Genomic DNA, 72,089 nt, shown 5'->3' with positions numbered 1-72,089 from the left:
TATTATTGCTAGAAATTTCAGGGAAATTTAATTTGGAGAATAAAATAAAGAACTGATATAGATAAATGAAACACAAATATATAGTAAAGTTAGAGATTTTTTTAAAAATGAAACTACATTTTAACTGTCAGAATATTTTGCTTTTAGTTTTTATTTTGATGTATTTGAACTATTGAAAAATAATGAGGTCTTTTCCTTAAAGTCCCCAAACTCAATATTTTTCTAAAAATGCATATGCAACCAACTTTCAAGTGTCTTTTTATGACCGTATTATAATTCTTGCAGGTCTTATCAACAGTAAGAGTCCAAAAACTCATTCTATATCTTATGAGCATTACCTTTATTTTTTTCTTTTTGCATTACCTTTATTTATTCATTTTTCCTTATTTTGCTTAATTAAACCAAATAAAAACATTGATGACCTACTAAATGCAAGGCATGTATACAGTTTGAAAGAAAATCTTACTTGATATTCTCCATTAGTTTGGTGCTAGATACTTTTCCCTCAAAGGCTGGTCAATAGGGACAAGGTTGAATAGAACCAAGGTAAAGAACTGCTGTCTGTTTGTCTGGTTTCTTCTTCTACCTCAGAGATTTCAATAGCTTTTTAGCAGGTTCCTTTTAAGAAGAAACCCAATGTCATAATAGACATAAAAAGCTAATTGCTAAGTATTCCATAAATGTTAGTCCCCCCCCCCACCCCCTTATCTTCTTTATCCTTCCCTTCTACTTCAGGCTTTCTCAAATCAAAATCGCTATTCTTACCCTTGCTAGAACTTTTAAAGCTGGTTGGTACTGGTTCTGCAGGAGGAAGGAAAGAAAGTATGACTAGGAATCTCTCACTGCTTCTCCAGGCAAAAACTTTCTACACTGTCCCATTTCAGATCTCATTTGCTTTTAGACAATTTAGTGGTATGTTAAAAACACTTGCCTGTATCACTAAAATGACAATTATACTGTAGTTCCATATTATGCTACTCATTAATTTGCAAGTTCCTGGGTATCAGAAACAAAATCTCAATACTCAATTCCCATCTGGGGCAGAGTACAACATAACTATTTATTGAATGGATAAAAATGTGTACCGACTGAATGATTCTTAATTTAACTGTATTTAAAATCTTATGTAACCTTCTAGTAATGAGGGCACTATGGTAAAAACAAATTAAATTTTCAATAAGTTGTCTATATATACCACTTTAATTTGGAAAGTTTAATTCACTAGAAGTAACTTTATTTAACAAATATTTCTAAAATTATATGTTTATTTACATAAATATATACATACACATGGGTTAAATGGTTCTTTTTAATTGAGATTTTCATGTTATACATCTATTTTGTAAAATAAAAAATTTTGGTAGAAAGATTAGAAGCATCAGAAACTTTTGATTAAGCCAAAATGATAGGTAGGGGACTTTTATGTTGATAGCTGAGTCAAGTTTATCTGCTGGGGAAGCCAGGAATTCTTAAAAAATTATAGACAGCAGTTAGATGTAAGTACTCTGCAGTTAAAAGCAGCAGTAGTTTATTTAACAGCTTGTTTGGAATCAAGTAGTACTTACTGTTTTGGATTTTGCCAACTTTTTCCATTTACAAATGAATCAGTGCCCATTTGAAATAGTTTCAAAATACAGTCAAAATGAAATGTCCCAAGTTCACCAATATATTTTATTAACTGGAATGACAGTACTCTTTAATGGTATTTTCCTGGTACTGAGTTTGTGTATTTCTTCACACATTCTGTAAATGAACACCCGCCAAAATAAATATCTATTATATTTATACCAGATTGTTTCTATGTAGGAACACCATGTCACACTGCTTGCTTTCTTGAAGGAATACAAAAGATTAGAAGTTGTGAATGTTGACTACAAACTTTGGTTTCTTTTTTTGAAATGCTACCTCAAACTAGAATTTTCAAAACTGAAATTTACTGATACTAAAAGGTACTCACAAAACAGAATCTAGGTAAACAAACCAAAAAAAAAAGTTCAAATATATAACCAACCCTCAGTACTAATTTTTATCAAACATCTATCAGTTTTTGTCCTAAGAAAGCATTTCAAAGTAATGACCCAATAAAACAATAGAACACCAAAATAGGCACGAATTTTTTTCTCATTTGTTTTGAGTGTGGTGCTTTGTAATTTCTATGAATGGTCTCTGAAGATCAAGTTCACTGTTTTTAAGATTGAGAAAAGAGACTTGCTCAAGACTGAACAAAGAGGAGACTGCAGAGCCAAGGCCAGAGTTTCTGCAGTGTCTACAAAGGGCCTCCAGAGTTTCTCCAAGGAGCAGTGGGAGCCAATGGTGGGGCTGTGTAAGGGCTAGGCAGGCAGGACCCTCACGATCCAGATACACGCTGCATTCTCTTTAACAAGAGTTGCTCAGCTTGCATCTCTGACATATTTGAAATTTTGGGTAAGAATGAGCTTGAGGGGCGCCTGGGTGGCTCAGTGGGTTAAAGCCTCTGCCTTCAGCTCAGGTCATGATCCCAGGGTCCTGGGATCAAGCCCCGCATCGGGCTCTCTGCTCAGCAGGGAGCCTGATTCCTACTCTCTCTGCCTGCCTCTCTGCCTACTTGTAATCTCTGTCTGTCAAATAAATAAATAAAATTAAAAAAAAAAAGAATGAGCTTGAAAAGAAGACTTGTGCTCTTAAAAATAAATATTTGAAAACCACTGTACTATCTCGTGCCCCGTAGGAAGAAAACATGGAGACCCAAATTTGAAATGACGTCACTGTTAGTAGCTACCATGAGAAACACTTAGAAATTGCATTTCAAAATAAGGGAAAAGGGGTTCTGAATGTAGTTTCTATAAAAGTAAAACCTTTCTTCTTCTTCTTTTTTTTTATACTGTGGTTATTGACTTGGTGGTTCTAGAAATTTGAATCCTACAGAAATGAATAACGAATAAACAAAGTTTGGTAGAGGAACTTCCAATGTGTTTCAAAATACAAGGACAGCCAGAGCCTACAGAAAAGCATAAGAATAAACTAACAGAAATTAGAACAATGGAACACTTTATGGACATATTGACAGTAAAAGCAACACATGGACAAACACTAGGAAACAGATTTCTGGAAATGAGGTGCTCCAGTGAGAGTAGAGGTAAAGGAAATGACATTCCTGGTTGGGGGAACAACAAAGCTGAGGAAAGGAAAACATGTTTATTGAAGAGAAAGATCCAAATGGAGAGGAGTGTATGTGTCACTGATGTATAAGCTTGAATTGGTAAAATGGAGTTATTTTGAAGAAATACTTTGAAGGCAATAGAAGATGACACTGAATTTAAAGTATGCAAAAGGGGTAATGGGTACTACCTTTGGTACTCAAGTGCTTTAGTGCTAATAAGCCGGTAGTGTATTCGGCAAGGCACTTTTCTTTTACTGTCTTAAATTACTGGTTGTAGAAGTATCAAAAGATACAAGATTGTTTTCATAGATTTATTTCTTTAAGATTTATTTATTTGAGAGCGAGAGTGTGTTTGTGTGTCCATGCAAGGATGGCAGGGCAAAGGGAGAAAATCTTCAAGCCGACTCACCGCTCGGCATAGAGCTCCATGCAGGGCTTGATCTCATGACCCATGAGATCATGACCTGAGCAAAAAGAGTTGGACACTTAACCAACTGAGCTACCTTGGTGCCCGTTTTCACGGATTTAAAGTCACATAGGCAATGGACACAAAGCAACATTTTATATTTTTGCAATTGTGCTGACAAAAAAGTAAAAAATAATAAGAGGTAACTTAGCCATACTCCATGACCTAATCCCTCTCTTTCATCAGATTATATATCACATATAAGTTTTAGTTTTTAATCATCCTTTTTTTTTTTTTTTTTTTTTTTTTTTGAGAGAGAGAGAGTACACATGAGCACGTGGGGAAGGGGGGGAAGAGCCGAGGGAGAGGGAGAAAGCATCACAAGGAGGCTGAATTCTCAGTGAGGAGCCCCAGGTGAGGCTGCATCCCCGGCCCCTGAGATCATGACCTGAGCTGAAATCAAGAATCACATGCTTCACGGACTGAGTACCCAGGTGCCCCCATCATTCTGCCCCACCCACCATTTTAAAGATTTTATGTATTGGAACGAGAGAGAGAGTGAGCACAAGCGGGGAGGGGGGCAGAGGAAGAGTGAGAAGAAGACTCCCCCCTTTAGCAGGATGCCCAATGTGGGGCTCACTCTCAGGACCCTGAGATCATGACCTGAGCTGAAGGCAGCTGCTCAACCAACTGAGCCACCTAGGTGCCCCCTTCTCAGCCTTTCTAAAGCATTTGGAAAACAAGAAATTTTGTTTAATAGTAAGTGCTTTGGGCTTGAGAAATATTTAAAATAGCCTCTCCTGGGGCAGTGTAGAAATATTTGTATACATTAGAAAAATAATGGATATTATTAGACAATTAAAACTGAGGAAAGAAAATTCTTTAGAAAATTTTAAATTAAATGACCCTGAGAAGTGTTCTTTTCCATTTACAGCTTTTATTTTTGTTTCTTCACTATGCAAGATGTGGAGGCAAAATTTTACCTAGTATAATAAAATAAGTATTATAAAAAAATAATCAATGAGCTAGAAATACCCTTCCAAGGTCATATCAATGAACGGTCTTTAGGAAGAGTTTATTGTATGGTTATTAATTTTTAAGGAAAAACATATATCATTTTTTAAAAGTAGTACAAATAATATACATAAAATAGATCTCAAATGAAATTATCTCACAAAGATTTTTTAACTTGTAAATATATTTTTCCAATCTCTAGTGTCTTCAGACCACCCAGACGAAAATGTTACATGTTTCCTCCCCTCCTTTCTCTTTTCCCAAGTTCATTGCAGAGGTCTGTGGCTATGCATGCATGCACATGCCTTTGGTTCTTTTTAAGATCTGGTACAGAGAAAATCTTTTATTTTTTAAGATTATTTATTTATTTATTTGACATAGAGAGAGAGAGATCACAAGTAGGTGTGTGGGTGGGGAGGGGGGGTTTGGGAGCAGGCTCCCTGCTGTGCAGAGAGCCTGATGCTGTTGAGGGGCTGGATCCCAGGACTCTGAGATCATGACCTGAGCCCAAGGCAGAGGTTTAACTCACTGAGCCACCCAGGTGCCCCAAGAAAATTATTTTTTTAAGAAGCAAATTTTTTTTCTTCTTGGGAGTTACCTGGTTTTGCTGGGTAAATACTGTGATACGCTTGTTGAGAGGTGTGCATGGGAAGTCTGTCAGGAGGCATGCTTGACTGAGAATAGTGGTTATTGGACAGTATTCTAAAATGAATGGCTACTATAACTGCAGTGTTTTTGTTTTTCTTAGAAAGCAGGCTTGGAAGGAGAGCTGAATTGCATTTAAATAAGACTATTAGGAGAGGGAAGAGAGGAGAGTGGAGAAATGGCTGGTTTCAGATCAGAACGTGGTTTTGAAGAGTAATGATATGTCAGATAATGTTGATTATAAACTTTCTGGTAACCTCACTCCATTTTCCAGTTCTGACAGCTAACTTCTGCAGCTCCCGTTTCATGCAGCTATATCTGCCCTGTGCATGAGCAGGGGAGAAAAATCAGAGGCTTTTTGATCTAAGAACCTCTGGATTACTCACAAGCATAAGTGCGCACACACGCTTGCAGAACTGTCACGCATGCACACAAATGCATATAACCATTAAAAATGTTCCTGCCTTTGACCTTTGACCAGGGGAGGTCAGTTTCTTTAAAGATCACTCTGTTCTTCCAATCACTGTGGTTATATTCATAGTAAAAAAAAATTGAATTTTAAGAGCACGCACAAATTTATTCGGGCCTCTGATAAGCGACTAGAAACAGATGGAAAGTGCCAACTTTTGGGGGCTTCCAGGGACACACAACCTGTGAATATAACCATTTAGAAATTTTTCATCATTTATCTTGTTTTCTTTTGCCCAAGATTCCTTTGTACTTGTGGGATATTAAGAACAAAAGCTATATACTTATATGGATAAAAGACTTCATTCTCATTTCTCTTTATAACTCAAGAAACATCACATCAAAGCTGTTTTATTAGTTTTTCACAGTGGTGGTATTATGAATATGATTCTGCTAATTCTTAAAACGAGCAACTACTGTCAGAAAAAGCCTTTTGTTACATAATTAACTTTAATACTGGATCATTTTTGTTGTATGGTCTTATTGTTAGGTGCCTATCTTTATTTCACATCTACTTTTGTCCTATAATAACTAATATTTTCTGAACCAGAATAGATCTTAGAGATCATCTAATCCAGCTAAACTGCAGAGAAAGACATTTCATCTTACAGATTTCATGAAAATAACTTTTATGGAGTACTACATAAAGATGGATAACTGAATCCTGGAAACATAGATGTATTTCATATTAAAGAACTTTCACAAAGAAACCTTTTGAAAATACTAATTAGAATTTGTAAGTTGATACGTAGGGATGAACAATATGTGCATTGACTTGCTCAATGAGAGGGCTGACAGAACTGTGTTAGTTAACATGCTTTGGCTGTAAATAACAGAAAATGCAATGAGAACTCGCTTAAAACTAAGGAATATTTATCTGATGCTAAAATGTTTTGAGTTAAGGTCATCCCCAAGTTGGCTAATTCAGCAGCTCAATTACTTCATCAATGACAGGATCTAGCTAACTTCCCATTTTGTCATCCTGAGTATCTAGATTAAGTACAGGACATAAAGTTAAATCTGAATATTAGTTAAATGATATATATCCCTTGTGATATATTCATTATCTGAAATTTCATATTTAGCTGGGTCCCTGCATTACTGTTTCTCAAATCTGGGAAACTTATTAGCATCTTGGTTTTTCTTTCAAGGCTAGCTCTACTTATCATCACAAGACAGCTACTTTATCTCTTGGTGTCCTATGTATATGCCAAAATCCAGTGGCATAATAAAGATTTGGTTGCTAAGGAAGAAGGTGGAGGAGAGGTGGTTTTATAGGTAACCAACAATACAGGTCGCCAGGCAAATCTGAATTTTTGCTGATCGAAACACAATTTCCTCTAATATTAAGTAGTTAATTATATCATAATATGTAATTCAGCCTGCCTTCTGATTCGATTCAAGGATAGGATTTCTTTTCTGTAAAAATATATTTTTTGTTTTTGAGTCTCTTTGCTGGAACTGGGAAAGCCCCTATCACTGGTTGCATCTAAAAGAACAATTTTTATTGAGAATTCTGAACCAAGGGAGAGCATAGCTCATTTGCACATTTCCCCTTTCCACATTATTCATAGGGCACATTTAAGAGGTTTTCCATGTTCATGGTTGCTGGTTCTTTCCTGCTCCTGTATGTCAGCTGTTCACATTATGCATGGCCACATTGTACCTCCGTTTCCTATGTTCTCTTCCTCCTTCCACTCTCCCACCTTTAAAACCATAAAATATCCATAGGGCCATATTTGTACTTAAATCATAATGGTTTGATATGGGCTAGATAAGCTAATCTGTATTAATATTTACTTTACTAATGTGTTGTACCTCTGAGGTAATTTAAAGCTTTAATCATTTCAACAGTTCAACCTCTTTAAAAAGCTCTTTGGGAATGCTGCCAATTTCGGCATCTTAATGGCATGGCACTTTTGGCTTCCCTATCACATTCTCAGAGGCAGGTGGCTACAGGGAAGCTTGGCCTATATGACTCCACTGCTTGGAGTATGTTCATTATGTCTGTCTGGTCTCTCTTATGCCATCTTTTATTCCCTCATCACATTCACATTGCAATCCACTGGTTTCTGCAGTCGTTTTCTCCACCCGATTTCATGTCTCATCTTGAGTGATTCATAAGTGACTTCAGTATTTATAGATGTGCCCCACCCAACACCCTAGATCCAGCATTTCTTGACCTCTTCTGCTGCACTGGCCTTTAACTTCTTTGGACTTCAGTGATCTACTACCAGTGCCATATTCCACTGTTACCTCGCCATTCCCAGCAACTCTTTACCCTTCTTAATGACACTTCACAATGTTACTCCCTTATTGAGTCCCTGCTGTTTTCCATGGTCCCTCTTCCTTACCTCTATCAAACTATTTGATTTCAAAGGAACATAAGCCTTCAGACTATAACAAAGATTCAAGTCTCTGAGCCCCTACATGAACTGGATTCTCTCCATCCTGCTCTATGTCTTCCATCTAACCCTGCATGCCATGGCTTATCTCATCAACTAATCTTAACTTCCATCACACTCAACCTTTAAACTCCTCCTATCCTGGACGGGTGTAAAATTTTGTCCTTTGAAATTCAGCACCTATGTACCTAAACCTGCTAAGTAAAGGTAGGCCACTGCCATTTATCAGCAATGCAAAGAAGATAAGAGTATGGACTCTGGAGCTAGCCCACAAAAGCTCAGTTCCAGGATCCTCCACTTATTAGCTGGGTACCCTTAGAAAAAAAGCATAACCACTTTGTGCCTCATTTTCATCATCTGCAAAGAGGGGATAATAGTCAACATATCTCACAAATATATTATGATGGATAAATGAGCTGATATTTAAAAGGTGCCTAGAGTAGTATATAATGGTTAAATAAATATTTTACTTTTCCCTTAGTTTTGTTTCCATTTTTAATAATAGATATGCCAAACCTTCACTCTTAAATTCTCCAACCAGCTCATGATCCATTACTTCAGCAGAAGATCTGGACTAATTCTTAGAGTATATATAGGACATTACATGCAAACTCCTTTAAATTATCGTCCACTGGGGGCGCCTGGGTGGTTCAGTTGGTTAAATGTCTGCCTTTGGCTCAGGTTATGAGCATCAGTTCCCTACTCAGTTGGGAGCCTGTTTCTCCCTTTCCCACTGCCTGCTGCTCCCCCAGCTCATGTTCTCTCTCTCTCTCTCTCTCTGTCAAATAAATAAATAAAATCTTTAAAAAAATTATCTTCTCCAGATAATTTAACTAATTGATACACTGTATGTCTTTCTAACCTAAAAGAAAGAAATGACCTAAGTGAAATAAATTTTTCTCCCTTTCTTAAGATCTTATCCCTCAAATACCTAACATTTTCTGTGTATATTTAACCTTTTTCTACTTGCTCTTGTCTTTAACCAATAAACATGGTTTATTCCTAAAAAAATAACCAGAAATCCTTCTTCAACTCTGTATTTCCTTTTTGCCATTTTCCTATCTTCATCCTGTTCTTCATCAGATGTCTACATTTACTGTTTCTAACTTTACTTCTCTCATGACTATTTTTGACAAATGATAGTAAATATAAGAACGTCTAATATTAAAATTAAGTGGAAATAAAGTCAGAGGGGTCAAAACTTTAGAACTTGGCTTTTGCCCAACCTTATTCAGACATAGATACTCATGATCTTGAATGGCCATATATCTTATAATGGTTTTCTTGCTCTTTTTTTCTGTCTTTTTTTTTTTTTTTTAGATTTTTATTTATTTGACAGACAAAGATCACAAGTAGGCAGAGAGTCAGGCAGAGAGAGAGGGGGAGGAGGAAGCAAGCTCCCCGCTGAGCAGAGAGCCCGATGTGGGGCTTGATCCTAGGACTCTGAGATCTTGACCTGAGCCGAAGGCAGAGGCTTTTTTTTTTTTTTAAAGATTTTATTTATTTATCAGAGAGGGGGGGGGAGAGAGCAAGCACAGGCAGACAGAATGGCAGGCAGAGGCAGAGGGAGAAGTAGGTTCCCTGCTGAGCAAGGAGCCCGATGTGGGACTTGATCCCAGGACGCTGGGATCATGACCTGAGCCGAAGGCAGCTGCTTAACCAACTGAGCCACCCAGGCGTCCCCGAAGGCAGAGGCTTTAACCCACTGAGCCACCCAGGTGCCCCTCTTTTTTTCTGTCTTAACTAATTAATTGTTTTAGTTTGACTGCCCCTGCTGTTTCCTGTTTCCCTCTTCTAAAACGAAACCAGCCCCACAGAGTCCCACTACAATCAAGGCTTCACTGTTCACTATTCCACCACAATTATTATCAAGGGTAGCAACAACATCTGTACTGCCAAACCAAGAGGTCAATTCTCAGTCTTCATCTTAATCAGCTTCTCAGGAAGTTGGTAGAGTTGATCATTTCCTCCTCTTTAAAACCTTTTTTTCAGTGGCCTTCAAGATACCACTTCTCTTAGTTCTCTTCCCATTTTGCTAGTTATACTAGTGGATCTCTCTTGGCTTCTTTTGCTGGATTCTTCTCACTTATCTGCCTTTAAAATGTAGAGTACTCCAAGCACTATCCTCAGACATCTCTTATTACCATTCTTCATCAATTCCCCCTTGTTGACCTCAATTAGTTTTTTAGCTGGAGATACTATTTATATGCTGATGACTCTTAAATCTATATTTCAGTCCAGATTTTTCCCTTGAACTCGATATTCATGTATCTAAATGCCTACACAACATATTCCCTTGGATTTCTAACAGGCTTTCAAACTTAATACATTCAACAAACTTTTGTTTCCCCCCAACCTTTTCCATCCTTAGTCTTCTCCATCTCAGTCAGGGAGAGTGTATAAACATGGGGAGCTCTGTGGGGAACACGACAATAAAGCTGATAAAAGAATGAAAACCAGTGAAGGGGATGGAGAAGTAGAAGAAGAGGAAAATGTAAGATCAAGAAAGAAATGAGAGGAATAGCCAATCCTGGAAAAGCTATAAAGATAAGTATAAAGTGAGGGCTAAAAATGATCCAGAGGATTAGCATTTCAGAAATCACCGATGACCACTGCTTTGGTATATTGGGAATAGTTTACTTGGGAAATAGAAACATGGCCGTCTAGTGTTAGTAAGTGCAAGCACACACATACCTTACAAAATTTAAGCCAAACATTCATCCAGAGTTTCAGTTCTGTACTGTATTTTTGAATGCTTCAGGCTACCTTTCCATCTGTATAACTTAGAAGGACCTCATATCTAATATGTCCTATAATGAACTCATTTATTTTCCTTTCTCTGTTCTCCTTACTCCCAAACAAATTAATGCCAAATACCAAATTTTTCCAAATTCTCTATGATGTTGAACAACACCAATACCTAGTCATGTATCTAAAGTAGAAAAATCCTTAAAGATCATTCTGTTTCTTTCTTTCCACCCATTTCTAATTTGTGAAATCTGATGGAAGCCCCTAATCTCACCAGCCTAACTTGAGTCTCTATTGGCCTCCGTATCCTCAAGCAACATACTAATAAGCCTTCTAACTGGCTCCCTTGCCTAACAACTTCCTATGCCCAACTCTTTCAGCTATATAGTTACTAGTTATCTTGCAATAAAGCACTTTAGTTAAAAACTGAAAGGTGCTTCTGACTTCCCAACTGCAATAACACAATCTTAGAATAATATACCAAGGCCTTTGAAATTTGGCTCTCACCTACCATTCCAACCTCACTTTATGAAAGTTCCTCTCTTGCCTTAATATAATCAAACTGAAGTACATTGCAGGGGGCTTGCAAATATTTCCCATACTTCTGTCTTTTGAATAAATAGCTAGAGTTTTCAAAGTTCAAATAACCTTTTCTCCCTAAATTGTAAATTTCAAAAAGTTTGGAAAATAAAAGAAAAAAGCCATAATATTGTCATTGTAATGTAACATCTTTGTTTCCCTCCTAATAGTAAACATAATTTTGCATAATATTCTTGCATAGTTAGCTATTCCTTGTCATGGTGCAGAAAAAGAATATCAGAAACTATATCATATTATTTTGAGGAAGGAAAAAAAATAGAAGAACAAAAAAAGGGTGGGGACAAAACAGAGCTATGAATAAGGTTTAGGATGCATACCATGATGACTTACTCATCTACCATGGGTGAGCCACATATTTGGCTTTCAATTTTCTAGTAACCAATGTTAAAAACAGAAACTTTGTTAGTTATCCAAGTCCCGGTGTCCATGTGATTAGAATAAAATGTCCCAGTAATTTCAACTCATCTTGGAACAAATACTGTAAAAAGACATTCTTCTGAGTTTCTTCTAAAGAGAACACCAGGTGATATACTTAACAACTTCTGGGAAGACTCCTTATTAGAAAAAACACATCTCATTTCACATCATTGTTCATATTGAAAATCAATATAGATTGATGTCATTTCACAAATCAGAGTGATTTTGTAAAAACCATCTTTTTGGAAATCATTTGATACTATCGAGATACCCAGATCTTTGCTGGTCTGCTTTAAATCATGGCTAAATATTAACACATTGAAATACTCACATATAGTATGTATTAGTCACAGTAGTGGCTGAATTTTACCTGTCAATAAAACTTTCTGAATAATGTTTTTCTTAAAAATGGAATTTTAAATAGTTCTTGTAAAAGGTGAAATCTTAAAACTTCAGGTTTCCTATTGGGCAGTTAAGTCTTACTTAGAAGACTGGACTTTAGGTTAAGAAGTAAAAATTCTCTTTTCTTGAGCATGAGTGTGATTCCCCCTGAATAAGCTCTTGTGGCTAGGACAGGGATGCTTATAGTCTTGGGTTTTTATATCTAACAGAATATAGGATGTTATCCTAGAAGGACTCAAAATTAGTTGAATAATATACTCTAGTTTGCAGAGATTCTCACTGTCCCCAACCTTGAGTCCTCTCCACAAAGATAGCTAGGTACAAGGACAAATTCTGGGCCACCTTGACTGATAAATTGAAATATTACATGTCCTTAAGAAGCTTAGATACTAAAATCTTTGTTTTTACATTCTCTGAGTTTTTTTAGAACATTTGATAAGATAAAAGCAGTTTTTCAACTTTTGCCTTTATCAATGTTTGTAGGGTTTTGAGATATGGATTCTTGTCCCTAATTAATTCTGTCACTAACTAGATGGCCAACCTTGAGCAGTCTACTTCAAGTTTCTGAGCTCAGTTTGCCTCACTTTGTAAAATGAGGGAATTGTAGTAGGTAATTGGCTCCATAGGATTCCTTCCAGTTCTGAGTCACACTGATCCTCTGCCCATCAGCTACAGGGGAAGAATCTCCTCAGTCTGAAGAGAGTAAGTAGTTACTAATGTTTCTCTAACAGTGGATCTGGAATACTAGGTGACAGTCACACATCTTAGGTGAGAGCATAGACTTTGCAGGGGAAAAGTCCTGGTTCTAAGCTGCCACTTACTAGTACATGGCCTGGGGCAAGAATTAACCTCTCTGAAGCTCAGTTTCCCTGACTATAAAGTGAGAATGATACAAGCCCTTTAGGGTTGTTGTATTCAAGGGGACACTATAAATCCTGCACTAAAAGTACAGTGTCTACACAAAGCAAGTGCTCAATCAAACATATCCATTTTCAACATTGTTGTTTCCTTGGGTCCACTGAAATAATTACTCTTCTAACAGCGTTTCTCCAAACTGAGTATCAGCACTATTATAGTTACAGTATTTAAAGGTTTTCAAGGTGCCAACTTGGCTGACTAGTAAAAAAATTGGAAAGACACTGGCTCAGGGGATTTTTAAAAAATTAACCAAAACAACCTGTGTGTTGACCTTTACCCTGTAGTTCTTTTATATAATAACAACCTATTAATAGACATAACTTTAAGCTGTTTGATTTAGTGCTAATGTAGTCCAGGCCAAATATGCTACCTTTCTTGCCTGCTATGAAGAAATTTAATGGAAGTTTTCTTCATTTTTCTGTTTGATTTGAAATAAGATTGTGGGGAAGTTCTTAGTTTTGGGTTCCCATCAATAGATATTTAGTCCCTTTAACTTTTGATCATTTGTTGACTATATTTAAATATAATTATATGTGATAAAATCATTCTTAGATTGTTGAGATAAACTTTGAAGGCTGTATAAGTACTTAATTTATAATTTAAAAACAATTGCCTAACCATAAAAGAAAAGGAAAAAATTCCCCAAATGTGGGAAACCAGAGTTCTTGGCTATGCTCTTAAACTACAGCAGGAAATATGTGTTTGTTTATTATGACCCTAGTGCTTTCATAGCCAGATTAATTTCAAACACAGAGTTTGCATTCCTTTTAACCCATAATTGTCACCCTGACTTGTGGAAACTAATAATTTGCAGGGAGTTCAAGAAGAACATTTGCATAGTTTCATCTAGTAGAACCTGGATTGTCCCATAGATTTAGAGAAAGACCCTTTGTGAACAATTCTAACCATAGGGCCGCCTACAGGTTGTGTCAGTTACCACAAAGTAACTTTCTGGGTCAACCTATGTTAAAGGTGGCTTTCATGGACTATCAAATTTTATAGCAAAGGAATTCTGAATTATCATTATAGGTTTAAGAATCTCTCCTTCTTGATTCTTTCTAGGTTTCTCCTCATTCATGAGATGTGAACCTCAACTGATTTGTACCAAGTTGTGGAAGAGTAATTACTTGTATTTCTGTTAGAAAGTTCTCTGAAAGATAAAGGGTGAGTAATATGTTATATAGATAGATAAAGAAGAATCTATACTGATTCATAAATCTTGAATACCTGATTGTTAAATATCTAAAATGTATCAAGCCATTTGTATAGACTTTCATTATATTAATTCAATTTCAAAAGTTTTTTTTTAGGAACTAGCTTATTATTTTCTGTCTCTATAGCTCTATTTCCTTTAATATTTTATTGTTTAATTAACTTTCATGGAACTTCTCTTATTTTAGCAATTTTAAAGAATTGTTTACCAAATTTATATACAGCCTTCCAAAAACTGCCTATAATTATTATTAATTTGTCCAAATTGATTTAATTAGAATAAGAAGATTATTTAGTGGATACATCTTATAGCTTCTGAATTAAAGAATGACAAAAAGGGGGATTTAACTGATGCTAAGATATAAGGGATCTGCTGGTTCTATTCAGTATCACGGTGGTAGCTGAACTGAAATGTTTGTGTTTTGATGTCCCACCTGCTCAATCTTATACTTTTTGGTTAGTATGGTAAGAAAAATTGGTAGAGTTGAATGTAAGGAATAGACAAAAATGGTTTAGCAAAATCCTCTCTGAGTCTGGCAGAAATCCTGTTCTCTCCCCATTTTGTCCACCCTCAAACTTGCCAAGCCTTGTTCACTTTGGCTTTATTTTAAAAATGCATTTCTGGTGAGTGAGGAAAGGTTTTGTACTGTGTTTTCAATGACTCACCCAAAATAACTCCATTGAACTTGTAAACGGTTCTGTTCTGAATGCAGATTGTGTTTGTTCTGAGATGGGCATGAAGGAGCTGCAGAAAGGAGATTAGAGAAGGGAAATGTGGGAGAGGCAGTACAGTTTATATTTATTCAGGTTTAGGCACACATAAGAATTATTTTTAAAAAAGACATTGTGTATGTGTGCATGTATGTGTGTTATGTTAAAGAACTATCTATGAGGTCAGTACCATTTAAAGCTTTTAAAGATATATTAGTATTAGATATGGTTTATGTGGTCACCAACCTCTTCTGATTCTTATAAAATGAGGTAGGAAAATTTACATGTGAATATATAATTCCAAATATGTGCATTGTGAAACTTTTTAAAGTGCTAAATGGCTTCAAATAGAGAATAATAATATATGTGATATAAGCCAGAAATCAGTCTTAAAACAGGAAGAATATATCTATCAAGACATTGATCATATGATAAGACAGAAGGATAAAACTAGGAAATGGAATAATAACATCCTCTTGTTTTGTTGTGTCAGCACAAAAATGTTTAATATCAAGTGGCATAAACTGAGTATTTAATACTGATAGATGTGCCTCTTCAAAAGATTTTATGTTTGAAAATGTCAGAGATCTTTAAAACAATATTTAAGGCAGAACTGAAAAGAAAAAGAAAAAAGGACTGATCTAAATTTTCATGAATTCATGAAACAGACCAAATAAAACTTACTCTGTTACATAATCTTGCTTCAGTCAATTGTTGATGAAGAATAGATGAGCTATTCTTACCTGTTGCTCAGAAACACCAAAGAATTGAGCCACTGGGGGGAAAAAAAACACAAGCTATCTACAAGGTTTTACCATGGAGAAGGTAAATTTAGCATTATGTGACAAACTGAAGAAATTGTGATCTGAAGACAGTGAAATGGATGATAAAATGACACGTTTTTAAAATGCAAAAATTAGAAAGTATGTAAATTTACCCAGATTATGTAAATAATCTGCAAGGCAAAATTCCAGTGGTATTAACACCTGCTTCTCCTTCTGGTATGTACTTGAGAAAATAAGGGAAATCAAAATAGCAGATTGTTATGCTATATTAATGCTTACTTAGGAGGATAATGAACTAGTATAATACTCCCTAAATTCTTCCTAATGTGGAAAAACCCTAAGGATAAATAATAGGTTCAAGTTATAGACTATACAAGTGAATTTTATTACTTTAAAATATACACAACTAGAAATACTTTCATGACTAATAATGACTTAAAGAAATATATCAGAAAAAAATCTCAAATCAGACTAACCACCTTTCCTCATTGTTCATCTATAAGGTTTGTAAATAAACCTTTATTGTAAATAAACCAAGATTTATTTTCAAAGATTTCAGTCATTGAATAATATTTTCCTTTTATCCTGTTGCAAATTATTCCAGTGGTATCCCTTAAAATGTTAATAGCTATATAGAGCAGGCCCAAAAGATTTCATGTTCAAATGACTTTTAGAAATACTGGATAAAATGAAGTTAGCCAGCTTTCTTCTTTTTTCCCAATAAATCTTGAGAATTTACTTCTCAAGTCTTTTACATTATTGTGACTGGATTTGGTTGTGAGAGGTGGGGATATAATATATAGTGTTTTCCAAACTTATTTCATACAAAATTTTTTCTCAGGCAATCCTACTAAAATAAAAAATGCTGCTCTGTTTATTTAATCTGCAATTCTACTTATCTGATACCTCCCAGCTCCCTTTTGTCTTAATAAGGGTTGAAAATTTGGTAAACTGCACTGCTACCACTTCCGATCACTCTATCACTAAATTTTGATGCATAAAATTTTGATTACATAAGTATTATTGAGCAAACAATGCAATAACTAGAACAAAATGCCTTAGCTTAACAAATAGTAAATCTTGTTTAGTAATTTTGAGGCATTTGTTAAGATCTGAAAAAACAGAAAATAACTAAAGTTATTAAACTGAGCAAAATGTTTCATTTCTGATATAAGCTTTTCCATTTAAAATTGTCTAACCAGAGTATGTTTTCTGTCCTGGCCTGAAATTATGCCATTTAAAAAAACTCATCTGCATTAGAATGTAGGTGTCACTTACCAGTCTAACAACAGTCCCCTTATAATAGAATTGATGTTTGCCTTCTGCAATATAACAATTCCAGCAGCTATTCTGAGCATCTACTTCCATGTGATTCCATGTGATGCTCACATCAGTTTAGGAAGGTTGTTATCACGATTGCTATTTCACAGATGAGGAATGTGATGGCCAGAGATAATAGCTGTCTTGTCTTAGGCCATAAAACTAGAAAGACACAGAGACAGATTTCAAACTTCAGTCTGACACCAAACACCTAATGTTTCCACTACAACTTGCTGAATGAAATTATCCACATTTTATATAAATTTGTCTATTCCTCTACCTTGTAAGCATAAGTGAATCAGACATTATTCTTTATGCAGAGCTTCTGCAGTGTGGATTTGCAGTAGGTCTAAATACAGTACTTTTGGCGGGGGAAATCCTTGAATAACCAAATAACAAGACTCTTTTCATGTGTGATATGGCATTCATTGCTAAATAAATGAAACACCTTGGGCATTTTTTAAAATTTCAAAGTCGAGAATGCAGTTAAAACCCTTTACGTTCCAAAATAGCTTACTATTTCAAGGATTTCCTTCCCAACTACTTCTGTACCTTCAACATTTTGCATTAAAAATTTCCATGTAGAAGAAAACATACAATTGTGCTATTGGAGATTCAACAATTTCTATATTCTATTCTAATGTTACCTGCTGGCATCCCCCCTACCCCTTTCTTTATTGCTTGACTCTGGTGGTTGGTTTTTAAATTTAAAATATGGTTCACTGTTGCCTTTCTCAAAACTTCTTTGCTGTCTAAAAGTATTTAAACAACAAAGCTAAATAAAAAAATAATAGGCCTTAGAGGGGTACCTAGGCGGCTCAGTTAGAAGTGCCAGACTCTTAATTTCAGTTCAGGTCCTGATCTCAGGGTGGTGAAATGCAGCCCCAACCAGTTCTGTGCTGGTAGCAGAGCCTGCTTAAGAGTCTCACTCTCCATCTGACCCTACCTTAATTCTGGCATGTGCACGTTCTTTCAGTCTAAGACCTTGAAAAAAAAAAATCAGGCCTTAGGAAAACAACATGAAGCAAATACTTTATCCATTTGTCCACTCGGAAGAACATAAAGAACAGAACATGTACCTCAACAGAAGTCATCATTCCTGTGGGATAAGCACTGTACTAGTAGTATAGAGGGTAAAAGAAGAATACAGAATAATGTTCTTTAATCTCTCACAGTTTACAGTGTGGCTGGGAAGTCAAACATACACCCTCAAAGGCCAGTCATATTATTTATTACATAATTCAGTCTCAACATAAGTGACCTAGGCATTCAGTTGTGTATCAGGGGATTGTGGGAGAGATGTGACCAGAAGTGGTGGAAAGATGTGTTCAGGAAAAGTTCTGACTTGGATCTTGAAATTCATGAAAGTACAGGACAGAAAGAACAGCAATAAACTGAGATGCAAGGACAGAGAGACAGCAACAGCACGTGGGGATAATGGAGTTGAAGCTGAGAGCCCCAAATGAAAATGGTGGTATCGGTCAGGGCCCAGAATGAAAATGTGAAGACAGCATATTTTGTTGTGTGTGGTTTTTTACCACCCCTTTCAGAACCTCCTCTCCAGCTACTTCCCTTTCTCTCTTGCTTACCTTTCCTACAGGGGACTAGGTTCTAGCCTATTCTGTAGAGCCATTATTACATGGTTACTGGCATTTTGCTAACAGACTCTTGAAGACTGGAAAGTCTTTTAAGATTCAGAAAAAGAATAAAGTGAAATTTCAAGACAATGAGATGCTAGTAACAGTGTTCTAGCACCCCTTCTAGTTTCACAGTACACACATTACATAGGCCCAGAATATAATGGTGGTGCTGGAAAGTTAGTTTCGATTTTTGATATGGTCTTGTAGATATTGGTAAACCATCGTAAGTCGCTATGTGATATTTGAATAGGATTTTGGTCTTTATACTAAATGAGATTTAAAAGGGGGTGGGGGGGGATGACCAAACGCATTTTTAAGAGAGTTCTGAACTTTAACATCATTTGTTTCTTGAAGCATCTTGTAAACACCAAAATCCAAGCAAATATTTCTACATTTTCCTAGCCATTCCTTGCTCTTGTTTTCCTTCATCTTTATTCAACTTCACTGTGGAATTTCAGATTAAACATTCTCAATTCACTTTCATACGTAACAAAACCACGATAAATAACTTTCTTAAGCATGAAAGTAGCACTTCACGAAGTTTGGTCTTCTCCAGTTTGACATTTTGACAAAGACCAATCACGCGCGTTCATCTTCGCGGCTTGAGTGAAGTCCGCGAGCCCAAGTCGACTCTTGTTTTGAAGCGGCGAAGAGCGGCGCTTGGCCTTCCCTCAGGTTTTCTGCGAGAGAAGTTGACAGGAAACAAAGATCGCTAACAAACAAACAAGCAAACAAATCTCGCCCACTCCGCAGGCCAAGGCGAGAGGGACCCGGCGCCCCACTCCGCGCGCGCCGCGCCACGCTCCGCCCCGCGCGCCCCCGGCCGGAAGGGGGCGTGGGACGCCGCCGAAGGAGGGGCGCGCAGACGCGCCGCAGCCGACCCGGCCCCTGGCTTGTCGGGAGGAGGCGGGAGGCGGGGGCCTTGGGGGCGGGGAGCGGGACCCGGGCGGGCCGGCCGGCGCTCGTTCTCAGCCGCGCTCGCTCGGGCCACTCGCGCTCCCGCGCCGCGCCGGGCCGGCTACATGTGAAGCGCCGGCCCTCTGCCCCCTCCCTCCCTTTCCTTCCCTCCCTCCCTCCCGTCCCCTCCTCCTCCTTCTCCTCCTCCTCCTCCTTCTCCTCCTCCTCCGCCCCCTCCCGCGCCCGCTACCGCTTCCCGGGGCCCCCAGCCCGGCTGGGCGCTGACAGCAGGGGCGGGGGGTCCCCGCCGCCGCCGTGTCTCACTCAGGCTCCGGCAGCGGAGCCCCCGGTGCGGCCATGGACCGGCCTCTGGTGGCGTCGGCGGAGGCGGAGGAGGAACTGGAGTGGCAAGTGGCGAGTCGCAGGAGGAAGGCCTGGGCCAAGTGCCGCGGTTCCTGGCAGGCGTCGGAAACGGAGGACCTGTCCACAGAAGCGACGACGCAGGACGAGGACGAGGACGACGAGGAGGACCTCCCGGGCGCGAAGCTGCCGGCGGCGGCGGGAAGAGGTCTGTGCACCCGGCCGAGCCCCGGCGGGCGGAGGACTCCGGGAGGTGCAGGCTGGCGGGCGGGGGAAAGTCTCGTGCGCCCTGGGCGACTGCTGTGAGTTCTGGAAGATCCTCCAGAGCTTGATAAGCCGGGGGAGAGGGGACACATTGGACCTTTAAATGCGTGCGCTTGGCGGGACGTCTCCAGAGTCAATACAGACACCCCGGTGCCATCTCGTTTCCCTTCAGATGGACACTAAGACATGTTGCTGAGGCTGCATTTAACCCCAGTAGATTTTCCTACATGGGTTTGTCCAGGTTGACCCCGCGGTGGGAGTACCCCTGGCGTTGGTAACGAGCTGTCCCCTCACTCTGCCCCGCAGGAAACGTGCCCAACGAGAAGATTGCGATATGGCTCAAGGACTGCCGGTGAGTGTTCGCTTTCGCGGCTCGCGTCCCAGAGGGAGATCCGCGGAGATGGCACTCCCCAGCGGAGTCACTAGGGCCGCAGCGGCTGTGGGTCCCGTGGCCGTTGCGAGCTATAGGCCGGAAAGTGAGCTGGCGGATAGTTTCCTCCTCCAAAAGATTAGAAATGGAGTGCTGTGACCGCTGATTATTTGGTGACAGTGTTGACTTTACAGTTGTTAGGACTTCAGCCCCTGTGCATGATGTTAGCATCAGAGATCAGAGACCTGAAACAAATAATCATGCAGTGTTCTTATTCTTGCCTTGTTTTTATTCGAAAGGATTTTCACATTTCACACAGTATTTTATTTTGCCTTTGTTTTGACATCTGTTTATCTGTCATGGAATTATTTCCCTTTCAAATGTGTTTTAGATGAATTTAATTTACTTAACAACACGAACTGGGCTTTGATTTTACTTTTGCGCCTTAATTCTATTTGGACAGCTATAAAACCAGCTAGCTTTGTTCTTGAAGTTTACTCCTTGGATGTGTATTTGTTAAATGGCACTGGAATGCACGAGGGGAAATAGAGCTTTGAAGGCATTCAAATGGCATAAATCTAACTACATGCTTTGGCAACTGGTACAAATTTTTGACAAAATACAAGAGGAGATGAATTATATTGCAAGTAAATCTTACTACAGTAAAAAAGAGCTTGTTTTATATTTTAATTTTTTTTCCAGTTTCTTATTTGTAAAATCTCATATGAAGAATGTTACTTTTTAATTCAGTTAAGGTGTTTGTTTCTGCATATATTTGCCATTTTATTTTGGGCTTTTCTTAATCTTTTGTTCAGGTACCTACAGAGCTAGGGAAATGTATTTTGGAGGAAAGAGAAGTGATTTTTATATATGCCAACTTATTTTTCTTCCCTAAACACAGATAAAATATTGGCCACTACTCTATTGATGTCCTGTTTTGATGAGTTACCTGGATTTTTGAGTAATTTTATGAATTAAAAAGCACTTTTCAGTACAAAACTCCTTAACCTTTATTGGGGGTGTCTTAGACCCTTCGAGATATGAAGAAGTATATGGACCTTTTCTCTAAAGATGAATCAAAAATAATGTTTAACAGCAAGAGATAAATCACATTGTGTTTATTTTTTGATGTATAGGAATTAAGATTATATGCGATCATATCAAGTGAACAATACATTTATCTTGTAAGATAAATGCAGGAGGTAAATATTATTCATCAGACAAACCATCTCTGAAAATTCCAAAAGTTCTATTGCTAATTTTATGTAGGCAGATTCTGTCATTTGCTGCTCCTTCCCTCATAGGTTTCCTGTGTAGATTTCCTTCTTATTCCTTACAGTTGAGCCTATTTTGTACAAAAGGGGCATTCATTTGTACCTGGGAAAGCTAGAATAAATTGTCTTGTAATGTTAGCTATATTATCACAGATTGGACTACTAGGATATATCCAACTCTAGTTTTTTTTTTTTTTTTCTGTAAGTTTAAGATCCTTTTCAGAGTTAGGCAACTACCTACTTTATACATTATAAGTGATCTAAAGCTACCTTTTCCCCCTTGATACATTCTTACTTTTTTTTTTCTTATTGTCCATGTCCTGAATAAAGATACCATTTGTCATTCTTTAAAGGGGGATCTTTATTTTGATAATCATTTTTTTGACTAAGTGGAAATAAATTTCTTGGAAGAAAGGATAGTTTTTCAGAGAATTTGGAAGAGAGCAGTTTTAAGAGTGAGAAACTTGTTTCGGAAGGAGAATGGCAGTTATATTCTCTTTATTTGCCATTTTCTCTTACTGCACCCACCCGTAGAGAAATCTGCAGAAGGAGTAATATAGTGTTTTGTCCTAAGGAACTGGCCCAGGCAAGAAGAAGGACTTTATAAAGGCATAAATTCCAGTTTTATTAAAATATATGAAAAAACTTGGCTCAAAATTTTTAATTGTCTTTATTGTAACTGTGTTTCTTTTACATTTCAAAAGCACTAATTTTCAAAGAACTGCCACTGCTTACAGAAAGTTTTAACATTAAAATTGTCATTTCAGTAATATTTTTTGAGACTGATATTTTTATGGTCCCATACCTGATTGTGAATTTTTAACAGGTATAAACTGTTACTGATGAAAGCTTCAAATCACAAAACAGAACTTTCAAAATAAAACAAGTTTCTTAATATAATTTAGTTTTGGGAAAGAAATGAAAAACATTTTCATTTTCACATTAAAAAAAGATTTCTAAGTTATCTGTGTTTGAACAGAAAGAATGTGAAAGAATTTTAGCAATGGCTGCTTCTAAGGTTGATTCTCAAGCCGACTTTTTAGTTTTTAGAGTTAAATGAATTTATGTATATTTCATAGTTTAAAAACAGAAAAAAAAAATCTTAAACTTCTTCATTTAGACCAAAAAAGATAGTTGGAGTAAGGGATGCACTGAGCAATGTTCTAAAATGCTGGTGATAGGTTTAACCGATGATGTTTTAAAAAAAAATGTTGAGCCTTATCTCTAACTAGACTCTGACTTTTAAATTTTATGAAAGTAAAGATTTGTTTTCTTTTAATTCTGTTTCTTGTTTCTAGGGAAAGGATTGAAGGGAGCAGACATTTTCTTAATGCCTGCTGACATTCTTTTTTTCTGTTTTTGTAAAGAAAATGCTAATTCGTATCATTTGTAATTATAGTTCTTGCTCTTAACTGTTGGCAGATCAAATTTGTGATTAAATCATTCCTGGTGAACTGACTTGAGGATAGGTGTTTGCTTAGTTAGTAGGATATTACTTATGTAATACACTTGCATTCCTTTTGTGTTTGGGGAGGAGAGTTAAACTGTGATTAGAAGCTTGCTTGGCTATGATCCTTTAAGTGTAAAATTGTGCAGTGACAACTCTCCAGATAGCTTTTTAAGACTAAGGTTTATATGTTTATGTGGTTTCAGTACCCCTTTGGGAGCCTCACTGGATGAGCAAAGCAGTAATACGCTCAAGGGTAAGAGAAAGTTGCCTTTCTAAATATGCTCTTTATGAGAGCCCTACTTTATTTGAGTGAATGTATACATATATAAATTATAAAAGTAATGTTCACTTTATAACTATGCCATTCTGAGAGAAAAGCCAAAAGAAAGAAACTTTGTTGTAAACCATAAACAGTGGATAGTTTAAACAAATTATTGAATTTCCACAGTGGTGAAACTCATATTTTTGTCTAGTTAGATACTATGAAGACTGGTGAAATGTAGAAATATGGTATGGAAATATAAGAAAAATAGTAAGTGAACTGGGTCAGCTTTAGTGCAGCATTTCTTTGCTTACATTAACTGAAATTGCCACACCTGAAATTTTACCACCTGTGCAAGACAGAATTCTAAAGTTCAAAGTACAACAAGAATGTGCAGGTAGCAGCAAGGCATGTAAAAAACATTTATAGTATTAGAAAAGTCTAGCTTGAGTTCCTGACTGTTAAGGGAGGTAAAAGAAATGATTGCTCCAGGATCTGATTTTCCATGAAACTCTTGGATAAGATGTTAGCTAAATGAATATCTTCAAAGACATAGTAAGTATAAAATAGCCTATATGGGGGCTTTTAACAACTTTACGTGGCTGCAAATCATGGTTTGTTTGCGATAGAGTAAAACTTATACTTGATTTTTGAAATGATATAATAAGAATGATGAGTACAGTCAGGTTTGAAATACTTTATTGTATCTTATTTTTTTGCTTGGTCAATTTGCTTTAGCTAAAACTATGATTTCATGTGGGGATCTAGAAGAACAGAACACCAGGATGAGTCTTCTAATGTTTCTTTCAGGTGTACTTGTGAGAAATGGAGGCAGTTTTGAAGATGATTTATCTTTGGGAGCTGAAGGTACATTTGTTTGGAAGTACTGTATTTTCATACAGGTTTAAAATTAAACAAAAACACAAAAAAACCAAAAAGCCAAAAAAAAACAAGTGCTTTCAGGTGTACAGTTCTCAGAGCCAAAGTTAAAGGTCTTGAAAATGGCTCAGACACATTTTACAGAGTCTTTATATGTTAATAGTCTAGTTAGAGCTTGTAGGATGCTTGTAGAAATGGCCCTGAAAACCACTGTGAAGTGTTCTTGTCTTCCTTGGACTTAATTGGTTAAAGGAACTGTTTGGGGGCAAACAATGGTCATAGAACTGAGGGAAGAACTGCCCTACCAGAAGGAAGGAAACTTAAATATTTATACATGAGAAGACTAAATTGAAGCTTATTTTTAGTATGAGGTAGCCTTATGTCAGACTTACAGCTGTGGCCTGTCTTTCTCTTTGTATTCAAGTGTTTCCTATCTTTTCCCCTTTCTCTTTTTCCAGATTTTTAGAGCACTAAAGGACAAAAACAAAATAGAGTTATTAGAATTTAATTAGAAATCATTATGCTGATGTCTATTTCAGACTGCATTAATATTTTAAAAGTGCATTGTGCCATGTTTAAATTTTCACTGATGTTATTATTTAGTCCAGTAGATTCATAGTAAAGTTTTCCACAATGTAGAATTAAACATTTTTATTATTTTGTTATTTTACTGGTATTGGAAGATTATTGGTACCTGTGTAGCTGGGTTATGAATGTGTGCTTTTTATAAAAAAGAATTGAGGATTTTATTAAATCTTTTTAAATTAAATAATTAAAATAAAAATGTTATTAAATCTTTTCAAATTATAAAAGACTTAAAATGTAAATCTCTTAAATTATAATGATGAATAGTAAATTTATCCATTGAATGTAATATCCTTGATCTTTTGCTGTTTGGAATCAGTCTGTATGGTAGATTACTTATTTAGAAACTTCTAATCTTCAGCTCTAGAATATGTGAATATATTAGGTTTTATTATTTCAGTTAATGTGCTTTCAAGGAATAAACTCTGTAAAGAGGTTAAACTTACTGCTTACTAATTAGTACAGTGAGCATATTGTCAGCCCCTTATTAAAATGCATTTCAGTGTTACTGTAAATAGCACTTTTCACATCTGACTTAATTTCACAGTATGGAATTTTTTTAGACTTTATTTTTTTTTTAAATAGGTTTAAATTCACAAAATTGAGCTGGAGGTATAGAGATTTCTCCTGTACTTCCTGCCTAAATATATGCATGGCCTTCCCCATTATCAGCTTCTCCCACCAGAGTGGTACATTTGTTACAATTGATGAACCTGTAATGAGGCATCATCATTACCTGAAGTCCATAGTTTTCACTGGGATTCACTCTTGGTCATGTATGTTCTGTGGTTTAGACAAATGTATAATGACATGTTATCTATTATTATATCATGTGTGTATTTTCACTGCCCTAGGAATTATTTCTGTTCTGCCTGTTTATCCATATTGATTGAGTTTATTGGACACCAAAACCTAAAAGGAAGTTCCAGAGAAGAATGGAAATATTATGTTGTAATACTGAAAATTATATCAAGACTATTTTCATTCTTTCAGTAAATATTTATTGAATGCGATATGTTAGGCACCTTCCTGAGTGAATGTACAAAGAAATATAAAAAATTACCATGGCTTTGCAGATCAGGAGTAAAAAAAAAGAAATCTGGCATACTGAAATAAATACGTTTGTAATTATTCCCATTCTTTGTATTTGTCTATAAAAGTTAAATGCAGGCAATTTAACTCACTTTAAATTAACATTAACAATACTTATCTGTTTAAGTCTAGGATAAAACTAAAAAGTAACTTCTTAAGAAAACTTATTTTGAAATGAATATAAATTTTCAAAGTAGATACATAAAAAATCGGTTGTAACTGGGATGAATTTTTAGCCTTTTAAAGAGCAGTGGATGGGGTAGCTGGGTGGCTCAGTCGTTAAACCGCTGCCTTTGGCTCAGGTCATGTTCCACTCCCACATCGGGCTCCTTGCTCGGCGGGAAACCTGCTTCTCCCTCTCCCACTCCCCCTGCTTGTGTTCCCTCTCTCTCTGTCTCTCTGTCAAATAAATAAATAAAATATTAAAAAAAAAAAAACCACAGTGGAAATTTATGTATACTGTTGCCACACTTAAATAATGCTAAATCATGTTTTTGCTCTTAAAGTCTTCTTTAATAACAGCTTTTAAATATATTAATTAGAACCACATTTACTGCAGATGCTATGTATCTTATTTATTTCAAACTATTAAAGAAATTTAATTGGTTATCTATATGTCTTTTATTTTAAACATTTAGTTAAGGTAGTTGTTTTACACAGTGCTAACAAATTAAAACAATTTCCTGAAGTTTCTGGTTCTGTTTGTGTTGATCTGTGTGAGACTTTTAATGATTCAGATTTAATGAACCAAGACAAGAGTTTGGGATGGTAGGCATTTAACTGTAATATTTGGCTAATCTTCTTTCTTGTTGACTATATCACAGTTACTGTCCTACTAACAATTCTGGTCTGCATCTGTTCTTTTACCTGTAGCCAACCACCTCCATGAAACGGATACTCAAATTGAAAACTGGTACGTAGCTGTGCTGTTTGTTCTCTTTTCAAAAATGAAGAACATTTATGAAAATAAGGTTTTATATAGTCTAATTTTGTTTATAGCAATAATATCTTGGCCAAAGAGAGAAGACTACAGTTTCATCAGAAAGGAAGAAGTATGAATTCCACTGGATCTGGGAAAAGTAGTGGGACAGTTTCAAGGTAACTTATTCTGAAATTATACTAGTTATATTGTGTTATAGATGACCTATTCTTACCACTTTTTTAGTTTGCATCCGGCTTGATAGTATGAAATCAAAAAGAATCCAAAATGTTGCATTCATTGCTTTTTTTTTTTTTTTAAGTTAAGATTAAAGAAAAAGCAGCAAATGCTGCTGGAATTCTTGTTATAATGAATATTTTGAGCCTTATCAACAACTTGAAAGAGGAAGTCCATAGTGGAATAACTTCTTCCAAAATTCTCCATTTTTTTTAGGGTCTTGAGTCACTCGAACATAAAAAAATCAAACCTTTCTAATATAAAGTTTGATATTTAAGCATAGACTTATCTTCAACATATTAAATCAAAGTTCTTCAAAATATATATTAAAATAGGCAAGTACAAGGGCCTGTGGGACCAGTTTAAATTGTCACGCAGATTATTGTATTGGAATCTGAGCATTTTCTCTGAAACAAATTGAAATTTTCTTCAGTTCAAGTTTCATCTCTAACATTTTCCTCAGTAAATCTCCTAAGGGTGGATCATCACTGCTATGAGGAAGAGATAAGAAATGTTTAATTCTCTATAGAATCAGAGCAAGAACTTACCTTTTGAATAACCCATTCTCTCCATACCTTCCTTACTCCTCCTACTTCCTGAGTGAAAGTGGTTAGAGAAAATTTGAATGTAGGCCCCTCCCTCCCTTTCTGAGTTCAGCTTGTTACCTATATTGCATCTTCAGTGACAGCCAAAGATAGCAGAAAAGCTCAAATTCTGCAGAATGTTCTTTGCTACCACCTTCCCAGTGTGTTTTCCCTTTTCATTTCTTTTGTCTGTTTATTCCTTATTCTCTCTCAGCTGTCCTCTAATTGTTTTAGCTGCTTTACTGGGACTCTTTTAAAATGACAAAAAAAATAAGGTGAGGAATCATTTTGGGAGTCTTGCTGAGTATCTGATCAGGAACTAGCTCTTTTTCCCAGTCCTAACAGTTTGAAAGAATGGACTCTTTTTAAGAGTTATATCACATTTAGTACACAGTATACAAAGATGCTGAAATAAATATTGGCGTAAAGACCAGAAGCTCTTTTTTATAATGTGATGTGGACTATAAACTTATTTTATATCTTGATGTTTCTTTTCTTTTCTTTCTTTCTTTTTTTTTTTTTTTTTGTAGTGTTTCAGAATTGTTGGAACTTTATGAGGAAGATCCTGAAGAAATTCTTTATAATCTTGGATTTGGACGAGATGAACCAGATATTGCTTCTAAAATTCCTTCCAGATTTTTTAATTCATCATCATTTGCCAGAGGGATAGATATTAAAGTATTTTTGAGTGCTCAAATGCAACGGATGGAAGTAGAAAACCCAAATTATGCTTTAACAAGTAAGGTTTTTAAATATTAGCATACAGAGTGAGATGGTCTTATTTTTTAAAACCTTATTAGTTTTTAGGAATAACACTGGAAATTTAAATATTGAAATTAATACAATAGCTATTTTACTTATTCTGAATTTTTAGTTTTTCTGTTTATAGAAGTTAACTTTCTCCTCTTCTCGTTCTTAAGTGTTACTATAACTGACAGTAGAACCTTGTACTTATCTTAAACTTACCTCCAGATTGCTGATGTTCAAAAAGGGAAGAAGTAGGGGAGAGTCTTGTTACTATTAAATAAAGTCAGTGAAATTTAGGTGCTTTTCTATATATCTAAAATAACATGTCTAATTTGCCAATTTTTATTTATATTAATCTTATTTTTCTCTGTTGCATAGAAGTTCCAAAAAACGGGATCCTAGGTGGTCCTTGGAACAGCTTTAAGAGGTTTATAAATCCATTACTACCTACCCCCTTCCCAACAATTAGGTATAAAATGCACACTTATGTACATTTTCTTGAAAGAACATTTGGAAGAGTCTTAATGGATTCAAAGACATAAAAATAGAATCATAGCTGTTGATCAATAGCTGGTCCTTTCTGTTTTATTCAGAGTTGTCATACTTTGTTTTTCTTTCTGGTTTTAAGTCATAAAACATAAATTCTTAAATAAATTCTTAAAACATAAATTCTAGTGCTTACAGTGAAAAATCTTCCTCCCTCTCCCAGTAAATGTAGAGAACTTTTAAAAATGTTAGATAAGGAAAAAAGTTCTGGTTTTATAACCAGATCTTTGTGGTCTAAGTTCAATTATTGGCATTCTGGAAAGTAGTAATATGTATACATATACATATTAGTAATGTATACATATATAAACAGATAAATATATATATATAATTAATGTTGTTTCCTTTTTGTAGGTCGTTTTCGTCAAATTGAAGTGCTTACTACTGTGGCCAATGCCTTTTCTTCTTTATATTCTCAAGTCTCTGGGACTCCCCTCCAGAGAATTGGGAGTATGTCTTCAGTGACTTCTAACAAGGAGACAGACTCACCTCCACCTTTAACCCGAAGTAACACTGCAAATCGTTTAATGAAAACACTATCAAAACTAAATTTATGTGTTGATAAAACAGAAAAAGGAGAAGGTAGTAGTCCTTCCCCAACAATCGAAAAAGGAAAGATCCCGAATGTTTCAGTGATGGAAGAAAGTGGCAATAAAAATGATCAAAAGTCTCAAAAAGTTGTAAAGAAGAAAGACTCATCTTCTATGTTGGCTACAGTTACAGAAGAAGTATCAGGTAGTTCAGCAGCTGTTATGGAGAATGCTGATGTTGATAGACTTTGTGATGAAGCAAATAGGAATTTTAACCAAAAAACTGAAGGTGAACTAAGTGAAGAAATTCAAAGTCATGCGAATAAACTGGGTGAGGAATCTGGTATTGTAGAATCTGACTTAGGTAACAATTTCAACATGTCCAGGCACAGTGAGCCAGAAAATGGCAACGAGGTGAAAAGCGCCCATGTGTCCACACCTGAGAAGGAGCCATGTGCACCTCTTACGATCCCATCCATAAGAAATATAATGGCACAGCAAAAGGACTCCTTTGAAATGGAAGAGGTAGGTAAATATTACTGAGGCCTGTTTCAAATAATGAGTTAGGAAAAAAAAATGCCAAAAATATGTTTATAAAACAAAGATAGTTAGTAGATTTATACGAGAAGAAAATCATCCTAATTTTGACTTCTCAAGTTTTAGTTCTATGTTTCAAGAACCAAGAATTGGTCACAGGATTATGCATTGCCAGGGTAATGTGACAGTTCATCAGCTCCTCTAGGTCCTCTGTTATTCATGACAATACCTGAACTTTAACCCCCTTTCTCCATTTGATGCCATGAGAGAGTATATTTAAATTAAAATCAGTATTGCATAATAGTTAAAAACAGCCTCTAAAATAAAAGAGAAGTTTGAGTTCTTTTTTTGCTACTAAATTTCTATGTGCCTTTAGGCACGCTTTTCTCAAAGTATCTTACTGGAAAGGATAAGTGTGAATAAACCTTTCTTTGAGAAAGATAGGTTTTTGGCATGGGACTAGGAAGAACCCAAAGATGGTATGTTTCTGAACGGGAGGAGAGGGAACCTCAAGGAAGAAGGTTTGAAACACCATTGAATATAATTTCTGCAAGCCTAGAAGACCAATGTTTGGTTATTTTTTTTTTTCCTACCTAGAGATATTACTGCATTTACATAAATTACAGATTGGGCAGGATAGAGATTCATTTGATGAGGTCAACTAAAACTACTTTTGAATGGTCAGAGCTAATACTTAAAATTGGCACTGTATAGTTTGAGACAGGAAACTGAAGTTTATCAAGACCTTTGTTATGGCAGGCACTGTACAAGATCCTTGAAGTACTTCTCTCTTAAGTCTGTGAGATAGGCAGTGCTGGTCTTATATTACACATGAGGAAACTGAGGCACACATATACTGCTGAAGAGTATGGCTGAAAGTTACATAAGGGACAGTATTATTGCAGAATGGCATTAGTTATATCGTGGTAACTCCCAGTAATTTTAGAATCACATGCCATTATTTTAGGGAGTTGAAAAATGAGATAATTGATTCTGCTCATAAATGTCCTTTTGTTGAGTATCTCTCACATTAGTGAAGATTTTTTTATTTATTGAAAAATTTGTATTGTTTTTATAGCTATTTATCTTTTTTGAATGTCTTTGAGTTTATCTTTTATTATTCTAATTCTAACTAAAAAATGAAAAGGGAGAGGAGCAGTCCTTTGAAATAGTTTACATTATTTGTGAGCATCTTTTCCCCTTATTTCTTCATATATCCTTTATAGTTCTCCTATTTAATTTCTTATGTATTTCTCATTATAATGAGTTCATAAGATGACTACTTCATAAAAAACCTCTTTTTGTTCTATTTTACTATTTGATTCCTTTTGACTTTGTTTTGGTCCAAACTTGTCCTACCATTAATAATTAAAGTGTAACTATTTGCCTTTCATTAAGGACCCTTTTCTATGACAGATATGTCAGTGGGTTTCTGTGTTTTAATTTAATAGCAGAGTATGAAAATTTAAGCAAATTATGTTAGATATTTGCAAATCTAATGCAGATGACCTGATGAGAAGACACTTTTTAACTTGCTTTTTAATTCCTAGAGTTCCTGAATTTTAAGCTATATATTTTAAAAATTATTGATAGCATACACAAAGGTCTTTAAAACATTTGTAAAGTACTAGATCTGCTTTGGTGACAGGTTAACATTTAATGGTTTAATGTGTGGGGGTTTTATGGGGGGTTTTTTGCTCCCTCTGCTGGCAAAAGCAATTAATGAAGATGGTAATGTCACTTGGAAGTGACCTTTTTTTTTTTTTTTAAATACAAAATTACAGGCATTGGTGGTTGAAGAATAATATAAGGTTTTTGTTTTCAAAAAAAGAATATATGGATATGATCAACCATGACTGAATTGTAAATATGGGGAATTTTGAGGTTAACAAATCCTTGTTCTTCAGATGTATTTTAAATATGGATAAAAACCTCCTAGAACTGTGTTTTTATCCCGTTGGGAACTTTAAAGAGAGCTTGTAGAACAATGGATAAAGAAAGGAAATAATGTGTTTCTTTAATTTCCTCTTCTCCCAAGTGTGACTTGAATTATACTGACAAATGAAGAGAACAATCTTATTGAAGCAAACTTTTAGATCCCATTCAAAGTAGGTTGTTGCTGTTTTTCTTTTAAACTCCTTTCCCTTGAGGTTTTATTCCTATTGGGAACTTTCTTCCTGTAAAAACAGCAAATAAATATAAGTTAGAGGACACTCCCTTTCTGTCTCAGTAAACCAGTTCTCAAACAGATCAACTGAATCCCAGCTGCTTTGGGTAGCTAGGTGGGAGAAAATGTTGCAGACCTGACTGTGCATCCCTCTGAGGCAAAGGTAAGCTCTGACAGTCACCAGGAGTGAAGACAGGAAATACTTCAACGTAAGGGGAATTAAATAGATGACAAGGCTGACTCAGTTCTTGGAGAGTGAGAGTGATTATTTCTCACATTAAGAAAAAATACATAAAAGGCCAGAGACTATTTTCAATTAGAAGTTAGTTTGCCTTATAAAAAAAAAGTGTTTTGTAAACTATTTGTAATTTTCAGTGTGTCTAAAAGCCGTAAAACCCTGCTCTCGAGTTTTCTAATTCTTAATGACTTTCCTAGATGATTCTTGTTTCCTCTCAAAATAGCTCATTTTTATTAAGTACATCATGGTAACAGTCTAGAGCCATAGATTTGTAGTATGAAGGATCCACAGTTAAACCAAAATGATCCTACTTAATAAGCAATTGTTCATTTTTTAGGTATCAAGGAAAAATTTCTCATACTTTAATATTAGAAGAAAGAGAACTTTTAACTGTTTATTTCTGTAAATGGGTTGTTCTTTGTCTTACTCTACAAATTTATATACTGTTACCTGAAGTGTGTATAATTTTTTAAGCTACTGAAATTTTAGTGTTTCTAATTCTGTCTCTCTCCTGATTGTTGAACTACTATATCTCCTTATTTTTTAGTCATTGGGTTTTAGAATTCTTTTTTGTTTTATTTATTGGCCTGAGTTAAAATAATCTGAAATCAGTCAGATACTTAACAGATAGTTAAGTTGTTCCTTTAGCCTTCCAAATTTGACTGTGTTTTGAAGACAAGCCTTGTGTCTTAGATAGAACAGAATGCAATAAGATATGAACTCTAACACGATACATGTACCCGTGTCTGTTTTTTGAAGTCCAATTAACCACCAAATTTTATTTGACATTTATCTAAAAGACTTAAATTAACTTTTGTTATATAAGCATTTACCTGATAGTAGAAACTAAACCTTGTAAGTAAAACCTGAAAGGTTTTTTTAAAATAAAAATTTGCAACAAATGCAGAATAATAAACTAGGGAAGCCACTTGGCCAGCAAGTGCCATGAATAAGACTCAAATTCAGATCTTTGTATAAACTTGCTACATTTGACTACACCATACCACTTGGTAAAGGTCAGGCTGGCTGACAGTGTAAGCACTGGACAAGAACTCAAGTCATTTAGCGTACAGCTCCATACTACTTCTTTAGAAAAATAATGCTTTCATTTGAATTTTTTGAGATGTCCTTAAAAATTAGAATTTCTAAAACTCCAGTTTTGATTTTCTTTTTTTAAAAAACTGCTATACATTATCTCTTTAAACTTTAGAGGAAGGGTTATTTGAGTTAGAACATTCCATGTATTGCTGCTTTATAGAACACGGCACAATAGTGTTGTGCCTGGAAAATATGTTTTAGGATAAATGTGACATGTTAAAAAAGCAACAACAACAAAAAAAAACGACCAAAGTAGGTGCCTGCTGTGGTAGCAGGACATTGATTCACAAAGATACAGTTTTAATAAATGTTTTGTTAAAACGTTTTTAAAAATGAAATAATGAAAATATAGGGTTACTTTAAAGCTATTTTCATACAGTTTTAAATTTCAAAACACTGAGACCAAGTGATTTTTCATTTGGTTTAGGGTGGTGGGGTTTTTTTGTTTGTTTGTTGTTTTTGTTTGTTTGTTTGTTTCTTTTTGTTGTTGTTGTTTTGTAATTTTTATTATGGAACGTTTCAAATTTACCCAGAGACCAAAGGAAATTGTGTAGTTGCACACTTGTTTTCCATTACTCAATTCAGTTATCAATATTTAGCCAGAGTTAATTTAATGAAAGGCAATCTGTACCAAGTGATGAGAACTGAGGATTTGAAACTGTTGAGTATCCTGCCACATAAATAAATCCAGGTTTTATTTGCTTCATAATTTTCTGTGCTGTACTCTGTCTCCAATTTGACTGCTTTCCTTCACACAACTGTGACAGGTAATAACACATACTAAGCTATGAAATTTAACTGTTACCACTAGCATGTCATTTCATTTTCGGTCTTCAACAAGTGATTAATGATTTTATTAAGTGGGAAGAAGAATCCTGACATTAATAATTTTATTAGTAAATCTGATCCTCTCAGCTTTTCTTTAAGGGTCCTTTTCTTTGAACTAACTATAGAGTTTGTAGTTTTTGTAGTTTATTTTTGTTTTGTTTTGCCATAGAGTAGCATCGTGAAAGATAGTATATCTTCAATATACTATCTTCAATATATATTGAAAATATATATTCATTAAAGTCATGTTATTTTGTGACTAATTTTATAAATCTAAGGAGTGGAATATATGGTAATTCTACATTTAAAAATTAGAGAATATAGTTTTGGTATGTCATAATGCCCTGCCTAAACAGAGATTCCTAGAGTATAATTAAAGAGGCATTTGATTTCTGTTATACTTCTTTAGTCTGTTTGATTCTTACTTTAACAAAAAACTCTTTGAAGTATGGTAGGCCTAAATAAAGACTAATAATAGCCTTTCTGTCGAATATAAAAAGAAAATGCATTTTGTTTCCTTGCACACATAACAATGGTTTTCCTGTTGAATTTATGTTTGCTGCTTTGAAAAAATATATATAATTTTTCAGTAATAACAAAGAGGGTAAAAACTATTATATATAATAATTTATAGGTGGTGATTTTAAATGACCAGTGTGTTTTAGTTCTCCAAAGATTCGTAAATCTTGGATTCGCGAAACTGTATAGACAAATATACCACAAATCAGAGCAGTTTTTAAATTAGGTAATAATATCTTTAACCTTTGAGATTTTTTTCATGTTTGTCATTCCACTGTCATTCCTATGGGATATTTCTTATTCATGGATGGATTCATAGCTCAAAACTACCAGGGTTCTACCTAAAACCTGTTTGCTAATTGCTTTCTCATTTGTTCAAGGTGGAAAACCCTGTTTGGCTAGTTTGCCTACTTTTCTAGGATGCTGTTTGTTATTTTAAGTACTAATCATTACTGAGCAGTGTTAGGTACTAGTGTCTTTCCCTCCCCAAATGTTTAATCTCAATATAGAGTTAGTTATAATAGAGTATTTGGGGAATGGGATGGGTGTGGTGAATAAAGAATCTGAAAATTCCTAAAGTATGTAGTTGTGCAGGTGTGTATGTAGTTGTGCAGGTGTGTTGGGGGGAATATCATAAAAAAATAACTTTTTTGTGTTTGATAACTTCTCTGAATATAGGTTTCAGAGAGGATTTATGGTTAAGATCTTTCAACATTTTAGTTCTGTGACAAAACATGTTTTCTATTTACAACTCCCAAGTTACATCTTTAAAGACCTCTTATGTTAGGACAAAGCAGTCTATATATAAGTATGGTTTTTGAGACACTCAAAATTTGTGGGGTTTTATAAAATTTTGTAATGGGAGCATGATAACACAATTTTTTAAAGATGCAAGACTTGTAATTGCCTCAGTTGTGTATCAGTTGTGATCTCCTGCAAAGTCCTGACATTTATCCTGGGATTGGCCTTACATTTGGAATTTTAACATTTATAGAATGTTTTTCTTAGGGATCTATTTTTCATTTAATAGCAGCTTTTTTTTTTAAATGAAGAAGTGTTTATACATGCATTCACTTCTCATTGCTAGCTAAAAATTGTAGTCCTATTGTTAACTGGAAAATAGGTCATAAAATAAAGATGTGGGGCATTCTCACAATTTTGAGATAAGATGCTTTGCATTTTTTAAATATAAAGCTTTGGTTCCTACTTTTATTTATGTTGATTTGTTTAATAAATAATTATCAAGAAATATTTTTCTTTGCTATAGATTTTTAAAGTTTTAACTACTTAAAACCATTCTTTAGGTTCAAAGTACAGAGGGAGAAGCTCCTCACATTCCGGCTGCTTACCAGCTAGGTCTCACAAAGTCAAAAAGAGGTAAGTAGACTAATATCCACTAGTTCCCAAACCCCTGACCAGTGTTATTAATTGATTTGGAAAGGGGTTTATCTATCAGTGTTTGAGTACCTGTGAGTGTAAAATGAAGGTTAAGAACACAGGAATGCATTCTCAATTATACTTTGGTTATAGAATTTTTTGTACCCTCTTGAAGACTTTTGTGTGTGTATAATATAATTTTAGTTTGCCTATCCTGAAATGCCATTCTTTGTACTCTTAATTATTTTTTAGCTCTGTATATGGGCTGGATGGGAAGTGATAGAGCAACAGATAGAGGCCTACTTTTTACATGGTTATGATTGAAATACATATTTGTATTTTTTATTTTAAGGATTTTATTTATTTATTTTTGGGGGCATACCTGTGCAAGTGAGGTGGGGAGGGGCAGAGGGAGAGAGAGAGAGAATCTTCAGCAGGCTCCATGCCTGGTGCGGAATCTGAGGCAGGCCTGATCTCAACCCTGAGATCATGATCTGAACCGAAATCAGTATTTGGACGCTTAACTGACTGAGTCATCCAGGTACCCCAGAATACACACTTGTATTATCCACCTCTGCTTTTCATTATTTAAACATGTCTGCTAAGTATATACATGAATATGCCTCTAGCAAAAAATACCAATCTCTCAGTACTGGTTAACGCTAGTTAAGTTAAATTCAAACTATGGATCAAAGGTGAGTGGCTCTAGATACTGTTCTTCTCTCGAATTATTAATTATTGACCAAAACCTTTGAATCCATTTCTTTCACTTTTAATTTGCAACAAGAAAAACATGTCTGATGTTTAAAGTCACAAAGCATTTGAGATTTAGAGAAAAGGAGAGAGAAGTAAGGAAGTTAAAGGAAGTCCTACCACTGAAGGTAGGACTGTTTATTTTTAAAGCTTACACATGCTGAACCACCCTGTTTTTTTTTAAACTAGGATTCATATGTATGTTCCTAGAATAGGAAATTGCATGTTTATTCTCTTCTGATCTCTAAAATGACTTTGTAAGAGACAATTTGCATATAGTTTTTGTTGTATTGCATTGTGATACTAAGAAACAAGATAGGTCACTATAGTTCTGGTCAGACACAAAAAGAACTTTTCCTGTTTAATTTTCCTCCCCCTTTTAAGTCCATAAATATATGCATGTGTCTCTGAGCTATAAGGCATGGTTCAGAGCCATCAAGAAATTTTTCCTTTAGTTAGGTTGACATGGAATATGTTGGAAAAAATAGCTTGCCCTGCATCAAAAAAGGGGATTAAAAACAGTATGTGTAAGTACTTCAGGATCTTTCAAGATCAAGATCCTTGTGGTAGCAAAGACAGAACATGGTTTGTATTCATTCACATCTGAGTTTCTCCCTCTAACCAATAAGAAGAGATCTCTGGTGGTACAAGTAAAAATGTTGACATTTTTATGGATCACATTTTTATAAATCAAGAGTACAGTGGTTTTGTACATGCATGAGAGGGAGAGGGAGCAATGTAGTGTTTTCATCATTTTTTAATATAGCCTATCAAATTTTGATAATGTGATAATGAAAGTATCGTAGGTTATAATTACAGAATTAGAATCACTAGTAAAATATGCATTACATAAGTTTAATAAAAATGAATATATTACATGCATAAAAATACTTTGCACTTTAGTCCTAGGACTTTTGAAGTTACAGTAATTTTAATCTCATACCCAGTCCTGGGATGAAGCCTATGGGTGCCTGGGTGGCTCAGTCAGTTAAGCATCTGACTCTTGATTTCAGCTCAGGTTATGATCTCAGGGTGGTGAGATTGAGCCCCATATTGAACTCTAAGCTGGGTATGGAGCCTGCTTAGGATTCTCTCCCTCTCCCTCTGTTCTGCATCCCACCCCCTTTCCCCCATCTATCTCTTAAAAAAAAATTCTGAAGCCTAGAGAGGTTTAGTGACTCAACTTTTGTCACAACTGACATTCAGTAAGCTATATTGAGAGCAATCAAACATTTTCCTTATTGAGGATATACAAATTTTCTTTAATCCTATATAGAGTATATAAGTGTTCTGTTTGTGTCTTTATGATATTAGACAAATACAAATTCTAGGTTTGGTTTTGTTCTCACTTTAATGTTTTGCTCTAACTTCCTGGTTTTTAATTAGAAATAATATGTAACCTTTTCAGCTATCACAGAGGTCTAACTTTTTTTTTTTTTTTAAAGATTTTATTTATTTATTTAACAGACAGAGATCACAAGTAGGCAGAGAGGCAGGCAAAGAGAGAGGAAGGGAAGCAGGCTCTCCGCCGAGCAGAGAGCCCGATGCGGGGCTCGATTCCAGGACCCTGGGATCATGACCTGAGCCAAATGCAGAGGCTTTAACCCACTGAGCCACCCAGGTGCCCTGGTCTGACCGTTTTTAATTCCACCTTTTTCTGTGGAGATCTTGTGTTTTTTTGTGAAATGTGTGACTAAAGAACATAGATTGTGATTTGCAGTTTACAGAACAGTTTCACTTATACCCTATTTAGTTCCTAAAGTAACCCTGTGAGAGATAGAAGAATTATTCTGTTTTGTGGCAGAGAGAAGTTACTGCTTATTGTGATAAAGTAGGAACTTGAACCCAGGCCTCCTTGTTCTTTCTACTGCCCAACACCCGCTCTGAAGCCCAAATAGTCTACAATCTGACCTAGTGTGTGTGAACTCAAGGCTAACCACAGAGGCGAACTCAACACAGACTGTACACTGCTACAGATAAAGCAGATCTCAGCAGAGAGAACCTTGAGTGGTGGTGGTCACTCTGGCTTCCCCAGACCCTCCAGCAATTGCCCTTTGCCCAACCAGATAGACAGTTTCACTTCTAAATCCTTTAAGCCACTGCTTTATTTTATTGTTGCTTTGAGGGGAAAGTTATCATTGATATATTCAGCAAACATTTTTATTGTTCAGTTGTTCTAGGTACTATGTTACAAAATAGAGTAAATGAGGTTTCTGTCTTCAGAAGACTCATAGTCTAAAAAAAAAAAAAGACAAACATGTAATTATGGTGATAACTGCTCTGATGTAAGATGTTAATCATTCTCTCAGTTGATATAATGCATAATTAGTACCCATGGTAACAGCTTATTCCAGTTCCATTTCACAATTGTTCCAGTTTACCTAGACTTATCAAAGGTATGGATTAGTTTCTTAAATCTCATTATGCAGTTTTGTTAACTTAAAAACAATACTACAGAATTATTCTAAATTATGATGAGAAAAAATTATGCTATTCTGTGATGCTCTACATTGGACCTGAGGCTTCAGTGGGATATTTTTCAAAGTCTAGTGAATTTTAATTGATTTTGGATTTTATTCAAATGTATTATCAGGTTCTATCATTCAAATCTTGAATGTGGATTTGGTAAACATTTTATTTAGCTTGGTGCTTACAGAACTTGACTTTCTCATGAAGCTTCTTTCCTAGGAAATGTAATAGCTGTAAAGTCGTCCTCCACTTACAGTGTGGATGGGCATGTGATCATTCTTGCTGTGCCTGTTTGGCCTTTTTACTTTATAAAGTGTTTTTAGGTTATCGTAACCAAGAATTAGAATTTTCAGGCCAAAAACCAGACCATTTTTTAAATAAAAGTAACAGTATTATGTACTAGTTGAATGTATTTGAATTTCATGCAATTGTTAGGAAATCATTGATTATCATGACTTTAAAATGTTTGCATCATTTGAAGTATCAGAAACATTTAAGTACTCTGGCATGCAAATTCTTTAATTTTTGCCACCTTAGTTATAGTCTCATTTTCTTATTAGGAAAATAATCGAACTTTTTACACACTACATTTAAACTTCTAATTGCATCTGCTAAATATCTTTACATATCTACTAAGATAATGCTAAATATCTTTACATATCTACTAATACTTTACATATTTACTTCAGGATTTCTATTTTTTTTAACATGATTCTTCATTTCAGCCAGTTGTCCTCCAAAGATAAGACATTAATTGGATTTATCAAAATACATTAACACTGAACTTAATTAGCAACTAAATTCTGAGAATTTTTGATAGATCTGATTCTGTTTTGGGATGAATTCTAGTTAACCTCCTGTGCTTTGAAGCCACATCTTGTATTAGGATGCATATTTTTCTAAGAAGGAACCAATATATGTACCTGTTAGGAATCATATATCTGTAATATTTATTTTCTTGTCAGTGTAGTCATATTTAGTAGTTTCGCCTAACTACATTTCTTTCGGTAGATCATCTATTACGTACTGCAAGTCAGCACTCTGATAGCAGTGGTTTTGCTGAAGATTCAACAGACTGCCTCTCCCTTAATCATCTTCAGGTAAAAATTTCTATTGTAGTAGGCACTGTGATTAACTTCATATTCGTGTGATTTTTCAGTAACTATATATTTTAAGACCTCATCTGTCCAGTCTTTATTTTTCAAATTACAGAATAAAAAAATGCCAGGATGTGGATGTTATCCAGGCACTTGACTACAAGTTTTAGTTTTCACTAATTATACATCTCTCTCTGACTGAACATTTACAAATAAAGAGAGCTTCTCCTTTATTTTTGGGCTTTCAATAAATAGAGGTTATTTTCATCATTATTCTGTTTGGTATTTTTCTTCTGTTTTCCCATAATTGTTTCCATATTTTACCATAATTGTTTTATTTAATAACTAACAGTAACTATGTTACATAGCTTGCTGAATATTATATGACTCTGATGCTAGAATGTTAGATAACCCACATAATAGGCACATCTTTATCCTTAAAGAGTTTATAATTTGTGTATAGTATATGGAACCCTTGTATGCAAAGGTACAGAAGTATCTTGAAAGTGTTTAAAATATCTATAACCAAATTTTAAAGAAATGTGGAGTAGGAGAAAAAGATGACCCAAAAGAGACTCTGGGAACCTAGTACTGGGGTACATGGACAAGAGAAAGAGACTCAGAAAGAATAATCCAGTGAGCAGAAGAACTGGAAGTTGAAGAGCCTTTTCTTTAAAGGAGATCTGTGGACATGAGCAAGATAAGAATTTGGCTTTTTGGAAAGTGAGTGGTTGAGTGAGTGGTTCTGAGGGAGTAATGAGGAGAAGCATGAATGGAGATCAAATCAATGATAAGAGAAGATACAAATGTTGACTCCTTTTTCAAATAAAGGTGATAGGTCTTTGTGTCTTTCTCATATGAGAATGACTCAGGGAAGTTGTCTGGCCAAGGGAGAGAGCTCTAATAGGGCAGTCTGATGCCGAAAAATCTGGGATGAAATTGTGAAGTGATAATAGTCCTGGAGAGGATATGATTGGATGCACAAACTGGAGGATTAACTTTGAGAAAAAGGATAGTTTTCTTCCAGAACAGAAAGGAAGGAATGGTGGGGAGAGGTATGGGAACTTTTGTAGGTGTTGGGGAAGAAAATTAAGAAACATTTGTCCATCTTTTCAGTGATTCAGTGTCATATCTTGGAAGAAAGGGAAATGGGTGCTGAAAAGGGGAGCTAAGGAAAATAGTAAAATTCTGGAATAATCTTTGTGGAAAAGTGGAGGAGTTGCCAATTAGAGTCAGTGAAAAACAGTTTTTAGTAGTACCAGGACCTTAACTGAGGTGGGAGATTGTGAAGATACAAAAGTATCACATCAGTTTGGTGTTTTTGTTAATGATACTTCCTATTTGAATTATCCGTCTTCCTACCTGTTTTTCTTTCACAGGTTCCCGAGTCTTTGCAAGCCATGGGGAGTAGCGCTGATAGTTGTGATAGTGAAACAACAGTCACATCATTTGGTGAAGACCTTGTCACACCATCCGCACAAGACCAGCCTTATTTTAATGAATCAGAGGAGGAGTCACTCATCCCTCTTCAAAAGGGAAGAGAGAAGGCAGCAATAGCTGCTGAAAAGAAAAGGTCAGATAGCGAGGATTTCCCCCAAAGTGAGACTGTGGAGAATGCAGGAAACACACAATCCATGTGCAGCACAGGAGGTCACTTTACTGAAATTAGTGAAATGAGAGAGGATTTTTCTCCAGCACAGCCAGTGGACCTGCTGAGGGAAGCAAGTGCTGAAAGTGATGTGGATAAAAGCAGTGAATACGAATTTGCCCACTATACCACACACCATATTCTGAAATCACTGGCTTCTATTGAAGCTGGATGCAGTGAGAAGAGCTCTGAAAACACAACTGGGCCTCCATCTTCTGTGGACAGAGTTAATACAGCTTTGCAAAGAGCTCAAATGAAGGTTTGCAGTCTGTCTCACCAAAGAGTAGGACGTAGCTTGATAAAATCAAAAGATCTCTTAAAACAGAGGTACTTATTTGCAAAAGCTGGCTATCCTCTAAGAAGGTCTCAGTCTTTACCAACCACCTTATTGAGCCCAGTAAGAGTTGTATCCTCTGTCAATGTCCGGTTGTCCCCAGGAAAGGAAACCAGATGCAGTCCACCTTCTTTCACCTATAAGTACACACCTGAAGAGGAACAGGAATTAGGGAAAGAGGTGATTGAACATGATGGTCCGTCTTCAGTTAAATCCACTATTTTCATCTCTCCGTCATCCGTGAAGAAAGAAGCCCCTCAGAGTGAGGTGAACCGGTCAGCGGAATGCCATCATCGAAGGACTCCTACCTGTTCACTGTATGCTCCAGCACCTGTATCTCAGTCCACCTGTTCTCTTCACTCTGTCCACTCTGAGTGGCAGGACAGGCCCCTGTGTGAGCACATGAGAACTCTGAGCACTCACAGTGTTCCCAACATAACAGGCACCACTTGTAGTGCCTTCAGTGCCCCTTTTGGGTGTCCTAACTCGCATAGACATGCTGCCTACCCTTACCGAGCGTGCTCTGCGAACCCTCCTTCTGCCATCGAGATGCAGTTGCGAAGAGTATTGCACGATATTAGAAACTCACTGCAGAATCTTTCACAGGTATGAGAAAAAAATATCTTTTTTTTCTTTCATTGATTTGAACACCTCTTAATTCACTGAGAAGCTAGGTCCCATGAGGCCTGATCCACTTCAGCTTCATTTTCTTACATACCCAGACTTACATGTACCTGCTGCCCTCCTATACTCTGCCCTCCTGTATCAAGGGAGAAGCTGTAATTAGTCCTGAACAAGGTTGATTTCTCTGTTCATAATCTCCCTCCCTTCTAGGGAAGAGATTTTGCTCATTGGGTAGCCTCCCTTCTTTAGCCTCTTCTCCGTGGTCTTTTTCTTAGGCAGGTTGTCCCTATTAATAAAAAATCTTCACTCTCAAATACTTTCTCTTCTTTTCTCTGCCATTTGACTGTGTTTACCGCTTTTTTCCTTTCTAAGCTTCCCTCCCCTCGGCTTCTGTGTCGCAGTGCGTTCTCCTGGTTCTGCTCCTAGCTCTCTGACTAAACTTTTCCCTCCATCTCCTGACTCCTGGTGCTGGGTCTCCTGGCACAGAATGAGTCTGCTTCCACTGGTTTCAGAGACTGGAACTACCCCAGAAAAGAAAAAATCAGGTAAAGTGTGAATTTGAATAAAAATAGTCTGTGTGTCTTGTCATTTTTAAAATTATTACTCTCAGATATGTTAAGTAGGCTGGAAATAATTCCCAAAAAAAGCTTTGAAAATAACTAAATTGTCTTTAGGTTTGCATTTCACATTTCCTTTCTAAATCTCTCTCCAAGCTACTTGTGTTTAGACAGTTTAAGAAATGGAAATGACAATGTAATGTAATGATCCCAGCGTTCAGCTAGGAGACAGGCTTAGAATATATGTAATAGATCTTTTATGATGACAAAATAGGAAGCCACTAGGAAAGTAAAAATGAAAGTTGCAACTTTTTTTAAGAGAGGAAGAGGAGGGGAGCCTGGGTGGCTCAGTGGGTTAAAGCCTCTGCCTTCGGCTCCGGTCGTGATCTTTGCATGATCAAGTGCTGTTTACTGTTAAGGCTCAGCCCAGGTATCACCAGTGCTGGGATCATTTACTCACTCAATCTAGATTTTTGTTTGTTCTGTCATAGCACCCCCTCCCCCACCCCAACATTCTAAGTTTTTTCTCACTTCTTTTTTTTTTTTTTTCCTTCTTACACTGTGAGAACACTTGAAGGCTGGGAATGCCTTTTGTCTTTTTTCTTCACTCTTTAAAATAGTGAGATATAGTAGATGCTTAAATGTCTACGAATAAGTGTGATGACTGCTTACTACTCTCTCCAGCCAACTCAGTAATTCCCTGTAATCTCAGAATTTGCTATCACTTCTACATTTTTGAGTTTTGTTTTTGTTTTCTATTTCCTCAAGGCAAGAGGGAAGTCCTGTAAGACATAGATTTAAATGATACATGTTTCGTTGCCTGTTCTTTGTTCCAAATATGCTGACTTATACCTGAAACAGCTAGGAGTAATCAGGTGGCACCGGGGACTGATTGGGTTCCTGCTTACAAAATGAAGTGGCATTTTTTGGTTGTTGTTGTTGTTACTGATTTTTTTTTTTTCCCACCCCAAAGAAAATCAAAAATATGTAGGCCCCAAATCACCTTTTTAACACCTTAGATAATTTGGAAATAACCACTTTAACATTGATTTGTAATCCTGCTTTCACTTTTTTATAGTACCCTATGACAAGAGGACCTGATCTTGCTGCTGCTCCATATAGTACTCAGAAATCATCTGTTCTACCTCTATATGAAGTGAGTTCTTATTTAGATCTTTGTGGTACAAAGTAATTTATATGATTTAGAAGTATAATTTTGTCATGTTGTATTTTAGAATACTTTTCAGGAGCTCCAGGTAATGAGGCGGAGCCTGAATTTATTTAGAACGCAAATGATGGATTTAGAATTGGCAATGCTGCGTCAGCAAACTATGGTTTATCATCATATGACTGAGGAGGAAAGGTAAAAGTTCATTTTGTCTTAATCTAACTCAAAATATTTTTCATTCCAAAAAAGAATTGTCACCTTTTTTTTTTTTTAAGCTTGGTTTTATGCCTGGTGCTGTGTACCTTTTATTTTGTGAATCACTGTAAATAAAATTAGGCATAGTGTTTTACTAACTAAACTGCTTTCAGTGTATTAAGGAAGACAGTGGTTGTAATGTGGTTTTAGTTTGGAATATTTGAGATACAGGGTAGAGGAAGAAAGACCATTTATCCTACTGGTCACACCTGTGGCAGTTTCTGTCATGCTAATTTTTAGAACTGGCCATCTCAATACTTTTTAATGGCTTGTGAGAGAGTGGTGATTGTGAATCTCCAAACTGCTTTTTTCAACCTTGTGCCTGTCATCACACTGATAGGTATGAAGTTGATCAGCTTCAGAGTTTGAGAAATTCGGTCCGCATGGAGCTTCAGGACCTGGAACTGCAGCTGGAGGAGCGCCTGCTGGCCCTCGAGGAGCAGTTCCGCGCTGTGCGCATGCCTTCTCCCTTCCGCTCTTCAACCCTTATGGTATGGTGCCTTGGGGCTTGTTTGCGGGTTTCACTTAGGACTTATGTATCATGCTCCACATAATTTAGGACCAATGCCTTAATTTTAAAACACTTATTTTAATGGCATTGAGGCAAGCACAGTGTTTAAGGAAACTTTCCCACAGATTAGTTGAATGAGCAACTTGTGATTGAATGAGCAAGTTGTGATTCTTTTCTTAAATATTTAATATACTTAGAAATATACCGAAAAATGTTAATCATTTTATAATAAAGATTAAGGAACAATACAAAATTTTTAGGAGTTTTAAAAATGGTAGTGGGTTAATATGTGACTAATTTAGATTTTAATCCCTGCCTGTAACTAACTGCCAAGAACATAAATATGTATTTCACTCAGTCTTTTTCCCCTTCTTGTCTTTGAATAAATAACTATTTGTTTTAAGTTTTTCCTTTATTTTGGATTCTTTGCAAGTCTTTAATTTTTTAAGGAATCAAATGAGATCTTTTTTAAAGGCAGAAAACATGTATACAGCCAAGAGAATAAATACTTTCTCTTTGTTTTATATCACTTTTCAAACTTACAATGTTTCTTTGAGTGAAATTTAAATTTCGGCATTTGATTATTATTGCTGTAATCTTTGCAGTTGTGAAATACATTGTTTTGAAATGTGGAAATAATGAACTTTGCTGTTACTTAAATCACATACTTGATTTTGTTAACAACAGATAACTCTGTACACACATATATGTGCACCCGTATGGAGTAGAGTCAGTAGAATAAGAATGTGTATTACACATATATATGTGTAGCATAGAATAAGATTATCACTTATCATTGGTGAATATCTTTTTCCATAAATGGTTTCAATCCATTATTTTTAGAAATGCATATTGGTGACAGCAGAGAATCAGAACATCTATGAATGTGTTAATTCGGTCAGAATTAACATATTTTATAGGATCCCGAGAGAGTTGAGAGTGACCTTCATGACCTAAAAGAATGTTTCAGGGCAAAAATTCCTTCATTTTTTGTGAAACACTTGCATTTTGAAGAAATAATTTATACATACATACATATATATTGTTCTTATTTTTCCAGGGAATGTGTGGCAGTAGAAGCGCTGATAACTTGTCATGCCCTTCTCCATTGAATGTAATGGAACCAGTAAGCCTCTCTCCTTTCAAATCACTGGGGAAGGGAATGATAATAACATTTCATAAACACACTATTTTCCCAGTGTAGATGAAATGTTTTTGTTTTTAAATATAGAATTTGATGATAACTAAATTGATTGGAAGTGAGTTTGGCACTTCTGAAACTCCTTTGCCATCTTAGTCCATTAGAAAGCCAGTTATTTGCAATGGTGATTTATCTTTATGGTGTAAAGGAGGTAATGGATTATAAAAAGTATTTAATTTATGCTACAGAGAAAATATGCTTTCATAGTGTTTCCAGGTCCTTCAGGCAGTTGGATTTGTAGGATGACTACTTCTTGAACAAAAGTCTGATTTTTGTTATGTTTTAAAGAAACTGATTCATCTGGATGCCAAAGCATTATGATTAGCTATTTTGCTTTTCACTGGTTACTATTCCTTAACAAGTAATTTGGAAACCCATCCATTAACAAGTAAAATTTCATCCAACCATATAGTCTAGCTATGTATTTTACGGCTTTGTCTCATCACGAATTTACATTTTCCTATGTTTTTGCAAATAAAATTGAGTAGTTACTAGTAGTACTACTAGTAGTTACTAGTAGTTACTAGTCTTTACAAGCTAGGTGATTTTTAGCAGTAATCACAACTAGAATTTTAATCTTCTTCTAACTACCAGTCTTAATTTAAAGAGAGAAGAATTACAATTTTTCTGACTTCCAGGTCACTGAACTGATGCGGGAACAATCCTATCTGAAGTCTGAATTGGGCATGGGACTTGGAGAAGTGGGATTTGAAATTCCTCCTGGAGAAAGCTCAGAATCCATTTTCTCCCAAGCAACTTCAGAGTCATCTTCTGTATGTTCTGGTCCGTCTCATGCTAACAGAAGAAGTGGAGTACCTTCTGGTGACTCAGTGGGCAAACCTAAGACCCATCTGGTACCAAGCAAGAAAGTATTCCGAGCATCAGTGGCCCTAACACCCACTGCTCCTTCTAGAACAGGCTCTGTGCAGACACCACCAGATGTGGAAAGTTCTGAGGAAGTTGGAGCTGCCGAAGAAGCCTTGGAAGCTGTAGGACCTAAATCTGAAGTGGAAGAAGGCAATGGAAAAATCCCATTAATGCCAGCTGTTGGGGAAATGCATAAAAATGTGGAGCAAGATGAGTTGCAGCAAGTCATACGGGAGGTGAGTAAAATCCATGCTTAATTTATTTGGCAGTATGTGTTGGAGGAGGTTTTATTTGGACATTATTTATAAGATATTCCTTTGATTCACTGTATTCAGTAGTTTTCAGAAAGCTTTTAAATTAAATTTTCAGAGAACTTTCCCATTGATCTAGCTCATGTCTATTAAGATATGTTTCTAATGGCATTTCTGCAAATTTTATACTCCAGTGTGAAATAATAAGTATAAAGAATTTGATCCATTTGGCTTAATCGATGGTAGAGATACATGGAAGATACATGAATTGTTCAAAGATAGAAATACAGAAAGAAAAGAAGGTTTACCCTGGGTAATAGCAATGTGTAAACCTGAAGCATTTAACCATAGTTCTAGGTTACCAAAAGGACTGCAAAATTAGGAAGACTAGTGGTCACAGGTCAAAAGTTAATTGAGAAAATTAGTAAAATAACTGTTTTGGACACTAGGATCAAGCAATAAGAAGGAATAATATGTATATGTCATATATATAATATATATATATATATCATATGAAAATAGTGAGAGCACAGATCAGAATTTTTTATGGCTTTTAATTTTTTCCTTTTCTTCCCAAATCACAGTATGTCCGGGTATAAAATGTAATAGAGTACACAGGATAAAAGTTCCACATGTTGAATATATTTTTTTTCAATCTGTTCTCTTAAGAGTAACTGAGGAAGAACCATAATTATCCATAGTTCTTTCCCAGTGATACTAAAACCCATGATGAGAAAGGATCTTTCCACTGGTCAAAAAGGGGATAACCCTATACACTTAAAAAAAAAAAAAAAAAAAAAAAAAAAAGAAATGAAAGCCTTCTTAAGAGTGTTTTTGAGTATGTTGCTCTGTAACGGATAAAAAAATACATATAATACATGAAATCCTTAAGCTTAAAAGACTAGTAGAACTGTAAATAAAACTAATTCAGGAAACAATAAAATTACACAGAAAAACATGTAGTATAATGTATTCAAGCATTTAGAAATGAAAAAGGGCAAAATGGGCCAGAGAAATTAGGGTCAGTGGCTCCCTATTTTTAATTTACATATTTCTAATAAATTGAATCTAAGCAATTGAACTTAAGGTGTTTTTAAAATTAATTTGTGAGTAACATACAAACAGATTTGTAGTGGTTACAGGTCAAGAATGGTGGCAGCAGACCAGAATCTTCTCTCAAATGGGCCATTGATCCTCTGAGTCCAGAGATTAGTTCATGGGTATGAGGTGCCATAATTCATAGCTGCATAATAGTAGCTTGAGAAGTACAGTAAAAATAAATACAGTCAGTTTTACTATGGTATAATATATATGCACTCCTAAAAGTTGTGGTGCTGTGCACATTGGTGCAGTTAAAACCACAGAGCTTATGGGGAAAATAGGATTAGAAGCATAACCAAAACTTTGTAAGTGACATATTTAAAAGAGGATAGAAACCTAACAAAAATAGCACAATTTTATACATGTTAAATGGTTAAGAAATACATAAATACTGCAATAAATATGGCATTTGACCTTGAAAAATACCTGAAATTTGCTTGTGGAGCTGGGCTTTGGAAGAGTTGCAGCTTGTGAGGTATTGCAGGGTAGCAGAGGAGAGTAAGATGAAATTCAGCAGAAAGTTTTAGTATCAGATGTGAGTAGGTGTGGCTGGGAGGTTCTTTTTTTTTTTTAAAGATTTTATTTATTTATTTGACAAACAGAGATCTCAGTTCACATTGAATTGAGAGAGCTGGTGGATGTTTAATGTATGTGTATTTCGTGTACTGTGGTCCTGCATTCAGCTGAATGCGGTCATCTGCGTTCACCCAATATTTCTTACAGATGAAACTACACATAAGCAGAACGTGAAATTTATATTATACTCAAGTTATTTCCTAATATTTCAATCATGTTGAGACAAATTTACATTTTTGAAACCAGCATTATAGCAGAAGAGACTGTATGTTTATAATTTCTTTTCATGACTTGAATTACCAGCTCAAAGTTTAAAAGGTCTTAAATTCTGGGGCGCCTGGGTGGCTCAGTGGTTAAGCCGCTGCCTTCGGCTCAGGTCATGATCTCAGGGTCCTGGGATCGAGTCCCGCATCGGGCTCTCTGCTCAGCAGGGAGCCTGCTTCCTCCTCTCTCTCTCTCTCTGCCTGCCTCTCTGCCTACTTGTGATTTCTCTCTGTCAAATAAATAAATAAAATCTTTAAAAAAAAAAAAAAAAAAAAAATAAAAGGTCTTAAATTCTGTAAATTTATTTGTTCTACAAATGTATTTTTTCTAAGTTGATTATATGTAGCTGGCTAATGTGTAGCAGGCTCTGTATATCCATCTTGCTCAGTTAGGTGCAAATGATTAGAATCCATTTTTATTTATATGTTTCATTTCAAAGAGTAATTGTATAAAATTAAGTAATTATTTTTCTCTATACTATATATATCAAGAGGTAAGTTTTATATGAAGAAGTAAGTTTTAAGGTACATTTTCTTCCCCAGAAATGTGATATTTTTGTTCGCTTTAGCTTGCTTTAGTTTGAAAGCTTTCCTTGAAAACTTAATTTTGCTTGTTTGACATAAATATTCCCTAATGCACAGTTGAGTCCTCATTTTTAAAGTTGTTAATAAGTCGCCTGATGTGTGTTGTGAGTAATTTCTGAGGAGTAAAACTCCAAAAAGGACCAAAACGTTTTGATTCTTTGGCTGATAGAACATAACATATAGAAAAGATAGTTGTTTCTTGGTCCTAGAGAAGTATTTGATCATTTGGGTAGCACCTCCCATAAAGGGGTGCCTGGGTGGCTCAGTAGGTTAAGCCTCTGCCTTCGGCTCAGGTCATGATCTCAGGGTCCTGGGTTTGAGCCCCGCATCAGGCTCTCTGCTCAGAGAGCTTCCCTTTCTCTCTCTCTGCCTCCCTCTCTGCCTACTTGTGATCTCTGTTTGTCAAATAAATAAATAAAATCTTTAAAAAAAAGAACCTCCCATAAAATAAGAAAGATTTTATAATTTTGAAGACATTTAAACTGACATGCAGGGCAAATGTCTGAGGAAATTTTCAGAATTTGTAACTAAACCTGTTCATTAGAAACCCCCTAATTCAACATTTGACATAGTTTGGAGGAAGTTGGGCGTAACATTTACCCTTTTGCTATTTACAGATAAGGACTTAACAAGCAAAATATATAAATGACACAAGGTGTTAAAAGGAATTTTGAGGTACTTAAGAAAATAAACTATTTTGAAGCACTTAGAAAGTATACACTATTATATAAGTTAGTCCAATGCCATTTATAATTTAAAAAAATGTGTTGATAATATCTTAGCTCAGTTATAAGGGTGTTCTGTTAAACTTTGTTGACAAAATGTATTAAATTCATATTAGTCTTACTGCCATTCATTTCAAATCCATAATCTTTTTGTTTAAATACCCATGGTACTGAGTAGCTTGTTAAAGCTACGTATCAGCTACCAAGAAAATTAAATTAGACTCTGCCTTTCCAGTAAATTCTGTGCCCCTGACACCCATTAACAAAAGCTACTCCTCAGGATGGCAGGATTTAAGCCATTTGAATGTTTTGCAGGTAAAGATTAAGCATGTATGGCAGATACGTTCAAGGATGTTTTTTACTGCACTCTTGGATGCATGAAAACAATGATGTCTGCCAGGTTTTTGTTTTCACCATTTCACCATATGTGAAGTTTTGAAAAAGTATGCTCGCATTATAATGTGTTAATACAGTAGAGTTCTTCTGAAGGAGAAAGAGCTTCTTTTTCAAAGAAGTGTTTTCTCTTTTCAGAGAAATGTTTAATATACTCATTCAATAACAAAGCTTTTGTCATATTAAAGGTAACACACTTTTGCACAGATTGTATATGTTGCAGTGGGAAAAAAATTACACTCTTAAAATTTGCCCAGGTGGTCTGCAATGTATGTAATCAGTGGCCTGAAACTGTTTACAATTATTTAAAAGTTTAAAAAAAAAAAAAAAACTTAAAAAAAATCTAGTAAGTAAGCATGTGCCATAGAAGCAAATCGACAAAATTAAACATCAAAGAATAAACATAGATTGCTTTTCTCTTTAGAGAGTACTTTTTGGTTTGATGAATTTCCTAGGCTTGGTTCATGCCTTTTAGTATCTTTATTATAGGCCATCTGACATGCATTAAACATGTGTTTTGGTAAATACACAGCTTGTTTGTGTTCTTACTACAGTTTCAATCAGTCATCACTTGATCTAATGACTGCCACAAAGTCATCACCCAGGCTATGCCTGTCACACTTCACACTTGCAACTATCTGCTTCTTTTGCCCGTGAGCATTCTTTTCTTAATCTCGCTCAAGTCTGTGTTCAGCTATACCACGTTTTGGAAATTGTGCTCGTAAGGGCAGTTTTCCCATCCATCCCAATAGAGTTTTCTCACTCCTAATCCTTGTAGCCTGTGAGACTTGGGAGCTAATTTATTTGTCCATACATTTATTCCTTCATTTAATTATTAAAGGCATTTTATTGTTTTCAGTGCTAGTCTGTCTATAATCCTTTATTTCTCTACCTTCTGTCTCAGATATTGTGTCTCTCTCCCTCCTCCTGCCTTCACTCTGTATTGCTTTTCTCTTTCTCATAAACGCAATGTGTTCAGACATTTATCAAGCACTTACTTTATGCCAGGGTACACTGATAAGTGAGACACAGTTGTCTCCCTGAACTAGCTCACAGCACAACGCATCCCCCTTTGACCTCACTCTTCCTAATCCAGGCTCCTGCACCCTGGTGGGAACCGTCTGTTAGTGACACTCCTTGTTCTCTCCTCCAAGGTGCTCTTGCTGCAGTTTTCTCTCCACAGTGGGACCTGAAGTTGCCATTATTTTTCATGACCTCCTATTTTAAGGTCTGTCATTCTCTGAGAAGTTTTTACTTTTTCCTCTTGTAGCCTATACAGATCTCTCATTCTCTGTTCTTATGTTTTAGTAAGTTAATACATTATATTTCCTCTTAACATTTTATGAAACAATATTCATTTTGGGCCCTTCTACATTACAACATCCTCCTTGGCCAGACTTTTTTTATGCTTCCAGTAATGTCTGTACCCTCAAAAAGTGTTGGCATACATTTTTGGTTTGCAGAGAATACTTTTTGGCTTCTGTTTTATTTTTTGAATGATAAAGAATGATGAAAGTTACTAAAATTGCCATATTGCATGCAATAACAGGACTGGGAAGACTACTTCTTGTCTTCTGTAAATACAGGTTTGCAAAAGTTCTGATTCAACACATTGTATTTGTGCTTATAATACATTGTGGCTAAGAAGTTCTGGTTTTCATAATATTTGTATCCAACACATATTCATTTAAAAATAAACGTGAAGTACTGTGAAAGCCAAACACTTTTCCTGATGTTTAAAGTTTAGAAATATTGGTAGAAGATAAAAGGAGAAGTTTGTATTGATTTAAATTATAACAAAACAGATGGTTGGTAGCTAAGGAGCATTTGTTTCTGTGAATACTTCTGTATAAATCTATGTATTATGTACTGGTTTTGCGTGACAGATTAATACAGAGCCATTTTTGGAAAGACTTCAATTGAGATGTGTTCAGGATGTACTTAGGAACATTTTAGGAAATAGATCAGGCTGACAGGAAACTGTGGAAATGTAGAATTTTTAAAAGCTGGTTGAAAGTGTCTCAAGTTCTAATTTGGGGAAGACATTATCAGTTTATTTCAGGAAATCCACATTTAAAGCCTTCACAAAGAGCTATTTGGAGGTGATGCTGTATTATTAGAGAGAAAAAGGCATGGATAGGCGTGCATAGTGTCTGGGCATCTGGAAAAGAAAATCTTGATGGAGTTATTGTTGCCCCTACGTCTGTCTGCCTTTTCCAACAATAAAATAAGATTGTATATCCTTATCTGAAGCAAAATTTTCAGACAGGTGACAAACTTCTACCGTACAACTAAAGAAAAATTTATTTCTTTAGAGTTTGTGGTTGTTTAGAGGATGTTTTTCATATTTTAAAATAAATTGTACTAAATTATCATTTTTTCTTTCTACTTAAAATGTGTATGTTAGCTTCGAACAATATATAACTTCTTTAGATACTTTGTTTTCAGTTGGTGTAAACAGGCAATATACCAATATATTAGTTTGACACTAATGAGATTTCTTAACAATGACAACACTAAGTATACTGTTGATGACCATATGAAATTAGACATTAATAAAAAAACGTAAAAGTGAATCTAACATTTAATTAGTTCTTCTGGGTTCCTTTGTGTCATGAAGCAAATGGAGTTTTTTAATCTGTAAATAATATTTTTAATGTTCTCAACGTAAGAATTGTGGTATTATTTTATAATAGAATTATCTGAGTTATGCCAGATCACACACTGATCTAGGTTTGAGGATAGATAGACATGATTCCTCACTACCTCTTTATATTTCATGAGGGTTTGCATGAGTGTTTCTCTATGGTTTAGTTGATTGTAGGAATTATGAGAGCTTGTTTGGAGGTTCTAGCAGGGGAGCGCAGCTACTCGTATACCCTTGACTGAAGAACGGTCCTCTCCTCTATCGGGGAAGGTCGTCCTCTTCAACTGAGCGCACAGCTTCGGGAGGGACGCACATGGAGCGGTGAGGGAGGAAGGGGACACCCTCTTAGCCAGCCAGATCAGCCGAATCAGCCCTGGCGATCAATGGGGTGACAGATGTCGCAGCCAGATCACCCTCACATCCGATTGTAGGAATTAAATTGTTGTTTTTGTTTTTCTGAAAACAGAAAAAGTAGATTATAGTCATATTGTTAAATTCTTATTTTTTCTCTTTTTCCATTTTAGATTAAAGAGTCTATTGTTGGTGAAATCAGACGGGAAATTGTAAGCGGACTTTTGGCAGCAGTGTCTTCAAGTAAAGCATCTAATTCTAAGCAAGATAGTCATTAAATGGAATTTATAGGTAAACTTTCTGAAAATTTTTGCTTTGCTAAATATAAATAACTACTTAGTGTTTAATGCTTTCTTAGTCCCCAGGACTGTTCTCTGGTTCATTTTTAATTTTTAGAATATATATAATAGGTGATCCTGCAGTGTGAAAAACTCACACAGCCCCATTGGAAGTGTAAGTAGGTCAAATCTCATAATATTTACTTCCAGGTGATTATTGATAGTGTGTTATTTTCCTGAAATTTCATCATAGTAAATAAATACTGGAATTGAAGAAATCAGAACTTGCAAAATTAAGCATTATTTTGATACCATTGGTTTTAATGGTATTTCAGAAGTATAACTTTTGGACCAAGATTGAAAATTAATCACAAATTATTATCTTTTTGTATTTTAAAGAAAAGTATCCCAGGGCACCTGGGTAGCTCAAGTCAATTAATAAGTGTCTGCCTTTGGCTCAGGTGATGATCCTGGCGTCCTGGGATCAAGCCCTGCTTCTGGCTCAGGGGGTTTGCTTCCCTCTCAGGGGGTTTGCTTCTCCCTACCCCCACTCTTGTGTTCTCACTTGCTCTCTCTCTCTCACCCCTCTTCTCAAATAAATGAAATCTTTAAAAAATAAAGTATTCCATAGGTCCATATCTAATCATGGCATAATTTATAAAGAAGGATGTTATTTATATATACACACACACAATGCACATATGGGTGTGTGTGTGTGTGTATTTAGAGAAGAGACTCATCCTCCTTTTAAAGAACTTTTAACACAAATATTTGAAAGATGTTTAATGCTTACTTCTCTTTTTAAGGTTAGCATGGATCCTTTTGGCTGTGAGATGTTGGAGTTATCAATGATATACACTGGTAGAGGTGTTATTTGTGCTTCAGAAGATACTTGCTGCTGGACTGGGCTACTGTATACAGTGTACAATGTTTATTTCTTCTATGCATATCTTTTTTAAAAACGTACATAGAAACATAGGCACTTTGCTGACTTTATTTCTTTTCTAAACTACCAAAACTGTAGCCATTTGAAAAGCCTAATATTTATTTGTATGTCAATATTTTCCAATTGATTCCCTATGTAGAATTAATTTTAAAACTTGAAAACTTCCAGACTTAAACAACTTATAAATAACATATTTCTTCAGACTAGCTTCTTAAAACACTGACCTCTATGAGGTATTTACTGTGCAATAACTGATTCATTTTTTTGAGAGCTTGAAGCAACCAATGATTTTCCCTCCACTGCTGTTAATTAGTGTCACTTCCAAGGAGAAAAATTGTTCTGTTGTAAAATTTGCTCTTAATTCTTGAGGAGGTTACTAATAGCAGTAGGATAGAATTGTATGAGGTTACCTACAACTACTTAATGTTCTTACACTGTAAGCATTGTTACTTTACCTAGACAAATATAATTTTATTATAGCTTATGTAGTATTTTTCTTTTGGAAACATGCGTTATGTTAAACACTATACTTTTTGCATTGTCGAGACTTCTTATATTATAAGGAGATGTTTCTTCTTCTTTTAGACTAAGTAGTAGAGTATTGCCAAAATAATGAGACTTCTGACTTGAATGGATTGAAATGAATAAGCTGGTTATGTTTTTCAAAATGGAGGTATTTTAGATTTGTTCTCCTCATAATAGATGGTTTTAATTTAGTTTTAACCAGTGAGAACTGTTTGTTTTTTGGGGGAAAAAATAAAAAGGAAGGTGGTTTCCTATTTTGTTTTGTATGTATTAAATAAATGTGTAAAGTAACAACCAAATTTATTAGTATTATTCCTTTAGCATTTATAATTTTCAACTCTTATTATATTTCTTTGTGTGAAATTTTAATCAAAAGTGGTTGAGATGTTAACAATATTCTTTGAAAGAATATCTAAAAAGTTTATAAATGTTTGAATTATCACACAAAGGCTGATTTCTAAAAATAAAACAATAAAGTATTTATTTTGCCTAACATCTTTTTAATAGTTTCTTTTCTTTAACAACAATGTGAACAATTTGGATTAGATTTGATGAGTAACAAATAAGGCCCAAAAGAATTGGCTATAACCTAATAGGCTGATATTTTCTTTTTCTGAAGAGGCTTCTATGATGCTTTGAAAAATACAGTTAAGACCAGACCACCCTGGAGAAAGAGCTTGTATTGTTGCTCTTGGTCTCATCTAGTTTTGTGGTCCTAATGATCATCATCTGAAGCCAAATAAAACTTTCATTTAAAATGTACTGTTAAAGAACAGGCATTAAAGTATTATTTTATTCTCTGGTCAAAGTATTCAACTTAGTTGATTCTAATAATAGTAATGATACTATAAACCAGGTACCCCATATTAAACATAATAGAGGCATCGATGATTTTAACTGTTCAGCTTTTTAGCCACTTACAGTTCATTTCGACAATACAAGATATCCAGAGTTTGATGGTCAAAATTAGAGATAAAAGAGTTGTAGTAGTACACTAAGCTAATGGACAGATCATTTCTCTAGTATATACATGAAATAAAATTTAGTGAACCTTCACTATTAGAGTTTCATCCTTCTCTCCATTTTAAACCTTTGTGTTTAAAAGCCACCATGCTAGCTCCTGCTATGTAGAAATGAATGTGAGAAAGAACAAGGTATCTTTTTCTTTTAAGATTTTATTTATTTAGGGGTACCTGGGTGGCTCAGTGGGTTGGGCCACTGCCTTCGGCTCAGGTCATGATCTTTTTTTTTTTTTTAAAGATTTTATTTATTTATTTGACAGAGAGAGATCACAAGTAGGCAGAGAGGCAGGCAGAGAGAGAGGAGGAAGCAGGCTCCCTGCTGAGCAGAGAGCCTGATGCGGGACTCAATCCCAGGACCCTGAAATCATGACCTGAGCTGAAGGCAGAGGCTTTAACCCACTGAGCCACCCAGGCACCCAAAGTATCTTTTTTTTTTATATGGGTAAGTTTACAAGTGCCAAATGAAAAAATATAAAGAAGAATCATAAAAAGAATTTGAGAGTCTTAAAAGTCTTAAAAAATGGGAAGTGGGGGATGCCTGGGTGGCTCAGTTGGTTAAGCAGCTGCCTTCGGCTCAGGTCATGATCCCAGCATCCTGGGATCGAGGCCCACATCCAGCTCCTTGCTCCGCAGGGAGCCTGCTTCTCCCTCTGACTCTGCCTGCCACTCTGTCTGCCTGTGCTCTCTCGCGCTCTCTCTCTCTGACAAATAAATAAGTAAAATCTTTAAAAAAAAAAAAAAAAGGGAAGTGGAAAGGATGGGTTCAAATAATCAAGAATGTTAGTAAAGGTTATTCAGAATGTATAAATTGAGTTTGAGTTCCTATGTGCATGATGAAGAGCTGTTTTTAAGAAACCAAGCTGTTGGGGTGTCTGGGTGGCTTAGTGGGTTGGGTTTCTGCCTTTGGCTCAGGTCATGATCTCAGGGTCCTGGGATCGAGCCCTGCATCGGGCTCTGCTCAGCGGGGAGCCTGCTTCCCCCTCTCTCTCTGCCTGCCTCTCTGCCTACTTGTGATCTCTCTGTCAAATAAATAAATAAAATCTTAAAAAAAAAAAAAAGGTCTCTAGGCAAGACTGCTTGTTAAAAGAAAAAAAAAAGAAACCAAGCTGTCTGTAGCTTACACATGTGCTAAGAGCCTGAAGAAAGAAAGCATAGAAGAAAAAGAATCTCAAAATGGTGGTTTGGAATTTGGGAGTCACCGTGAATGATATACCATGGACAAAACTGGGCAGGTCCTCAGACTTGAGTACTTATTGTTCCTCTATGAACGTTCAACTGAATTTCAGTAACATTTAAAATATGTATTACATCAGTTAAGACTGTTTGCTCAGCTGGCCATCTTCGACTTTCTGAAAAAAACAATGTTTTTAGGGCAGTTTTGGGTTTACAGTACACTTCAACTTTAGAGGGCAATAAAGATGCAGTAAAATACAGATAAAATAATGTAAGGAAAAAGTCTGTTTGGGGGATTCCTGAGGAGATAGTGACTGCCCGTGCTCCTCACTTGTCCACATGGGAGTTGTGGTGCTTGTGGAAGAATAATACGAAACCAAACATAGGTTCTCCTTTTTTCTGTTTTTCTCTCCTGGGAAGGAAGAATTGATAGCTTCCAAGAAGTGGGAAGAAGAAATATTCTATCTTATAATTAAAGCTGAGGATCTAAGTTGTACTAAGTTATGTATGAATGATTGATTATTAGAATCTTTTTTAAATGTTGAATCATTTAATTAGCACTTATCCTGGCTGCATTCTAAATAGAGAAAGTTGTCATATCTAATTAATGTTTTTAAAATTTGTTTATTACTGTTATATCTGGCCCTTTATTCACTTTGTTCTCATTTTCACAACCCATGTTCTTTCTCACTGAACAATGGTTTACATACAGAATGTCAAATGTGCTTCACAATAAATTAGAAATGTACTCAAAGAAACATATCAAACAAATAGCACTATCCATTGCCTCACAAGAGTCCTTTCGGATACCCCAAAGGTGACTAAATCTTGTGAACAATAAGTAGCTTACTTAGAGGGTTGACTGACTTAATAAAAGTTTGCTGGAGGGGCGCATGGGTGGCTCAGGGGGTTAAGCACTTGACTTTACCTCAGGTCATGATCTCGGGGTCCCGGGATCACCCTGCAATCTGCTGGGCTCTGTGCTCAGTGGGGAGGTCTGCTTCTCCCTCTTCCTGTCCTTCTGTCCCTCCCCTGACTAATGCGCTCTCATGCATGTTCTTGGTCTCAAAATTAAAAAAAAAAAAAGTTTGCTGGATACCCACCCTTAACAAAGCTCTGAGTTTATGAAGATGAATATGCAAAGAATGAGTAAGAGCACATTCTAAAGACAAGTAATAGACTATATTATTCAGACCTTTGAAGGAATCAGTACATTTAGGCATTAGATTGTTTTTTGTCCATTTTAAAAAGATCCAATGGGTTCTTCAAATGGATAGAAAAGCATATTAAGGAAATGTAGGTAATGTGGGTTGGAATGACAACAAAAGGTAATGAATGCATTACGAAAAATAGACTTCAGAATGACTTAGAACTGGAACTGAGAAAATAATGATGCTTTATTTTAGAAATAAAAATATTTGAAGTAGTGATGAAATATTTTAGGGAAAATAACTAATCTGTAGGCTAAGGAGAACAAATTATAGGAAACTTGAGAAGTTAACTTAAACTATACTACTTACATGAGGACCATACAACTATAGAGAAAGCATGCATTTTATAAATATTTGTATGTTTGGGCTCCTGTGTGGCTCGGTGGGTTAAGCCGCTGCCTTTGGCTCAGGTCATGATCTCAGGATCCTGGGATCAATTTCCACATTGGGTGCTCTGCTCAGCAGGGGGCCTGCTTCCCTTCCTCTCTCTCTGCCTGCCTCTCTGCCTACTTGTAATCTCTCTCTGTCAAATAAATAACATCTTTTAAAAAAAATAAATATTTGTATGTTCTTGTGGTTTTAGAAATTTAACATTCTTTTGTTTTGATGCCCATATTGATTTAGATTTATAAAAATGTTCCTTGAATCAATCCCGATGTCATAAATACACTTTTATGGAATCGATAAAAATAGTATCAAATGACAAGGGTACTCAACTTGGACAAATGGTAGGTATAGCATCAACAAAGATAATGTTTTAAATCAGAGATTAATGCTTTATGTTAAATTATTTTCTGTTCTAAATTCTAATGTACATAAATCTTAGTTTTCCTAAGAAAGCAATTTAGCAGTGTTAATACACTTTACAAAGTAAACCTCTTTATGATTTTCTTTTAAAATAGTGTTAAATGTCCTATATTTTGCTTCACCTGATAATAGTATAGATGCTACTCTCTCTTCAAAACAAATGCACATATTAGTAAAATACCTATTTTTTCCCCAGTGTAATTAAGCTTACAGCTAGTCATAAGGAGTATTTGACTGTTTTTATTAAATAAAAATGGCTAAACATTGTATTTTTATAGGCACTTCCTCAGAAAACAAGTTACTACATCACTAGAAAAAGTAACAAAGTGTTTTAAGCAAGAGGGCTTAGTATATATGAGATTTAAACTATCACTGACTTGGCAAGGAGGAATACCTTTCTAGTGGTTAAGACTCAAGCTGGCTTCAAATCTCTACTACATAGAACTGGGATGGTGACTCTAGTGCCTCTTTTACAGAGTTGTTAACAAATGTAAATGCACTTAGCACAGTGCTTGGCACCGCTCAGTAAAGTTTGTGGCAGTGGTGGTAGTCATGATGGGTAGATACAGGGTGACAGGTAAGGAGGTCTAGCAAATCAAACTTTACATGGAAGAGAGAACATGAATTTACAGATCCAGGCCTGAATTTTTCGTCATCATGTTCTTTCAAGAAGAAGAACCAAGGAAAGGAAAGATCCCTGATTATCCTACTTTGTGAACAGTGAACATGACTGTGTTCAAAACAATATAAAAGACATTTTGTTCTTTGGGGCAAAAAAAATTTTTTTTAATTTTATTTATTTATTTGACAGAGAAACAGCAAGAGAGGACACAAGCAGGGGAAGTGGGAGAGGGAGAAGCAGGCTCCCTGCTGAGCAGAGTGGGGGGGGGGCACAAATTTTTGCTCATGGAATACCACTTAGAACAGTGCTTTGCAAACTTTAATATGCATAGAAATCAAGTCACCACAGATCTCGTAGATGTGAAGGTTCTGATTAAGAGTCCTATTTCTAGAGTCCAAATTTTTGTGTTTCTAGAAGCTCCCAAGGTGAGATTAATGCTGCTAGTCTATGAGCTGTACTTCTAGTAGCAAGGATTTAGATTACTAGGTCTTAACTGCCTGTATGCCAGATGCTTTATTTATTTTCTTTAAGATTTTATGTATTTATTTGACAGAGAGAGAGATCACAAGTAGGCAGAGAGGCAAGCAGAGAGTGGGGTAATCAGGCTCCCTGCTGAGCAGAGAGCCCGATGTGGGGCTTGATCCCAAGACCCTGAGATCATGACTTGAGCCGAAGGCAGAGGCTTATTAACCCACTGAGCCACCCAGGTGCTCCATGCCAGATCCTTTAAAAGGAGAAATTTAGTAAGCAGGAAAAGGACTTTTTATCTCCAAGGAGTTGTCATTTTAGAAGCTCCCTTCAGGAAACTTTCCATTACAGCCCAAAGTTCAAAACTGAGAACAAAGATAAGCACAGCACATCGGGAGGAAACATGTGCAAATATACAACTTGTCAAGACAGGCCTGTTGGTGAGGCTACAGTGCTCCCCTACTCTTCTACTGGGGTCCTTAACTGGCCAAAGCTGTGATGATACCATGCCACACAGAAGAGGGGCGAGAGCCTCTCTTGCTCTATCATTACTTACTCCACTGGCAACAAAGCAGCTCTGCTTATAACCCAGGCTTCTCACATGAATCCCCTAGGAGTATATTGTTGACCACTTGTGCTTCATTACCATCTCCAAGGGGCTTGCCCATGGGGAAGAAGTACTTAATATAGACACTTTGCTGTCCTTCCAGTCCCCTGTTCTCTGATGCTGGCAAGCTCTCTTGCTGTCTGCCAAAACATCAAATTGCCCATGGCTGAATCTTTAGCATGAACACAAATTAGTGTGTATAGGCACAAGCTGGTTCTCTTTTACTCTTGGACACAGACAACATTTAATGACAGGTGTGGAACATTCACATTTTTATTATATTTTCTGAAATCTTATCACAATTAAATTCATTAACATACATCTAGTGAATAACTGTTGAGGACAAGGCACTAGTGACAAAACTGACTTTTATATGGCCTTATTTTATTACTTTGGTTTATTAGGGGAGACTAATAAGGTATAATAACATAAGGGTATTTAGCATACTGCCTAGCAAATGGTAAGAACTCAAAAAATAGTAACTATTAGAGGTAGTAATGATAATAATAGAAAAGAAAGTAAAAACATAGCAATGTATTAAGATATCAAGATGAAATACTGTATTGATTATCTTAGTCAACTCAGTGAAAATACAGCTAAGTTATTCCACCTTTATGTTAAATAAGCCACTAAAACATTGTGTGACTTATCATGCCTAAATTTTATTTAATTCAGGAAAATCTCAGTGCTGGATACATTTGTCACAAGTTTATCTTTTCTCTTATTTTTAATACACTTAGTTGGTACTGCAATAAATGACCAATTAGGATAATTGCCAATGGTGAGATGCTTTACTCTGTATCATTTATTTAAAGGATTTGGAGCTTTGGAAAATTGAAATCCTTAGTTTTGGCTATCTGTAGCCCTTTATTGTTTTCTTATGAATGCCCTTGACAACATCGTTCTCTTAGCATAATCCTGTTTCTTTTCTGTTCTTCATTTTTTTAAAAATGAATCCATGAACAACTGAGATAAGATTTTAAAAACCTGCTGAGCATAGCAATTCTCACTGGGCAAGAGCAATTACAGATTATATGTTGTGTCTGTGTGTGTGTATATGTGTGCTGGCAGGCACATAAGCACGGGCATGTTTTTGTTGTTTTGTAGTTTTGTATTTGGAACAATATTCCTTTGAAATACAAGCTTCAAAAAACACAACCTTCTAAAGTCTTCTGAAAGGGTGGAGTATGGGTTTTAAAAAGTTAAGAAAAACTAACAAATTAAGCCAATTATTAATGTAGGACTATTACAAATAAGATGTACTATACCCATAGAGAGTACATTATGATGATTTACTTTTGAGAAGTTCTGTCCTTTAGAATATTGTAATTTTAATTGATATGAAATAGCTAAGAGATTTTCAAGTTGATATAGTTCTGAAGGACATACAATTTAAAGTTTAATAAATATTCAGCTGGTAGAAACTGCAAATAATTCTGACAATTTTTAAAGTCACTGCAATGGAAGAGTTGGCGTCTGCTATCTAGACAGGAGAATTTACAGGTCTGGGTCATAAGGATTGCTAAGGGAGGAACAGTTACTTCACCATGATTTGTATATCTTAGAGACTAAAGATCAGGAAGTGTGCAAATCAGTATTTCATGACCAACAAGAGGCATTTTTGAGAAGTTACAGCCACTGCCAACTTCCTGGTTTCTTCTTTAAACAAGGAACATTTAGACACCTCCAGAAGATTCTGGTACAATACCAGAAAAACATAGCATATGCAGCAGGTGCTTGTTCTTCCTCACCGAACTATTTTTATGGTTGCTGGGGACAAAACACCATAATTACTTCTCAAAGATATGGGACTTCTAATTAACAATGATGATCTACAAAAATAACTATAAAAAAACTTCACAGTATTTATAAGTCACTGGTTATGTAGTTATTAAAATTCATATCTGGGGGCATCTGGGTGGCTCAGTGGGTAAGCCTCTGTCTTCAGCTCAGGTCATGATCCCAGAGTCCTGGGATTGAGCCCTGCATTGAGCTCTCTGCACAGCGGGGAGCCTGCTTCCCCCTCTCTCTCTGCCTGCCTCTGACTACTTGTGATCTCTGTCAAGTAAATAAATAAAATCTTAAAAAAAAAATATGTCACTTAAAAAAATAAATAAAATAAAATACATATCTGGCTGTTTCTTGGGAAGAAATGTATAAGTGGTTTTGTATACTGGAACCCACATTTACAGGTTCTAAGCACATAAAAATACGTTTATAGATTGTGCCCTATATCATTTCTTTTCCTTCAGGAAAATATTATATGTGAAGATTATGTCCTTTGAAGCATTAGCCATCTCAGAGTATTTTTTGTTTTGCCCTTGTTGAAATATAGAAATAAAAGGCCCACCAAGTTCCGGTTCCACTTACCAAATGTTAATTGTCTTTGTTTGCCAGGTATCTTGCTTCTTCACAAGTCCTGAGCATCTAACTCCTTCACATCCAGTCACCTCCACTGCTAATTCGTTAGTTCAGGCCTTCTTGCTTCTTAGGCCCTTTTGTAATTATGGCACTAATTGCCCCCCTAGGCCTTTCTGCCTATAGTTATAGTAGTTCATCTGCTGCCCATATTCCTCCATACTGTTAGACTGTTTTAAATGCAAATATGATTCCATCACCTCTTTGCCCTTATTGCTCAAAGACTTTCAATGATGCCCTGCTCTTTTTGAGTTCAAGTCCAAATACATCCCTTCTTGCATCTTCAAGCGTATTTCTTGAAATCCCATAATATACAGATGTGCTTTGGCCATTTTCAACTGTGCTGCTCCAACCTTCCCTGTATTTGCATGTTTTTGTTCTCTGTGTCAAGTTCTTTCCTTCTCCAATGTCAAACATTTTAAGCATTTCTCCTTCCAAGAAACTCTGTGATCTACCAAACAGACATCATTATTTTGTCTATGCCTCCACTCTATGGAGTACATACCTTTATGTGTGTGTGTATCATATTTACTGAAATATAATTCATATACCATACAGTTCACCTATTTAATGTGAAAATTTCATAGTTTTTTTTTTAAAGATTTTATTTATTTATTTGACAGAGAGAAATCACAAGTAGGCAGAGAGGCAGGCAGAGAGAGAGAGAGGAGGAAGCAGGCTCCCTGCTGAGCAGAGAGCCCGACGCGGGACTCGATCCCAGGACCCTGAGATCATGACCCGAGCCAAAGGCAGCGGCTCAACCACTGAGCCACCCAGGCGCCCAAAATTTCATAGTTTTTAATATATCCACAAAGTTTGCAACCATCATTAGAGTTAATTTTAGAACATTTTTATCACCCTCAAAACACTCAGTTCCTATTAGCAGTCACTCTCCATTCTTCCTCAACCCACCCCCATCCTAGGCAACTACAATTTACTTTCTTTCTCTATAGATTTGCTTATTCTAGGGGTGCCTGGGTTGTTCAGTCAGTTAAGTGTCCAACTCTTGATTTTAGCTCAGGTCATGATCTCAGGGTTGTGAGATCCATCCCTGCATCAGGTTCTATGCTGGGCATGGAGGCTGCTTAAGATTCTCTCTCTCTCTGTGCCCCTCTGCTACCTCTCTCTCTCAACAAAACAAAACAAAACAAAACAAAGATTTGCTTATTCTGGGCATCTCATATAAATGGAACAATATAATATGTAAGCTTATGTGACTTCTTTCACAATAATATTTTCAAAGTTCATCCACGTTATAGCATGTATCAGTACTTCACTCCTTTTTACTGCTGAATAATATTCCATTATATGAATGTACCACATTTTGTGTATTCATTCATCATTTGAAGGACATTGGGCTATTTTCACTTTGTCTATTACAAATTATCCTGCTAAGTACTTTCATGTGCAACTTTTTGTATGGACATATATTTTTATTTATCTTGCATAGAAACGGATTTTCTGGGGCATAAGGTAACCATATGTTTAACCTTCTGAGGAACTGCTAGACTATTTCCCAAAGTATCATCTGGCTAAACACAGAGTTACCAAAGAATAAATAGAGTTGTTATATGAACTTTTACATTCCTACTAGCAGCATATGTGGGTTCCAATTTCTCCACATCCTCTATGCCTTTTATTATTATTATTCTAGTCATCCTAATGGTGGGTGGTAGTATCTCAATGTGGTTCTGGTGAGCATTTTTCTGAATGATACTGAGCATCTTTTCAGGTGCTTATTAACAATTTATATATCTTCTTTGGAGAAATGTCTATTCAGATCCTTTGGGCATTTTAAAAATTGAGTCATTTTTCTTTCTATTATTGAGTCGTAAGAGTTCTTTTCATATACTAGCTGAGTCCTTTGTCAGATATATGATTTATATATGATTTGCAAAATTTCCTCCTATTCTGTCCTGTTTTTTCACTTTTTTGATGATGTCCTTGAGGCACAAAAGTTCTTAATTTGAAAAAAATTATCACCTAATGGTCATGGAAATTTACTGTTGTCTTTCAGGAGTTATATACTTCAAATTCTTATATTTATATTTCAAATTCTTATATTTATAAATTCTTATATTTTATGGATTTTGAGTTTTAATTTTTATATATGTGAGATAGGGATCCAAATTCATTAATTTTCATGGATATATAGTACAGACCATTATTATTTTTTCATTTCTTACTATGGTGTAGTTAACTATTTAGTGTATGTTTTTCAAACTACAGTATTTCAGGAACATGCCTTATTCACCATAGTATACCTAGAACAGTGTTTGGCATGTAGTTGTTCAATACATACTTATTAAATGGAACTCAACTGGGTGGAAAATATTGGTCATTTTAAATTGTTACCATGAAATTAAGTTATTTTTATTGAAATATGGAAAATAATATTTTAAGATAGTAATATTTTACAAGGATATGTCTGATTTAGATGATCATAAAAAGATCCCCAAACTGGGTTAGATCTATAATCCATCTCAACAGATTTTGTTTACTTTCAGAGAAACAGGAGATATATTATAAAATGTTTAATTCTTCTCCATAATTCTGGTGTCAGTGATAAGATACATTACCACCCCCCATATTAATTCCTTATGCAATCACTTTTTACTTGGTATAACAGATTATATTTTCTAAAGATAGATCCAACAATATCATTTTGTTTCACATTCTCTTCTAAAATTTTCCACTTCCCCATCAAGAGCTGGAGTCTATATCCCTTCTCTTCATAACTGGCTGAAACTTTAAGACTGCTTTAAATAATAGAGTGCTGTAGAAGTGACCTGACTTTCAAGGTTAGGACATAAAAAAATGCCATGAACTGTCATTTGGTTCATCAGGATGCTTGATCTTGAGACCCAGCTACCATAATGTTAGGAAGGCCAAAACATCTAGGAAGAGGCCAGTGTAAAGAACAGAAGCTCCAGCCTTTGGCCTTGGCTGAAGTCCCAGCCAACAGACAGCACCAAATTGCCAGCTGCATGAATGAGTTACCTTGACAGTAGATTCTCCAGTTACCAGTCATGCCACCCGAGATAATGCCATACAGAGTTCAGAGAAATGGTTCTTGCTAAAGCTTATTCAAATTGTAGATGCAAGAACAAAATAAATAATAGATGTTGCTTTAAGTCACTAAGTTTTAAAAACAGTTTATGCATCCACAGGTAACTGCTACAACTTTGGAGTCTGGAAATGGGATGCAGCTATAATAAAAACTTAAAATGTGGCACTGATTTTGGAATTGTACTGTGGGAAGACGTTGAAATGCTCTAGAGGAGGCTGTTACTGAAATCTAAAGGGTCTCAAGTAGAGTGTTAGTGGAAGCTTAACAGATCTTGAAGCAAAACCTTAAAGGAAACAGAGGAAAAGACTATTGGAGGCTGAGGGAAAGGGAACCCTTGTTAGGTGATCACAGAGTTTGCCAACATAGTCATTTGTGATAATGTGGCAAAGAATAAATGTGCCATTAATAAACTCAAAGATGTAGCTAGGGGATTTCCAGGCAGTTATTCAAAATGCCATTTGATTTTTTTTCATTGCCTATGACAAAATGTGAGAAGAGATGAGCTATAGAATAAATTATTAAATATAAAAAAGCAAGAACTTGCCAGATTTGAAATAAAATTGTTTCTCATATCCAGATTCTTTAAAAACAAGTTGAAACAATGGCTTCTGGAAAAGATCAAATCCAGTAGAAGTCTGTAAGTTCTTTGTTAGTATTTCAGAAGGATTTAACACAGTTACTCATAGAACATTTCAACAGAGGAAAGGTCTTTTCAGGATTTTTTTTTTTTAAAGATTTTATTTATTTATTTGACACAGAGAGATCACAAGTAGATGGAGAGGCAGGCAGAGAGAGAGAGAGAGAGAGAGAGAGAGAGAGGAGGAAGCAGGCTCCCTGCTGAGCAGAGAGCCCGATGTGGGACTCGATCCCAGGACCCTGACACCATGACCTGAGCCGAAGGCAGCGGCTTTAATCCACTGAGCCACCCAGGTGCCCCAGGATTTTTTTTTTTTTAAGGTTTTATTTATTCATTTGAGAGAGAGAGAGAGAGAGAGCACGAGCAGAGCAGAGGGAGAGGGAGAAGCAGACTCCCCACTAAGTAGAGAACCCTAGGAAGGGTTTGATCCCTGAGATTATGACCTGAGCCCCGAGAGGAAGGCAGACAACTTAAAAAACTGACCCACCAATCTGCCCCTCTTTTCAAGATTTTAATGCCTTCCTGGCCACGTCATTTCAGTTAAATAATAGGGCTTCTAAGATTCTTAGTGGTGTTCTCCCACAGCAGTCTCAAAAAGGCCTAATTATATAATTTTATCTTGAGGAGCTTTGTGAATTTGACTTTTGTTTAATGAAATTGATTATGAGTGAATACTTAAGAAACCCACAAGGATTTTTAAAGAATTGTATCACCTTCCACTGAGAACAATATAAAATAAAGAGGGCTTTTGATCCCCAAACTTTTAGAGGCAGGGAGCAGACCTTTTCAATTCATACCATCTTTGTGCTACATCAGATCATTCATTGTCTTGCTTGGATGATGTATTATTTTCTTTAAGGTGTCTTTTAATTTTCATATTTCAAAAGACATAATATCTAATACTACTAGAATCTAAAGAACAAAATGTCCCTCTTCTACTTTTTTTTTTTTTTGAAGATTTTATTTATTTATTTGACAGACAGAGATCAAAAGTAGGCAGAGAGAGTGGGGGGGAATAGGCTTCCTGCTGAGCCAGAGAGCCCAATTCGGGGCTTGATCCGAGAACACGGGGATCATGACTTGAGCCAAAGACAGAGACCTTAACCCACTGAGCCACCCAAGCGCCCCTCTTCTATTAATTTAGTAAAGTTTTAGAGGCTTCAAATAAACTGTTAAACAGAGTTTAAGGTTGAAAAACACTAGAATTGTCTCAGAATGTAGCTTCCTTTCACCCGCTACCCACCATCTACATTCCTTCAAAAGTTTGTTTCCCTTTTATCTATTTTCTGCTTTTTCGCTGTCTTTCTTAAAGTATATTGGGCCAGCACTCTACTTAATGTTTCAGAGCAGATGACATGCTGCTTTTGTCAAAAGTCAGGACAAGGTTATCTCTCTCTCTCTTTTTTTTTTAACCACAATGCTCTTTTTCGTGATTGTGGAGGTGATAATTGTCTTACTAAATCTGGTGTGACTGAAAATGTTCTTAAACATCTTTAGCCATAAATCCATTGTCAACTGCCTCTATGAGCAGTTCACGAATTATGGGAAATAAAGTAGGAAGCAAATATCTCAAATGTGGTCAGTAGAAATAGTAAATATTGGCAGAATCCTGTTTAAATAGTGAGAAAATATTATTTCATTCTTTTTATTCACTTCAACTGTTAGGCTTAAGGAGGTGAATTCAAGTTTAAACATATCTGAAATACTTCCCTTTGCATTTGGCATTATGGCACTGGAAGCCAGTGTCGCAGCAGGTACATATTTGGAATTGTCTCAGACCCTCTGTGAAGTATGTCCTTCCCTGTGCAGCACGCATTTGCAGTGTCAACAGTAGCTAAGTACCAGCTGAGCTGCATTCCTTGTAAAGCAATCTAATTATGGCAAACTCAAAGACCTTAGCCCTGGTGATAATTTCCAGAATGAAATGTTCACAAGATGAAATGGAAAAGCATCAGCAGCTCATCCTTTCCTCTGTCATCCTTGTTTATGAAAACCTAAAAAATGTGAATAAGCTTCCCTCATTTGTGTTTGCCCAGCTTCAGAGAGACACACACAGAATTTGGCCCAGTGAGCTGGCATTTCCATGTAAGTTCTATACAAATGACTTTCTACTGTTTGAACAACTAGTCACTTTTTCTGGATCCAAAGTCATTTACTTACAAAGAAAGAAACCCAATTTAATCAAATTATTAATTTAAGACCGAATGTTGAATAATGGTGGAATTTCACTTTTTATTTGTTATTTGATTAGTCCATTTTTTTTTTTTTACAGATTAACAGAGTCATTGTCTTTCAGATCTTTATTCCTGATTTACTCTGACAGAATGATGTCTTCCTATTGATTTATGCATATTTCTTTAGTATTCTTCTTACTCCAATTAGAAGAGAGTAGCCAAAATTAGTAATCCCTGGCTTCAGGGTTGTGATGCAGGGCTGATTCTCTAACACTATAGGAGAGTCTGCTGTCATGGATTCTGCCGGTAAGAGGACTCCACTTTGGCTCATCTTTTGACTGGTTTGGAGACACCAACACAAGACAGCAACTACAACCCTTCCATAGTAGGGTCCCTGGGGAAATGGGTATGGTACAGGTTGGGTATTCTCAGGCCAGACATCACTGTTCTTCAACTCTGATGACTTAAACAGAGGCTTTTGTAGAAGGACTTCCTATAAAAGAAGCCCACATATCCTTTGTTTATTATTTTCAGCAACTTTGTGAAGTTCAATGGTCATATAAAGGTAAATAATCTAATAGAACTTTCTATTATTAGGTCAGGAGGAAATTAGGAACTCCAGACAAAAGATAATGTCCAAAAGAATTTGTGGGGGGGGGTGCCTTAAATTTGTAATATTCCCATATTTTCATTGTTGTTGTTGTTTATATCCATCTGTTTTCCTAAAGTGAACACCAGAGACATATATAAATTGATAAAGATCTCTGTACTTGTTTTGGGATCAGCTAGTGAGACTGTACCCAGTGTGGAGATGTTCTTTGGAGATAAGCTTAAGGAACAGTGTGGAAGAGGGCTCTGATCTCTTAAAAATAGAAATTTCCAAATAAGATGAGTTTTTATTTATTTTTTTATTAACATAAAATGTATTATTTGTTTCAGGAGTACAGATCTGTGAATCATCAGTCTTACACAATTCACAGCACTCACCATACCCTCTCCAATGTCCATCACCGAGCCTCCCTATCCCTCCTACTCCCCTCCACTCCAGCAACCTTCAGTTTGTTTCCTGAGATTAAGAGACTTTTATGGTTTGTCTCCCTCCCTGGTCCCTGCCTTATTCCATTTTTCCCTCCAGTCCCCCCAGGAATCCCTACCCTGCCTCTCA

The 72,089-nt window shown here is 35.9% G+C and overlaps 1 protein-coding gene across 4 annotated transcripts; it reads left to right on the top strand.

Moving 5' to 3' along the window:
• Positions 1-19,945: 19,945 nt before the first annotated feature.
• On the top strand, positions 19,946-57,208 carry ITPRID2 (ITPR interacting domain containing 2). 4 transcript variants are annotated; one of them, XM_013064807.2, is made up of 18 exons: positions 19,946-20,295; positions 20,658-20,703; positions 23,649-23,698; positions 24,518-24,574; positions 27,137-27,176; positions 27,263-27,361; positions 28,534-28,742; positions 29,651-30,351; positions 36,518-36,590; positions 40,824-40,912; positions 42,289-43,497; positions 45,151-45,228; positions 45,308-45,435; positions 45,836-45,986; positions 47,067-47,120; positions 47,846-48,310; positions 55,140-55,257; positions 56,051-57,208. In XM_013064807.2, exons 1-17 carry the CDS (start codon positions 20,085-20,087, stop codon positions 55,242-55,244), a joined length of 3,765 nt encoding a protein of 1,254 aa, XP_012920261.1. In that variant the 5' UTR covers positions 19,946-20,084; the 3' UTR covers positions 55,245-55,257; positions 56,051-57,208. The 4 variants fall into 4 exon arrangements, with proteins under 4 accessions (XP_012920261.1, XP_004769003.1, XP_012920262.1 ...); XM_004768946.3 differs by having other exon boundaries at positions 47,067-47,132; XM_013064808.2 differs by lacking the exon at positions 47,067-47,120.
• Positions 57,209-72,089: the final 14,881 nt, after the last annotated feature.

Source organism: Mustela putorius, unplaced genomic scaffold (genome assembly GCF_011764305.1).
Source record: "Mustela putorius furo isolate JIRA1106 unplaced genomic scaffold, ASM1176430v1.1 tig00003869_pilon_pilon_pilon, whole genome shotgun sequence".
Classification (NCBI taxonomy): Eukaryota; Metazoa; Chordata; class Mammalia; order Carnivora; family Mustelidae; genus Mustela; species Mustela putorius.
Note: the sequence above shows the minus strand (reverse complement) of the source record. Positions and strands in the feature narration are given on the sequence as shown.

Coding starts and splice junctions, on each gene's coding strand:
- ITPRID2 (XM_004768945.3), top strand. CDS start 20,085: ATGGACCGGCCTCTGGTGGCGTCGGCGGAGGCGGAGGAGGAACTGGAG. Junction 40,913..42,288: donor TCTCCCTTAATCATCTTCAG/GTAAAAATTTCT, acceptor TTTCTTTCACAG/GTTCCCGAGTCTTTGCAAGC. Junction 48,311..56,050: donor TGCAGCAAGTCATACGGGAG/GTGAGTAAAATC, acceptor TCTCTTTTTAAG/GTTAGCATGGATCCTTTTGG.